General features: G+C 50.1%; 2 protein-coding genes, 1 long non-coding RNA gene and 1 other non-coding gene across 6 annotated transcripts in view; 3 read left to right on the plus strand and 1 right to left on the minus strand.

Moving 5' to 3' along the window:
- Positions 1–4,044: 4,044 nt before the first annotated feature.
- LOC122424009 lies at positions 4,045–29,934 on the minus strand. 2 transcript variants are annotated; one of them, XR_006264269.1, is made up of 3 exons: positions 29,503–29,934; positions 5,154–5,339; positions 4,045–5,037 (listed from the first exon to the last, which is right to left on the minus strand). It is a non-coding gene; the product is annotated as an uncharacterized LOC122424009 (long non-coding RNA). The 2 variants fall into 2 exon arrangements; XR_006264270.1 differs by lacking the exon at positions 29,503–29,934 and adding an exon at positions 24,779–25,485.
- CCND2 (cyclin D2) lies at positions 28,235–56,624 on the plus strand. The gene is made up of 5 exons (XM_043441606.1): positions 28,235–28,737; positions 30,464–30,679; positions 33,250–33,409; positions 41,619–41,767; positions 51,227–56,624. Exons 1-5 carry the CDS (start codon positions 28,543–28,545, stop codon positions 51,374–51,376), a joined length of 870 nt encoding a protein of 289 aa, XP_043297541.1. The 5' UTR covers positions 28,235–28,542; the 3' UTR covers positions 51,377–56,624.
- Positions 56,625–64,456: 7,832 nt separating this feature from the next.
- On the plus strand, positions 64,457–64,563 carry LOC122424170. The gene has a single exon (XR_006264355.1). It is a non-coding gene; the product is annotated as a U6 spliceosomal RNA (small nuclear RNA).
- A 3,376-nt stretch (positions 64,564–67,939) lies between these two features.
- TIGAR (TP53 induced glycolysis regulatory phosphatase) overlaps positions 67,940–70,191 on the plus strand; it is a 16,405-nt gene continuing 14,153 nt past the window's right edge. The window contains exon 1 of one of the 2 annotated variants that reach the window (XM_043441607.1): positions 67,940–68,142. In XM_043441607.1, coding sequence (XP_043297542.1) covers positions 68,111–68,142 — 32 coding nt within the window. In that variant the 5' untranslated portion in view covers positions 67,940–68,110. The other variant, XM_043441608.1, reaches the window with a different exon arrangement.

A 70,191-nucleotide genomic window follows, 5' to 3' on the forward strand; every position in this document is an offset into this window, starting at 1 on the left:
GCACCAGGACCCACCGTTGCCTCTCCCACTTGCTGGAAACACGTGCTCTGTGTCCTGGGCAAATCTGTTGATCGACGTGAAAAACCCCCAGAGAAAGATGCTTTGTCTGCGTTTTTCCATAGGAGGGATGGGAAGCTTCAGAGGGTAGAGGAAATTAAGAAAACTGGGGGAGGAAGAGGGCAGAGGAGGAAAAGATGTGCACTTGTGGGCCTGGAGACAGCAGTTGCAGGGGCTCACTCTTGCGACGTGTCCACCTCTTGGAAGTTTCTCGCGTGGACTTGTTAACTTGATCCCAACTGGCTTGAGAAGAGACCCGTCCAAGGCAGCAGGCTCATTCCTGAATCCACAGAACTGAAGTCACCAGGTCCAGCACAGTCCTAGACTCTGCCAGTGGTGAATCTGCACCCTGGTCTTGCATGTTTCCAGAGAATGGGGCGCCTTGATCAATTCTCAGGTCTCAGGTTCTACTTCGAGTCTAGCCTAAATCCTTCCTGCTGCATTTTAGAAAGACCTTCAAATCTCAGTGGAGGAGAGAGCAGGCGGGATGCCAACAGGTAGGAAACGAAATCAGGAGGCTGATGGTTTCCTTCTTTTCTTTCCTCTCCCCTCTCCTCCTCCTAGTCCATCACGTCGCTGCCCCCCACCCGTGGGGCTGCTTATCAGATGCCCCCACTGTGATGAGCAGCGCCTATGTGGATGGTGCCCTTATGAGTTACAGATTTTTGCCGTGAGCCTTCAGGCTTCTCCTTGCAGCCCGGACAAGGGAAATCCCATAATGAAGGATTTCATGGGGCTCAGAGGCTGGGAGCGGCTTTTCTTTCCATCTGTCGTTTTACTTCATGCCTTGACCTTTCTGTTCCCACGTGGGGCGGTACCAGGAAGAAGCCTAGGCTGGGCTGTGGACTAGGGAGCAAATGAACCTAAACAAGTAGACTGGGGTCAGATAACCTTGAAAGGGTGCATTAAAGACCAGAATACATCCTTCAGGGCTGTGATGGAGGCAGGTGGGGTGAAGAGAAAGGTTTAAAGAGAGGAGAAGGGCTTCCCTGATGGTCCAGTGGTTAAGAATCTGCCTGCCACTGCAGGGGACATGGGTTTGATCCCTGGGCCGGGAAGATCCCACATGCCACAGGGCAACGGAGCCTGTACACCACAACTACTGAAGCCCACGTGCCCCAGAGCCCTGCTCTGCAACAAGAGAAGCCACTGCAATGAGAAGCCTGCGATGGGGAATGGCACTCGCCTGCCACAACTAGAGATAAACCTGTGCGAAGCAGCAAGGACTCAGTACAGCCAAAAATTTCTTTGAAAAATTAAATTTAAAAGAAAGAAAAAAGAGGCTCCAGTGAGAAGGAGTCCTCTGTGGAAGTGGGACCACAGAACAGCCTAGGAACCCCTTCCTGTCTGGCCACTCTGGCCAGACACCCAGCGATGCCACTTTTATCAAAAAAGCCAAGGCTCTTTTTTTGTTGTTCAGTCCTTAAGTTGTGCCTGATTCTTTGCGATCCCATGGACTGCAGCACGCCAGGCTTCCCTGTCCTTCCTGGGAACCCCCAAATCTGGGTTTAAGGGCTGGCTTGATTCCTTGCTTGCTAGGACTTTGGGTCAGTCCCCTAACTTCCCCAAGCTTCACTTTCCACATTGGAAAGCCAAGGGTGGGGACTCAGATGTCACCAGCTGCTCTGCTGATGGAACAGGCAACCACCCAGGGCCCAGCCTGGTGCTTACAGGTGGGCAGCATGTAACCAGGGATGCTGGGCACGCTTTGGGGCAGGAAAGGACCCCAACACCTCCACCTGGAAGATCTCAGAAACCAGAAAGCCCAGCTGTGGCCTCAGTGCTCACAGAATACCTGGAACCTGCCCCGCTCCACACCCAAGTGGGGCCTCAGCCCCGGACAAGCAGCGGTGAGAAAGCAGCTGGGGGCTTTGATGCCAGTGAAAAGGCCACCTTCTGAGCAACTTTCCCATGTCGGGTCCAGACGGGGCTGAAAAAAACTCCCAGTCTCCAAGGCTCCACCACCAAACGCCCGGCTGGCCCTCGGCTTTGCAGAGGCCAAAGCCTCCGAGATGCACAAGGATTGTAATTGTTCGCAACGCTGGTAACATTTCATCTTCCCAAGGACCTTGTTCATTTATCAGGGTTCTTAAAACCCTTTTGTTCCTAGGCGCGCGGTGAGCACAGAAAACATTCTATCTAATATCAGAGCACAGCTGTTCCCTGACAGACAGACTTGGGGAGAAAGCCCTTAAAAAAGGGGGAAGGGGAGGAGGGGTTTATCCTACCAGGGACAGAAACATGGGAGAAGCAGCCAGGGCAGCTGCCTGACCAGAATAAGCTGTGTGGGGGCCCTGGGAGAAAGTCACCCCAGCGACAGTGGGCCCCCGGGCGCTGAGCCCCGAGACAGAGGCTAGGCCCCAAGTCGGGGCTCCACCCCCCGTAGGGTTCCTGGCAGCCGCACCCAAAGCCCCAGCCAAGGCCCCTAAAAATGTTTGAAGTAGGTGTGGAGTCTTGAGTAACATCTTAAGGGCCAGTGTGGCTGGAAAAAAAAAAAAGGCCTAGTGGAAAACTCTGTCCATCCAAGGCCACAGACGACCAGGAAATATTTTCTAAAAAGGGCTTTGATTGCTCCTGAAGGCTCAGGACAGAGTAATCGGGGCCTGGCCATGGCGAGGACTTTGTGACGTTACCCACGGCTACAGAAGGTGGGGGCAGACAGGTCCCCAGTCTAGGATTTATTTTCAGCTCTTGACGATTGAGTCAGGAGTCATGTAAACCTTAACAGTTTTGGATAAAGGAAAAATCACGTCCACGTTGATGAAACGTCTGAAGAGTCGACATTACTTTAAACGGCACTCTATTTCATAAATCAAAGTCACATTCTAAAAGGGAAAAAGGGACTTCCCTGGTGGTCCAGTGGTTAAGACTCCGCCTTGCAATGCAGAGGACACAGGTTCAATCCCTGGACTGAGAATTAAGGCCCCACATGCCGCGGGGCAACTGGACCTGCAGGTTGCAACTACTAAGCCTGCGTGCCACAACGAAAGATCTTCAAGATGCAGCAAAGATTTTGACACAGCCAAATCAATCAATCAATTTTTTTTTAAATAAAAGGGAAAAATGATAAAGTTCATTGAAGTGCCTTTTCAACACTGAAAATTACAGTTGCCTTGTAATCAATTGAAAATAAAGTCAGTGTTAGTCGCTCAGTTGTGTCTGACTCTTTGTGACCCCATGAACTGTCCACACAATTCTCTAGGCAAGAATGCTGGAGTGGGTAGTGATTCTTTTCTTCAGGAGATCTTCCCGATTTAGGGATCAAATCTGGGTCTCCTGCAGTTGCAGGCAGATTCTTTACCATCTGAGCCATCAGGGAAGCCCATATTAGTTAAGGACAGAAGTAGGTTTAAATGGTGGTGCTGTGTGACCTTGAGGAAATGTCTCAACCTCTCTGTGCTCCAGCGGAATAAGAATGAAGGCCCCTACGTCACAGGGTTGCTGTGAAGGTTCCAGGAGCTTCTCCATAAAATGTGTTTCAAAGAGGGTGAGAATCTCTTGAGCCTCCCCTTTTAAAAGTAGAGGCTCAAATTTTAATGAAATGGAGGTGATTACAAGGCTTTGTTGTCATCAAGAAACAGGTAGTCTCAGCTTGACCACTAATTGGATCCTGAAGCATCTCCAGGCCTTGGTTACCTCTACAGGAGGCAAATGACACCCGTCTATTCCATCTGACAGGAAGGTCAGGGTCAGAGAAACTTAGGAAATGTAAAGGCATAGGTAACTGTGATCTATCATCATGACAAAGTATCTTTATTAAGGGCTTCCCAGGTGGCGCTAGTGGTAAAGAACCTGCCTGCCAATGCAGGAGATATAAGAGATGTTGGTTTGATCCCTAGGATGGGGAGATCCCCTGGAGGAGGGCATAGCAACCCACTCCAGTATTCTTGCCTGGAGAATCCCACGAACAGAGGAACCTGGCAGGCTACAGTCTACAGGGTTGCACAGAGTCAGACATGACTAAAGCAACTTAGGACATAGTGCACGTCTTTATTATGTAATTTATTTCCTCTCATTCAACAACCTCATGCAAGAACTTTGAATGAGTACTGGGACCCAAATTTCCACTGCACCCTTATTCTAACAGATCAATTGCTCAAGAGCGACAGGCAAACAGTGGGGGAAAATTGGATATTGAGTCACTTTTCATTTTCTTAGTTATAATCATCGTATTGCAGATATGTAGGTACAAACACATGGGAGAGTTCTTCCATGGGTGCACGCGGAGTGTTTACAGATGATATCGCATGATGTTTGGATTTGCTTTAAAAATCTTCATTGCAGGAGTGGAATCTGGAGCTGGGTATAGATAAAAGAAGGTTGGCCATATGTTAATAATTGTAGGAGCTGGGTGAGGGCACATGGGAGTTATTTATATTGTATTCTCTACCTTTATGTCTGAAAACTTTCCATAAAAACAATACCAAAAAAAAAAATCCAGAAGGGTATTAATGATTAAGCATCCATGAGGGCAGCTGAGGACCATGTAGAGAGTCCTAACCAGGACAGTCAGGTAGCTGGGATGCAAAGAAGGTGCCCAGTTTTGGGAGGAGGCTGGAAACTGGACGGCCTGCAGCGGACAAAGCTTTGTGCTGCCACCATCCCTTCATATCTCCAGGTTGCTGTGGCATTTCTCCGGTAAACGGGGGCGATGAGACTGAAATGCTCCTTTCAGCTTGAACATGATATGATCTTCGAGGATTTCAAAATCAGTTACACTTCACCAGGTTCTCTGAATGGAACACACAAATCTCACTTTCAAGTGAACGAAGTCATTTACAATGTATCCAAAATGCTCTCAATTTAAAGAATCACCTGGGGAAATTGTCTGGGTCAGTATAACAAATATTTTGGTGAAGGTGTCCCTTCTGCTTCAATTTCTTCCTGGCTTTTCCATCTGTTTGTTAAGGTCCATTGACCAACACCTACAGAGTCTGGAGAAGTTCTTCCAAACTCCATTTCTAAGAGCTTAAGGATAATCTGGAAAAAAAAAATAATCCTTTAGGTTTCAAATCTCATTACAAAAAAAAAAAAAAAACACTCAAAGCCAGGCGTCTGCTTTCCTAGCTTAACCACCACGGAGGAACAAATATTACCTTCTTGGTGAGCTTGGCGAGAGGTTTCTTCTGGTTTCAGGTCACCACTGAGCATCAGGTCTGACTGCCCCGGACTGGAGATTGTAGGCAGAGTGGGTAGAGATCAAGTCCAGTCTGCCGGGCATCTTCTGAAAGGTGAATGTTCAACATCAATCCTCATAGGAGCCAGCTTCATCATATATCCTCCTACAAGCGGAGGACAGGAGAGCAGCTAACACAATGTTCTGGTTTGGCTGAGTCTATCAACCAATTGATGTGGGCTGTCTTCCCATTTTTCTCTGCCACGATGGACTGCATTCATTCACTGTACGTGTGACCCCAAATATATGGGCTTTATCCCCACGCCAACCAACTCTCCTGACGCCAACTGGGGGTCCGACAAGTCAATTTGGTTCTGACAGTGACCACAGGGTCTTAGCATAGACCCTGAGGTGACGAGCTCAGCCAACAAGACTTGCCCAGCTCAGATGGGGTGCCACCTGGACTCCTGACCAACAGGCCATAAATTCAGGGGTTCCCACAGCCTCCTCTTGGGGTTTGATCATTCCTAGAGCAGCTCACAGAGCTCTGGAACAATTTACACACTATTACTGGTTTATTAATGAACAATTCCGGGCTTCCCAGGTGGCGCTAGTGGTAAAAAACCCAACTGCCAGTGCAGGAGATTTAAGAGACTTGGGTTTGATCCCTGAGTGGGGAAGATCTCCTGGAGGAGGGCATGGCAACCCACTCCAGAATTCCTGCCTGGAGAACCCCACGGACAGAGGAGCTGTGGTGTTGCAAAGAGTCGGACACCCCCAGAGCGACTTAGCACGCACATAAAGGATATTATAAAGGATCCAAACAGACAACCAGATGAAGACGTACAGAGGGTGTGGTCTGGAAGCGTCCCAAGCATGGAACCTTCTGTCCCCATGGAGCTGGGTTGCATTGCCTTCCCAGGCGTGGTTGGTTAAGTCATCAGCCATGGGTGATGAACTCAATCTCCAGCCTCCTCCCCATCAGGAGGAGGAGGGATGGGACCCAAAGTTCCAACCCTCTAACCTTGGTCTCTTTCGTGACTAGCCCCATCCTGAAACTCTCTAGCGACCGTCCCCCCACCTCCGAGAGTGGCCTCATGAGAACAGAAGACACTCCTATCGCTCGGGAAACTCCAAGGAAGTAAGGAAGTGGGAACTGGGGACAAAGACCAAATATATATATATATATTTACTGTGTCACAGTTAACCTGAAGACTTGGAATGAAACGCCTGGAAATCTCACTTCTCCCAAGGAGTACCTGGTTTTTGTCCAGCAAGGACTCACTACTATTTTGTCCTTTCAAAAGCACCTGAATTCAGGAATTTCTTGGTGGTTCAGTGGTTAGGACTCCAGGCTATACTGCTAAGAGCACAAATCACACAGCATGGCCAAAAAAAAAGCACCCGAACTCACAGATCACTGGAAAAGCAGACTAGAAGAGCCTTTGAACAATCAGTAAGCCAATATTTCTTGAGCAACTACTCTGTAGGGACATTTGCTAAGGGCTACAGGAGGTACAAACGAACAAGAACGTCCTTGACAATGTCTTATTGAGAACAAGACGGAGACAAATCCCAGACTCTGACGCCTGCCCGGGGTTTCAACACCGTGGTCCATCCAGTACCACTTGGGTCCTTAGCTGCCGAGGACCGGGGCCTCCAGTCCCTACTGTGTGATGCAGCAATAATAGTAACACAGACTTATAGGGTTGTTGGGAGGATTAAATCAGCTAATCCCTGGAAACAGTGCCTGGTACATGCCAAGTGTTCTGTAAGTGTCTTGTGAACACCTGAGAGGTGCATTAATGCAAGAAGCTGCTATGGCCAGGACACATCGCACCAGCAAGACCTCCAATGCCCAAGGCCAGATGGACGCTAGGGAGGGTATGTTTGCCATAAGAATGGGGTTACTGGGGAGACAGGTCCCTGGACTGACTGGGCTGGCTTCCAGAGTGTCTGAGGCTTTTATCACCCAGTCTGAACCCCAGCCCTCTGGGGACTCCTGCCCTCAAGGAGTGTGGACTGGCCTGGACCTCAGAGAACCCAGGCTTTGTATCCTCAGAACAGAACTGTGAATTCTATGTGTGCGGGCGCTGGTCAGTCAGGAAGGGCTTCTTGGAGGAGGTGGCGGTGGAACCAAGGCTTTAAAGAATGGTGGGATTTCAGAAGGTTAGGGGCAGAGACAGTGAAGAGGCCAGCTTTGCGGTGGCCTATCTCCTCTGTCTAGAGACCCCTTCACTGGGCGAGGTCCTACGGCCACCCTTTGTCACGGTCAGGCATTGTACCCCGTCGGGGATGGTTCTCTTTCTCCCTGAAATCCCACTGCTGCTGCCCAAACAGAAACCTACTTTTTCTTGCCTGGCTCTCGGGAGAGCTGCTTCCTACATCCCCTCGCCCACAGAACAGCCCTTCTCAGATTTGAAGGCTGAGGTCATGCCAGCCCACCCCCGCCGGCCTTCTCGTCTCCCAAGGACCATGTTCGTCTGGTCCCCTCGAAGCCACACTTGGCGCTCAGCCCAGCTCGGGGGTGCCAACCCGCCAGTGGGCTCTGAGGCCTTCTCTGGCCCAACCCCAGGCTTGTGGCTGCTGTCTCATCACCCTCCCCTCCGCCCTCACCATCTCTGGAGCTGCAGAAATGTGGCTGTCCCTGGCACCCCGTCCCAGCTCAGCTCAGAGACTCTATTCTCAGAACCCTGGCATCCTACCCCGGACCCTCCCTCGCAGGAGATTTCCAGGGAGAAACAAAACCCAAATGGAGGAACGTTTTCCTATTGCATCACAAGACGTCAGCAGTGAAACACACACCCCGCCACTCACCAGCAGGGTGAGCCTGGGTGAGTGACATGCATGTTCCGAGCCTCAGTTTCCCCATCTGTTAAAAGGGGATAACAGTGCCCCTACACGGTGTTGTTGTGAGAGCTGGAGGAGTTACTATAAAAGAAGTATTGAACGGTGCCTTGTGCAGAGTGAGGGCCCTGTTAGTGTAGGGTCTGGTTGGGATGGTGGTTAAGAGGGTGGGAGACTGCATCAGGCGTCCCAGAGACATCATTTAACCTCTCTAAGCCCCAGTTTCTTCATCTTCTTACAGTAAGAATAATCATAGCACCTACTTCCCTAAAGTGTTGGACGACCATAGGAGATGCTGCCTGCTAATTGGTCTGTGTTAGTGAGGTAGCACCGTAATTGACATGTAGTAAGTCACATTAAAGCCTATAGCATTAAAAAACAAAAAAAAAGAACCTTTTTCCTTTAGTGTTTCTCATATGGATCATTTCTAAAGTTTTTGTTGACCGTGTCACAATATTGCTTCTGACTTATGTTTTGGTTTTTTGGCCCCGAGGCATGTGGGATCTTAGCCTCCCGACCAGGGATCAAACTCGCACCCCTGCATTGGATGGTGAAGTCTTTTTTTTTTTTTTTTTGGATGGTGAAGTCTTAACCACTGGACTGCCAGGGAAGTCCCAAGAAGAAGAATCTTAAAGGAAGAAAAAAAGAAAGGCTGATCAAGTCTGGATAGAAGAGTGATGACCAAACTCAAGAGAGATATAAAATGTCTGCAACTCACCCCTCACCCCAGAAGTGGCCCCCGTCCAGGGCACTCCTTGCCAGGCTGAACCAGAGGTCCCGAAATAGACCAGGATTCAATGAACAGCATATTTAAGCATGCCTGCTTGCCCCCCAGGAAACCAGGGGAGGAAAAAGAATCCCTTGAAGGATTTTTCTCCACCCGACAAACAGACAGACCTATTCCATTGGAGAGGGCGGATGCCATGGGTGCCACAGATTGGGTGGACTTGAGTGCCAGGGTCAGGAGCTTGGGCTTTTGAAAGACTGGTTCAAGTCCACAATTCTGCCAGTTACTGGTTATGGAATTTGGGTAAATTTCTTACTCCTTCCTAGCCTCAGTTTCCTCCTTCCTAAAGTGGGGATTGTGCAAAGTACAATCCCTGGTGGCTCAGAAGGTAAAGAATCTGCCTGCAATGCAGGAGACCAGGGTTCGATCCCTGGATAGGGAAGATCCCGCGGAGAAGGGAATGGCAACCCACTCCAGTAATTTTGCCTGGAGAATTTGATGGACAGAAGAACCTGGGAGGGAACAGTCCATGGTGTTGCAAAGAGTTGAACACAACACACACACACACACACACACTCCTTCGCCACTGAGCACATGCTCAGTCATTCAGTTGTATCTCTTTGTGACCACATGGACTGTAGCCTGCCAGGCTCCTCTGTCCATGGAATTTTCCAGGCAAGAATACTGGAGTGGGTTGTCATTTCCTCCCCCATGGGACCTTTCCAACCCAGGGATCGAACCTGTCTCTTGTGTCTCCTGCATTGCAGGCAGACTCTTTACCAACCACGGAGTAAGGAGAAGTAAACGAATTATTTGTTAAATGCCCAACACACTGGTAGATGTAAGCGCTGAATGAATTTGGGTCATTATTATCCATTCTGGATTTCTCAAACTCCTGAAGAGGCAAGGGCATTCCAGGCAGGCAGTATTTTGAGGGAATATCTGCTGTCTTCTTAATTGTTCTGGTTGGGGATCAGGAGAAGCAGGATGGGGCCATGACCTGAGCCCCGGAATGCTTCTGCCTCATGCCAGCACCACTGACGTGTGTGTCCATCCTGCGTCGGGGTCATGGTCCCCCTCTGGCTGCAATTGTCAATCCCGTCACCATCAACACCGCTCCTTCTGCAGAGATGTGAACACGCTGGCATTGTTTCCTCTGGCCAGTGGCTTCTCTCTGCCCTGTGATTGGTACCCCCGAGATTCCACTGCGGTCCAGGCATGCCAGCTATGTCAGCGTGACTCCGGCTGTGTGCGTCTGACATCCACATGGCCCCGTAGAAGGCAGGCTGCAGCGAAAGGTTATTTGGAATGCTGCTGAATGTTTGATGGCTGTCGGGTTATCTTTTTGGGGTTAGGCCATTAAAGTCGCATCTCGTGTTTTACGGAACAAAAAGAGATAAACTACCTGTTGAAATTCATGGAGCACGGAGGGAATTTTTAAGGATACAGACCCAGCAGCAGCTGAAAGTTGGTGGGTTTTTTTTCCCCTAAAACTTTGCAGTTTGTCTTCCACATGGCGATTTCACTTGAATTCAAAGCAGAGACACAGAGGGAAGCAGAGAGGCGTCACAGTAACAGACTCAGGAAACCTTGGTGCTCGGGGTCACTTATAAAGAACGTTGACCCATCTGTCTGGCTCCCATCACCCCATCAGAGAGCTGTCTGCTCTGTCCTTACTCTTTCTGCCCCACCTGCAGCATGCATCGTAAAGAAAAATCATTTTCCAGACAAATCAAAATGCCTCCTGGGTGTCTCTTAGTCACCCCCCCCCACCCCCGGCAACAGCCTTCCATCCCCGTGCTGTTCAGAGGTGGCCTGTGCTCAATGCTCTGGCCACAACAGCCAGTTCTTGGCCCTCTGAGAAACGGGACGCTTCGTCACTTTAGATCTGGGGCTGTGTCTCCTTTGCTCAAAGCATACTCCCCCTCCATCTTCACCCTCATCATCCAACCAAATAAGAGGCCAACCAAATGACAGGCACATTGCCAGGCCACGATAGGAAGATGGGCAGTCCAAGCATCAGAGCCTTCCCATCCTCCGCAACTGCACTCAAATGCCACCTCCTCCACGCAGCCTTCCCGGCTGTCCACTCAAGAGAGCCCCTCAGTCTCCTTCCTGTGCTCCTGTAACACTGAGGGGATTCCTATCTCTCTTGCTCTTATATTAAGGGGAAAGCCATGTGTGAATACATTTGCTCTCTATAGACTGTGAGGTTGCTGAAGATAGGGACCTCAAGGTGTTCATTTTCTATCTTGGACTACTTCTGAGGTTGCAGCATTAAGGTCTCAAGCCTTTTCTCCTCCCATGGACACTTAAATGCACAAAGAAACAAAGTACAATGATGGCACATCATTTATAAAAGCAAAAAAAAAAAGTGATGGGAGAGGCTGCCCACAGGTCCATTAATTATAGGAAGTGGTTAAATTATGATACATTCTAACTGTGAATGCAAGAGACCCGGGTTTGATCCCTGGGTTGAGAAGATCTTCCTGCAGAAGAGAATGGCAACCCATTCCAGTACTCTTGCCTGGAAAATCCCTTGGACAGAGGAGCCTGGAGGGCTACAGTCCATGGTGTTGCAAACAGTTGGGCGTGACTGAGCGACTATTAAAAAACCTTCTGCACTTAACAATGAATGAAGCAGATCTATATCAACTGTTCACTGAAAAAAATAAAGCTGCAGGACAGTATGTTTGGCATGATCCTAGTTAGGGTTTTCACAATTCCAATGCTCGGAAAAAGAAAAATGAGAAGTAAAGATCTCTCTGCTCTGATTGGGAAGGTGTTGGATGATCTTAAAATGTTGGGAAAATGAGATAGCATTTAAAAATGAATTATACATACCTAAATATTTATTTGAAGTGGATGTACCTTTATTTACTAATCTTTTTTAAGTTTTTAGTGGCTTTGCTTGTTGTTGCTTCATTTTGTTTTTTACTTTTTGGGTGTGCCACACGGCACATGGGATCTTCCTCAACCAGGGAGCAAGCCCATGTCCCTGCATTGGAAGCATGGAGTCTTAACCACTGGACCACCAGGGAAGTGCCTATTTACTAATCTCTTGATGTCAATCCAATGCCGAATTTTTAGCAGGGGTCCAATGATGGAGCTTTCCATCATCTCTCCTGGTAAGCCACACCCATAAAGCACCGACTGTGACTGCTAGTTTCATTTTCTGTAATGTAGAGGGAGAACTAAGAGACAAGGATGCAGTCATTTGGGTGCAGGTCCCTAAATCACGGTATGTAGAAGCTGTGTGTCCAACACAAGTTGAATAAACTCTGTAAGCCTCTGTTTCTCATCTGTAACAACAGGACATGGTAATAGTAACCATTGGTAACCGAGAAAAAACAAAAAAAGATGATTCTCTGTTCAATGTCTTGTTCTCTCAATAAGATTTAGCTGATCAATGAGGCATTTTACTTTCCTATTATCCTAGTACAGTAAGACGATGAAGAACCAGCAGGGGACCAGCCTACCTGGGTCTCTGGCCGTCTGTCTTCTCTCTCTGCCTTGAAGATACTCAAAGTCTAGAGATACCCAGGGGCGGTGAGGATTGTGGCATGAAGCACAGATGATGTGTGACAGAACTGTGCTAGGGGGTGCGGCAACAGAGAGCTGACCAAGTCAGTCTCTGCTCCAGAGGACATCTCAGTCTAATAACAAAACATTGGATATACATGGGAAGGTAATAATAATGAGGATGAGATTGTTAGCATAACTGACTCGGTGGACATGAGTGTCCGGGAGACAGTGGAGGACAGAGGAGCCTGGTGTGGTGCAGTCCGTGGGACCACAAAGAGTCGGACATGACTTAGCGACTCAACAACAACAAATAAGAATGGATTAGGATATTTTCAGTTGCAAATGATAAAATAAACCTCACAGAGTAGCTGAAATACCGAATTTTGTAATTGACTCAAGCAATGGAAAATTCCAAGGTTGGAAGGACTTCAGGAGATGCTTGATCAGATTTCTAGCTCTACCTCTCTTTGGTTTTTCTCAGTTCTGCCCTGCTCCCTGTGACAGTTTTGTTCTCAGGCTGGCTTCCTGCTAGTTTAAAAAAAAAAAAAAAAATGACTCTAGCAATTCTAGACCTCACATCTGAGACCATGTTGTCAAACTGCAGTCCCACAGGTTGCGCTGGCCTAGTCAAGTTCACATACCCAAGGCCAACTCAATCTCTCTGGCAAGGACGGGATTATGTCAATCGGCTTGGGCCAATCAGGGATTACCCCTAGATGGGGTGATGGAATTGATTCACATTTATCTTTACAACAACCGTAAGAGGTAAGTACTAGTAGCCTCTCTAGTTTATAGTGGCAGAAACCCAGCCCAGAGAGGCTAAGTAATTTTCTCAAGGTTGCACAGCTAAGAAGCAGTAGTGCCAGGATTCCTACTTTGGCTTTCTGACTCCAGGCCCCACATTCATAACCACTAAGCCCTAGAGTCTCCCAAGACACAAGCCCCAGGGTGGGGCCTGATGGGCACTGCGGACAACACTGGTTGGGTAAACTGAGATGAATGACTGCTGGCTAGGCTCAGTTGGTGGAGAAGGCAGGGCTTGAACTAGGTCTGCAGCAAGGGCGGGAAAATCAGAACCAGTCAACTTTCAGAGATAAGAATCATGTTATACCAGGAGTAACAGAGGCAGTGCGGTCAGACAGCTGCTGCCTGCCATCTATATACAAGCTGAATGAACTTTTAAAAATTATTTGACTCCTCTGAAGATCCCCTGGAGAAAGGAATGGCAACCCGCTCCAGTATTCTTGCCTGGAGAATCCCACGGGCAGAGGAGCCTGGTGGATACAGTCCATGAGGTTGCACAGAGTCGGAGGTGACTGAGAGACTAACACTTTGCTCTTGACTCTCTGAGCCTACAGGTGAATCAAAGACCCATGGGGAGAAGCTCAAGAGAGAAGAAGGACGTCCTTGGTGATCCAGCGGTTAAGAATCTGCCTGCCAATGCAAGGGACACGGTTTGATCCCTGGTTTGGGAAGATTCCACACGCTGCGAGGCAGCTAAGGCCATGCGCCACAGCTACTGAAGCCCACGTGCCCTAGAGACCGCTCCGCAACAGGAGAAACCACAGCAGAAGACCACGCACACAGCCAGAGTAGCCCCTGCTCAGCACACTAGAGAAAGCCCACACACAGCAACGAAGACCCAGTACAGCCAAAAATAAATACATAAATAAATTAAAAAAAAAAAGAAGAAGAAAACAAAGAATACAGTCCTGGAAACCCAGAAAGGAACCAGTAAGAGTCCAGCCAAATCGTAAAATGGAAAGTCTCTTGGGAGGGCAAAGTATGATGTCACAACTCATGGGCTTGCTGTAGAGACAAGTCTAAAGCAATTATTCTATAGCAACTCCACCGCGGCCAGCTAGGAAATAGGAAAGAGAAAGTGTTAGCTGCTCAGTTTTGTCCAACTCTTTCAGATCCCATGGACTATAGCCCACCAGGCTCCTCTCCATGGCATCTCCCAGGCAAGAATACTGGAGTGGGTAGCCATTTCCTTCTCCAGGGGATCTTCCCAATCCAGGCTTTGAACCAAGGTCTCCTGCATTGCAGGCAGATTCTTTACAGTCTGAGCCATCAGGAAAGCAGGGGATAGGAAGGAAGGGGATAAAGATGAACCCTCAGGAGCTATAAGAATATTCTAATAGATAGCTCCTTACAGTCACACAATTCCGGACCTTGATGGGACAACAGACAACATTTGGTACAATCCGATTATCTTATAGCTGAGGAAGAAACACATCAGAACACATGGTGAGGCTTGCAGGCAAACTGCTTAACGCAGTGCCTGGTAAACAGTAGGTGCTCAATAGATCTTAACAGTATTTCTCATCATTTTTTGAAGTGACTTATCTGCGGTATCAGAAATCGGTCAGTGACCCAAAAAGATGAGAATCCACATCTCTTAATGCCCAATGCAGTGCCTTCCCTTACGCTTAGCTTTTTTCTTCTATGGCAAATTCAAGACGAAGGATGCCAGGTATCGCTAAAAGAGCGGGATTAGTTTCTTTCACCCAAAGCCAGCAACCCTCCTTAGTACCCAAAGTGGGGGTAAGCTATCACAGAAAGAAAATGTAGGAACAAGCACCAGACAAGGAGTTTGGAAACCAAGATTATGGATGTTGATCTGCCCTTAATCAGCTCAGTGATCTAGCCAGTTGAACCCCAGTTCACTCATCTATCAAATTAGAGATTTAGGGAAAACGTAAACTAAGTTTCCTTTCAACTCTGAAATTTTAGGGAAGTAGGTTCTGCTGTTCACATTGCAATGGATTGCTTTGTAAAAGAACATTAATTGAGTTCTAGGGGAAAATGGTATAAGGCAAAGGTCACACAAAAATTGAAAGGGAGAAAAGACACGAGAGTTGGCTTTAGATATCTGGAGAACTCTCTAGTCACACAGGGGTTAGATGTACACTGTGAGGCTCCAGAGGCAGAAATAAGCACCCAGAGGAAAAGCAACAGGGACAGACTCCTGCTCGATACAAAACGAGATTACGTTCATATATTTGCGGGCTCATTTATTAGGGCCACGTAATGTGTGTAATTATTAAATCTTCCCGATGAATTAACCATTTTATCAACTGTTCTTTTTGTCTCTAGTAGCAGCTTTTGTCTTAAAGTCTATTTTGTCTGGTGTTGGCATAGCCACGTTAGCTCTCTTTTGGTTAGTGTTTGCATGATACATATTTTTTCATCTTTTTGCTTTAAGTTTATGTCTTTTAATCTAAAGTGTGTCTCTTGCAGATGGCATAGAGTTGGATCATGTTTTCTTTTATTCTGCCAACCACTTCCTTTGACTGAACTGTTTAGCTCATTTATACTTAATGTAATTACTAAGGTAGAATGGACATCTGTCATTTTGTTATTTGCTTTCTGTAGGTATTATGTCTTTTTTGTTCTTCTGTTTTCCATTGATAGACTCTTTTGTCTTGAGTAGTATTATTAAGGGTGACACTTAAATTCTCCTGTTTCATTTCCTTTAAAAAAAAATTTTTTTTTTCTTGGTAGATGTCCTGGGGACTACAATTAAAACAATGCGTTAATACCAACTTAATTTCAATAGTTTGCAAAAAATTTACTCCGTTACAACACTGTTCCCTCTCACTCTTTTGTGCTATTATTGTCATGCACATTACATCTTAAAGCATTATAAGCCTATCAACAAATGCCTTGAACCAATGTCTCTTAGCTTTACCAAGAGACCCAGTGTGTGTTGAGGGGAGAGTCTGGCTTCAGCAAATGGTAGACAGTTTTTGGCTCTTAACTATCACTTTCTGTTTGCACAGAGGCTCAAGGTCGGCTGGTGGTGAGTAATTAGGGCTTGCTCAAGTCTCGCCTATGTATGTGAAAAGCCATGCACAAGCGGTGCGACTTTCTAGATTCCCAAGAATATGTCAGAACTGTTCAAAGCCCATATGGACAGCACATTTTCCAGCGTTTCCTTTTACTTTTCTCAGTCAGCCTCTTGTTAGCTCCAATGGGTATCACCACCTCAGGTAGTTGAAATGTTAAACAATTACCGCTGATTGTTTTGGGCAAACACCCTGGGGATAAGCTTGTTCAGAGAGCAAGCTCTGAGTCAGGTCAGATGATGACAAGCCCTGAGAAAGAAGCTGTTCCAGAAAACTGATAGATAAGTCAAATAGTGACATTTCTCTACCCTTAAAAGAGCAGATAAGTTTGCAAGGGCGACAGGACAAAAGGAAAGCCTACTTAGATAGGCAAAAGTAACAGGCAGTGGTGGTCTGGTGAAAAAGCAAGGCACCTAGCCCAAAAGTTAAAAGTAGGGAAAATCATTATAACAGAAATGAACAGTAAGAAGTATCTAAAACCATTCAGAAAACAGAACCTATCTGTGAGTCACAATAAAATACTCAGAGAAGAAATAAGCAGAATGGGTAAATTGTAATGATATAGTTTAAATGAAAAGAAGCCATTAAACGAAAAGTTAATCCAAAGACTTAACTTCTTTAATTTCAGAAGTGAAGTATGCTATTTTAGTCCTAGACTACCGCCAACGGGCTGTGAGATTATAGATATTAAGTGAGATGCTGTCCCTTAGTTTTCTAAGGAAGAATTGGACTGTGTTTCCTAAATTTTAATAATTTGCATACAACTTTCCAAATTTTTAAAAACCGTATCTATGTTATCACTGCTTCAACTTAATTAATTTTTTAAAAAATGGATCCTTTTTTAAAACTTAAATACCAACTATAGTATTTGTGTAACTATGAGTTTGATACATTGCGTGTTTTTTCTGCTGCTCATTAAAATAAACATCAAAGCATTAAAACACAAAATGCTCCTCCATGTACCAACTACCTCACTTTGGTAAACAGTGGATTTTATATGTAAGCATCTCTCATTGTGTAAATGTGTTCTCCTTTGTCCCTTGCACAAGTTGGGAGATTATGAAGGTTGGAGGATTATCTCTGAGTTCATGTCTCTCTGAGGATGAAGTAACAGGATGTTTAGAATTGACTTGTTTGAGATTAAACCATGCTGGCAGAAGCCACTGAGTAACTGACCCATAGTGGTGTAAACAGTGGGTAGAGACACCCCACTATATTATGGGGACTAGACCTCACCTCTCATAACCCCAAGTCTAGTGCTTTCTCCAGGACACCATACACCATGTTTAAAAAAATTACAGGGGACTTCCCTGGCTGTCCAGTGGTTGAGACTCTGCGATTCCACTGCAGGGGGCGTGAGTTTGATCCCTGGTTGGGGAACTAGGATCCTGCATGCTCTGTGGCAGTTAACCAAATTAATTAGTGAATTAAAAAATAAATCTTAAAATGATATAGAACCGCCCAGAAACTCTCCCAAATGTAGCTGCTTATTGCTGTTGCTGCTCAGTTGCTAAGTCATGTCCGACTCTTTGCGACCCTGTGGGCTGCAGCATCCAGGCTTCCCTGTCCTTCACTGTCTCCTGGAGTTTGTTCACACTCACGTCCACTGAGTCAGTGATGCTTTCTAGACATCTCATCCTCTGCTGCCCTCTTCTCCTTCTGCCTTCAATCTTAGCCAGCTTCAGGACTAATTTCTCCTTCTCAGCAGCTAGGCTTTTTTTTGAAAGACTTTTGTTGCTGTTGTTGTGGACCATGTCAATTAAGACCAGGTCTTAATTGAGTTATTACAGTATTGTTTCTGTTTTGTTTTTTTTGACTCAAGGCACGTGGAATCTTAGCTCCCCAACCAGGGATTGAACCTGTACCCCTGCACTGAAAGACAAAGTCTTAATCACTGGACTGCCAGGGGAAGTTCCCCAGGAGCCACACTTTTAAGAAGGAAATAGTCTACAAACACATAATTTTATATGGTAAATAATTTACATTAAGTGGATTTTGCTCAACGAATGACATTTCTCACATGTTCAAAGCAATGAAAAGTGGGACAGAGCAGAAAGCTCCCCTTGCTTACTCTTAGCTGTTAGGACGCAAGGAGGAATGTCCAGTCTAAAGACTGCAATGCTGGAAATCCAAGGAGTCACTTGATGCCCTGGGAGTTCCATGGAGTTCGGAATAAGCCTTGCTGAAAAGAGGCCCACAAGGCTCTGAGCCGTCACTTAGTCAGGCTACTTAAAGAAGGGTCTGTGAGTGAGCATCCAGTTGAAACACTATGTCCACATATGCTGTGATGGGGCTGTGTTTGGGATGTGGAGGTAAGCACTAGGTGAATTTAAGTTTTGTGCTGGAATTTTCATAAGCACCAGAACGCTCCTATATTCCATATATTTTTACATTCCGTGAAGTTTAAAGGCTACCATCTTCCGTTGACTTGGGACAATGAAAGTAGTCTTTTCATCAGCTGACAACACTTAGCAAATGCTCACCTATGTAACATACTGAATTTAAAAGCTTTCAAGGGACTTCCCTGGACTTCCCAGTGGCTAAGACTGCACTCCCAGTGCTAAGGGTCCTGGGTTCAATCCCTGTTCAGGGAACTAGATCCCACATGCTGAAACTAAGAGTTCTCATGCTGAAACTAAGAGTTCTTGTGCTGCAACAAAGACCCAGCACAGCCAAATAAATAGAAACAAATATTTCTTTAAGAAATAGAAAGGAAATAAAAGATTTCAATCTATGAGGACTTAATATCTCCCAGATACCTAGGGAGTGAGAATACATCCACACAAATTCACAATTTAAGATTTTTTTATGTTAAACATAAAATACATAAAAGACGCTATTAGATATAATTCCTATTTTGATGACAATGATGATAAAGGCACAGGAACTTGAGAAATTTAGGGCTGAAAGGGAACTTTATGATCCTTTACTCCAGCTAGCTAATTTTGTAGATGAGAAAGGAACATCAGAAATGGAAGCACTTAAGCTATCCCCACGTCACACGGCTGGAACCAGAAGATGAGAATTCTGACTTCTAGGCTGCTGCCATCTCACCAACATGGTGCCAAGGACAAGATGTTTCCTTTATGTATTTTAGGAGACATCTGAGCTCACAATAAGACATCTACACTCTGCTCTCTCAACATCTGGATGAATCAGGATGAGTATTAATAAATGATCCACTTTTGACCTCAACTTCCCTAACCAAAGGAGTGAAACGCTAATCAATACTCTGATGCAGGGAAGGCTCATTCAGACGAGAAACAGATGGTCTGGGAAAAACAGCTACTCCAAGAAAGGACTGCTTGTAGACTGATGTACCAAGAAAGGAGTCTGGGTACTTTAAAAGGACTGACCAAACCCCAGACATGGAACCCATATAACCAACCAACAAGTTCCAATAAATCATTATCAAATTAAGAACACAGTTCAAGAATAACTTAAGAAAAATAATTTAAAAACACTATGCAGTCCAAGGAATAACTACTTGTGTAGACTGAATTTTAAAGAAAAGATAAATCTCCATGCCCCTGCCTTAAGGTGGGTGGCATAAGGTGGGTAAGACACAGCATCTCATTCCATGCCTTCTGTTCTAGGTTTTATTACTTTCCTAAAGCGTTCACGTATGGGATGTTAATTCTTTCCCAGGTTTGATCCCTAGACAGTGGGCTTGTTAAGGACAGGGACTATATTATCCAATACTTTTTCCTCCCTGCCAGTCTTACAAAACATTCATTTAGTGTCCAGTCTTCATACCCACCACATCCCTGACTTCTAGCACATTGTTTGACACCTGGTAAGGACTCAGTTTGTATCAAATAAATGAAACAATAAAACACAAAAGCCAAAGGCAATTTCCTAAGCACAGAAACCTCTGCATATCTGACTCCTTCATTAAAACCACTTAAATTCTACCTTACAAATCTGAAGCGTGCCCTCCGACATGCTCTGGTGTACTTCTGCACAGACCTGCGATGTTATCAGTTTAACACATATGTGATCGCTCAGCATGAATAACCTTGATGAATACTATATAGAATTTCAACTGCAGACTCCCTGACACAGAAGGCATATTCTATGACTGGCCAAAATGTCATGAGGGTCCATCGACCGTTCCCCTGTTTCTAAGCAAGACTGCATCTAATCTACAGCAGAGAGCCAGGTTTCTTAAATCTGAAAGAGCTCCACTGGGTGAAACATACAGGCAGCCGAAGTCAAGTCTTAAGTGTCTAAATGGAGGGTCAGACCTTGGTTTCTCAAGGTAAAGTATGGTTTTCATCCCAAGTGTAGCAGATTTCACTGGAGTTCGATTACCGACTTACTTAAATCATTTGCTAGATGACATAAAATTGCTGGTAATCACACTACAAAGAGTAATTATCTGAACTCTCCTTATACAAAGGCAAGTAAATTGAAGCCCTAGTCTATATTCTGTTAGGGAAATTTATAATTAGGCATGCCATTTTATTTAAGAAAGAGAGATACATAACAAGAATATATGTTCAGAAATAGGGGGTAAAAAATAAAAGGCTATTCACCAGTTTATTGAAATTGTACAAAAGGGAGTTCATGGACTGCTATGTGAAACAACTAAATTTCTTGAGTTTAATAGATTTTAGGAAGACCCCACACACACAATGGCCTGCCCACATGTGATGCGTGATCTAGACTCCCTCTCCCTCAAAATATTTCTTTAAAATAATATTTCATTATCCTGAAATAATTGGTGCCTGTGAGATGCCAGATGTAAGACATTTCATCTGAAACCTTGTGTAAACCCATACCATTCACTTTAGAACATCTTCCTTGACACCAGGAAAGACTTTAGGTCCTGAGTTTGCATTTGCCTAAGGGACTGCCTGGCTGCTCTCAAAAATGGAAACATATGTGGGCACGATGAAGGAAAGGATTTGTAAATTAAGCAAAGGATTTTTCCTGTTCATTTTTAATCCTGTGCCTTTCCCCCACCTCTCTTAAGCAACATGACTACTAAATTTTGGTGACTTTTTATTTTCAAAAGCACAAAATCTAGTGCTTTTGCTGTTATTTCCCAGTGAAAAACCCTAATTTGGGGATCCATTTCTTTATAACATGCTCACAATTTTTAAAGAAAAATAAAGTGCAGGCTCACACACATTCACTGGAAGAGAAAGAGACAGGTGGATTATTACTATTTATTATGATTATTATCATCATCATTATTAAATAGGGCTTGAAAGAACATACCTCTGTATGTCACAAAGAAAAAATTATTTGGTTTATAGCTGATGGAATCACAATGGAAGTGTGATTGGAGAGGGCTAACAGAAATAAATCAGGACTTTCTGTTCTAATTTCACCTTCCACACAAACCCGTGTCCTCTGAATTTGTGCTTTTCAGAGTTGTTTATATAATGCATAGGCACAGACTTTGTTTCAAGTTCATATGAGAGCAAATGCCCTTACTTAAGTAGGAGTGTAAATCCATCCTAGCTGGGATTGTCCAGCATACTTCTGCAAACTGCTTGCTTTCAAGTCAATCCCAAAATAGAAAGAACATCTCTCTCCAGAGGTGCACATTTTGAAGATTATAAAACTTAAAACATGCTCTATTCCACATTTCAAATTAAAAATGCCAACAAAAGACCACCAAGAAAATAATTTTTGAAAAATATTCCATCTGCCTCCTGAATTTTGCCACCAGGGAAAAAAAAACCCCAAACAAGAACAACAATAAAACCTAAAACCTCAACAAGAAAACTATGTCTTCGGTTTATATTAATTAGGTTTTTTTTAAGTTTGCAGAATGTGAATTCAGGGTGTTGTACAGCTATGCTATAAAGTAGACTAACAAATGCTGACAATCCTTGTGTTTAAAAATTGAAAAATAAAATATGAAATAAGGACTATTTGTTAGAAATATTTTATATTGCTTCAATTTGGTTGTAGCTAATACACAGCCAAATAAAGCCACAAAATCGAAAGAATATTCAATCATACTAGAAAAGTGAACATTTTCAAGGCAAATGAACGTTTGAACTTGGGCAAAACTGAAGTGTTTATAAAACAAAATAAAATGACCATTGCTCCAAGAAAATTTCTGGTAGGGGTAGTCTTGATATTTCACTAAGGATTTAAATGTACAAAATGCTTACTCTGATCTCCCAGAACTTAAATGTCTAAAGTGAAGCAGGAGTAAAAGTTAAAAGACATTTGTCTTTTTTGGTTTCTTAAACACTTCTTTGACTCCTTCCCTTTCTTTTTCTTCAATAATTTATTCTATTTTTCTACCTTTGTACATACAAACCAAGTGCCCATCAAATCAGGCACCAAAAATCAGGAACTCAAACACAGTTCACTCAGACTGACCTTCAACAGCAAGTATTGACATTTTTTTTTATTAATTTTAACTCTTTTTCTCCCACCAGAAGAAACAAAACAAAGTCTCTTGGGTCACATCAGCAACCATTAAACGAAAAAGAAAGAAATAATGAGTTAAAAATAGAGAGAATGTGTTCAAACGAAGGAAGAAGGTTCATAACCAAAGTCTGACATCTTCAAAAAGAAACAGTTCCACACTTCATATCTGATTCAAACAGAAAGCTTCTCCTTTACATTTGAAACAAATAATTCCACCTTCAATCCACATTTTCTAAGAAACCCCCAGCTTTCTACATCTGATTCCTGCAACAGTCTCTATACCTCACTGAGGTTAAAAGCTAGTTCACATTTGACTATTTTTTCCCCAAACATTCCCACAAAACTCCTTGTAAATTTCAGCAGAAACTCAGCATTGTCACCGTGGGTTTCAGGAATGGCACAGTTCAGATATCAACCCCCCCCCCCCCCCCCCCGCAAACGGAAAGATTTAAAAAGACTTTGCCCAAATGCAGGGGAAAGGAAGATACTTGGGCTCACTCTGCAACTGCTGTGTTTAGCTCTGGGAGTCTAGGAGGTTCTCCCGGAGCTCGGACACCATGGGGGTACCCAGCGGGTGGGAGGGGAGTCGCCTTAAACGTTTGACGACCGATTTGTGAACTCTTGAAAAGTATATAGTTGTAGATGGATTTGCTCCTAACCCAGTAAAGTTCGTCCCAAGCTGCTTCTATGCAGACGTCACATGTCATTTTCAGCGCATCAGCCAGTCGGTATTGAAGGAGTGGATGGGGCGGGTGAGGGGGGTGGGGGTAGCAGGGAGGAAAAGTCACGCGTGAAAAACTTCTGGTGTCAAAATATGTGCCGAACTCCCTGCCGGGGAACAGAAAGCACACCCACGTCTCCATCACTGGAGAGGCGGAGGAGAGCCGGGTGGCGGCGCGTCGCGACCAGCAATCGCGATATTCAATCTGATGTCGCCAACGAGCGCAACTGGACCGCAACCCAAAGAAATCAGCTTTTCGCGGAGCTAGCAGCAGCTCGCGGCTTCCAAACGCTGAAAATCAGCTCCCCCGGGTGGAAGATGCGGGGGCGGGGGGGGGAGGGTGGGGAAGGCCTGGGAGCCGGTTGCCGCTCGGCTCCGGGCGGGCGCGCACGGCGGGTCCCAGCGAGCGCGGCGGCCGGGGGCGCGCGGTAGGAGCGTCCCTCGCGAGGTGCCGGCCACGCCGCCGCCGCCGCCGCCCGCCCCCTCCCCCGCCGCTTCCTCTCTCTCTCCCAGCCCCTTCCCCCACGTGTGGGTGACGTCAAAATTCCGCGAAAAAGCCGCGTGGTGGCTCCTCCAGCGGAGGCGCGATTCCGCCGCCCAGCGGGCCCCTCCCGGGCGCCGGGGGCGGGGGAGGGCGAAGCAGTGAGCCGGCCGGTTCCCTTTCCTCCCGGAGGCCGGGCCCGCCGACGCCGCGGGCCAGACGCCCCCCGCCCCAAATCTTAGTGGAAAAGTCACTTTTTTTTTTTTTAAATAAAGCGAATACATTTCCAGGGCTATTTTCGGCCGCGTGAGGCGTGTCCAGCAGCTGAATCAGACAGGAAGAGGGGGAAAGTTCGGGTCTCTTTACTTTTTATTTTTTTTCCAAGGGAGAGGAGGAAGATGTGAGGTGGGCGAATGGACGGCAAGTGTTCCAGACCCCCGTCTGTCACGTCTGCCGCCCCAGGCTACGCAGCCCGGGTTCGAGCTCGGACCCCGGCAGGGCGGCTGGAGAGCGCAGGCCCCCGCCCGACTCTGTCCCCGCAGGGTCCAGGCGCCCCGGGGCCGCCACGGGGAGGGGGCAGCCGTGCGAAGTCCCGGAAGCGCCCTCACACCTGGTGTCCCTGGGCCTGGCCGGGGCGGCGGGGTGGGGGGGGGCTCCCGACGGCTCATCCCTACCCACTCACCCTCTGCCCGCGTGCGCTCCAGTTCCTGACCTGTCGGTCTTCCTCGGGCACATTTTTCTAACTTGCTGCTACCGCCCCCCCCCCCCACGCTCCCACTCCAGCTGCTCCTTCTGCACCCCGTCCGGTTCCTCCCTGGTACCCCGGGCGCCCGGAGCCGGGACTCGGACCCTAGAACATCTACTTTCAAGCGACCGTCGGGTTTTCGGCTTTTACTGCCTGTCGGTCCCTAAATGGGAAAACCCCGACACAGCTCCGCTCTAGGGGGGGCTGTAAGGGGTGGGGGGAGGGCCTGAGCCCGAGCTCCCCTCCCCTCCCCCCACCCCGCCTGAGCGCCCCTCTGAGGACGCAGCTTCCCGTCGACGGCGGGATCACCTGGCTGGGCGGCGTCCGCCAGGTGAGCTGGGGCGTAAGTGTGCTCAGCGTTGTCGGTTCCTGCAGAAATGTGCCTATAAACACCCTACACCTACAGGGTTTTGTACACTTTCCAACCGAAACTCCACAACGCGAGGGGTGGTGAGCCGGCCAGGGAGGGAATAAAAGTCCAATAAAACTGACGTTCGCTAAAGGTTATCACTGATCCTTCGAAGGGTAGGAATTTTTTTCCCCCTCGAGGGATGGAAAAGGAATAAGGAAGAGCCAACATTCTCTTCCCCCCCGCCCCCAACAGTGACCAGTTTTGACTTAAAAGCCAGAGCACAAGTTTGGTTTTGGTTTTTTTTTTTTTTTTCTTTCCCCTCTAAGCCTACGTCTACACTGAAAGAAAATGCGCAGGTTTGCCCAGAAGGCAACGTGCCTTTTCCCGCGTGCGAGACGGTGTGCTTTTTAACAAGCAAAATTAAGCTTTTAACACATGGTCGGAGTGGCGACCAAAAGGGAAAACTCAGTTTCCAGTCCAAGCCTCCCGGAGACATTCCTGCCAACCTCCGCACCCTCGCACGCCCCACCCCGAGCCTCGGCGCCCGAACCACTGGGGGATGGATTCGCCGCGAGGCTGCAGTTCGGATAGAGTCCGTGATCGGAAGGGGAAGTCAACGGGGAACTGGAAGGGGCGAGCCTGCCGCGCGGGGAGCGCCCGCACTGGCGGCTCTGGGTGGACGGAGAGGGCGGCGGGGAGAGGGGCACCCGCCTGCGCCCCTCCCCTTCACAACCGCCTACCCCCCGCCCCCGGCCCCGCTCCCCGCCGGAATTTCTCTGTAAAGCCAGACGGGTTTGGAGTTGGGGGGAGGGAAGGGGCGAGGGGGCCCCTCGGCTCGCTCCAGAGACTTGAGGCCCTGCCACCCAGGCTTTCTCCCCAGGGTGGGCGAGGCCCGGAGGACGACCACCCGCCTCTTCCCCGCCCCCCCCCCGCCCCCCGCTGCCCCTCTTCAGGGGACCCCGAGCTCAGGATGCTTTCTCTGCAGGGAGGTGGAGAAAAGACCGTGCTGGGTTAGTTATCAAGTGATGTCAAGAGGCTGGGGGCCCTGGCCGGCTTCTGTCCTTGCCTGTCGGGGTAGATTTATACTTTAAAAATACCTCTCTCGCCCCCACTGCCCCCCAGCCCCCTCCACCCCCCACTCCTGCAGGCTTGCTTTGATCCGCTCAAAGGTGGCTGAGCTGAAGTTTGAGTAGGTCTTTTATGGGGTCTTAAAATGTAAGTTAACGTATTTATCCGGAGTGACTCAAGGCCTGAGTCGGGAAGTCCACGTTGACTGAAATCAATAGGTGATTGTGAGGGACCCGCTCTTTTCTGAGGAACATGCTCCTGGGCCCCGGGTGTCACCCGCCGCGCGGGGCTGTTTCATTTTGAGTTTGCAACTTGGGTTTTTCAGCGAGCTTTTTTTTCTTCCCGAAAGCTAATGGCTTCCACCGCAATTAGACATTCTCCTCGCCCGCCCCCTTCCCTCCCCTTTCTTTACGTACAGTCGATTGGATCCTAATTCCTGCGGCTATTGATAAGGTCGCGAGCGCCCCGGCCTCTCCCCAGCCCCCGCCCGCCCCATCCCCGCTCTCCCTCCGCCCTCCCTTCCTTGGCTTCCTTTTGATGTAGCGGGGAACGCGTCCTACTAAAAAAAAAAAAAAAAAAAGTAATCTGCCCGGTAACAATCAGCGCGCAGTAGCAGGAGACCCAGAGCTATTGGCTATGCAAATAGAGGGAGGGGAGACGGCGCCCCAAACTCTTACTCACCCTTTTAAAGCGATAGCCCCCTCCACTCAGCCACCCACCCACCCACCCCTTCCGCCCCACCCTCGTGGAAAGGGGCTGGCCCCGGGGCCGGAGTTAATCGCTCGCACCTCTGGTTTTCTGCGCGCTCCCTGCGCTCCCTTCCACCTCCCCCTCCTTTCGGGGAACCGCTCGCCTGGTTCACCCATCCCGCAATCCCCCCCGCTCACACTCGCCCTCCGTGCCCCGGTTCTGAGACCCTCCTTGCTCAGCAAGGGAGGTGCTGGGCTGACCTCGGGGTGTCGCGAGAGCCCCGACCCACGCGGCGCTCGCCGCACGTGCCAGCTCGGCCAGCACCCAGGACGCAGGGCCCGTTCCTTTGCCCCTTGGAATGAAATATCACAGAGGGCAGGGTGGTGGGGGGGGGGGTGGTGGCGGGAGGAAGGAGGTGAGGAAACGCCCCCGGATCCCCTCCCAAAGCGGCTTTGACCAGAGGATGCGTCGGAGCACGTGTCGGAGCCGACCGCGTCTCCACCGCAGTCCAGCTCTCGGGGAGAAAGCCCTGGCTGCGATGTAGGCGTGAACCCGGAGGGTCCGCGAGGGTGCCGGCGAGGGACCCGGGGTGGGAGATCTTGGGCCTGGGAGGAAACGAAGGGGTGGTGTCGTTTGCGCTGGGGGAGAGACAGGGAGCCCAACCTACCCCCTCTCTCGTCCCCCTCCCCGCCCCCCCCCCCTCCCCGGGCTATTTCCTAGAAAGCTGTATCAGTGTGGCCACGCTCGGCGCAGACACCTCGGGCGGCTTGTCAGCAGATGCAGGGCGAGGAAGCGGGTTTTTCCTGCGTGGCCGCTGGCCGCGGCGGAACCGCTGGTAGCCCTGCCCCCGGCCTGCGGCGGCTCGGGGCGCCTCCCCGCGTCTCCCAGTGGCGCCTGCGGCGCCCCAAGAACGGGAGGGTTTCTGCTCCTAGGTCACATTCTCCCACGTCGAAGAAGCGCCCCCTCCCTCCGAACACCCACCCCTTCGCCTTCTTCCTCTCCCCACACATCTCGGGGGGGGGGAGGGCGGTGGCACGGGGCGGAGATGGGGGGGTAATGTATTCGGTCCCTAGAATCGGGTTTCGGAAACCGGCTGAAAATGATCAAGAACGTACAGTTCAGGGCCATACATACCCTTTCCCTCTGGGTATGCAAAGTTAACTGTTTTCCAAAATCGCCCTCCTTCGGGCTCATATAAGGGATCTTATTTCTCAATCGTCTGAGCCCACCTCATCTTCAGCTCACCCACCCGTCATTCCTGGATCTTAAATTCGTGGGCTGGAGTGTGGCGATCATGTTTGAGGAAGCCAGAGTCGGAGGGTCGTATTTTTGGCGGGATGCACCTACAGAATGTGCTGCAATTACAGGGAATGAGTAGGGATCGGTGGGTTTTTTTTGTTTTTTGGTGGGTTCCCCTCTCCTGGGCCCCTGGCTTGGTGGAGGGAGAGGGCCTTGGAGAGCTAAGGGAGAGGGTGGGGGGCGGCGCGGGGGACCGCGTTTGAAGTTTGGTCGGGCCAGCTGCTGTTCTCCTTAATAACAAGAGGGGAAAGGAGGGAGAGACTGAAGGAGGAGGGGAGGACCGGGAGGGGAGGGAAGGGGAGGAGGAACCGGAGAGGGGGGTGAGGCGAGAGGGAGGAGAAGTAACTGCCCAGCCAGTTTGCGTCACTGCCTCGGCGAGCGGAGAGCCGAGCGAGCTGGGGAGAGCAGACAAGTTTGAAGGGGAGGGCAGAGAGAGTCAGCCGCCCCCGGGGCGCTCCTCTCCCACCGCCCATCCTATCCCTTTTCACTCTTCTTCCCCGGCTTCTCTCTCTCTGCCCTTAACTCTCTCCCCCCCCCCAAAAAAAAACCCTTATTTAGCCAAAGGAAGGAGGTACGGGGAATCCTCTCCCCTCCCCCTCCCAAAAAACCCCCCAACTTTTCCAGTCCGGAGATCGCAGGGGCGCGAGCGCGTAGCCCGCTGGCCATGGAGCTGCTGTGCGGTGAGGTGGAGCCGGTCCGCAGGGCTGTGCCGGACGCCAACCTGCTCCACGACGACCGCGTGTTGCAGAACTTGCTGACCATCGAGGAGCGCTACCTGCCCCAGTGCTCCTACTTCAAGTGCGTGCAGAAGGACATTCAGCCCTACATGCGCAGGATGGTGGCCACCTGGATGTTGGAGGTAGGGCTGCAGGCAGGCGCTCCCTCGGCCCCCGCGCCGGGTCCCCGAACCTGGGCGAGGGCAGCCTTGGGAGCCCGCCTCCCCACTCCTGCGCCAGAGCTTACCCCCGCGCCCTCGGCGAGACGCGTGGCTTCCTCTCGGTTCCTTGCGGGGGGGTGCAAGATTCCCGGGGGGAGGGGGAGAGCAGCGAGGTTGTCCCAGGGCGGGGGGGGGGGGTTGGGGAGCATCCCGAGCGCGTGTGCCTGCATGTGGCTGCCACCTCTTCCCACCGGCACCCACCCCCGCCGCGACCTTTTGCTAAGCCGAGGCTGCTTTCGGTGCCTTGAAGAAGAGAATAGGAGGGTGAACCCCGAAGTTAAAAAATCAGCTGCGCCCCCGCCCCCAGGCCAGGGCAAATGGGTCCCAGCCTCGGGTCCCCGCATGTGGTCGGGACTCCGCGTTGGCACTTGAGGGGGGAGGGGGAGGGCGGAGGGAGCAGAGAAACGGGGAATTCAGGAGCCCCGGAAGTCACACTGAAGAAACGTGTGTTTTCGGGGAACCCAGAAGAAGCACTTCTTTCCCCTTGCTCCGAACCCTTGCCGTGTGCCCACGTCTGCACGGCTCCGGACCTGCCGCGGTTTCGCCATGTTGCTTTGTAAACTCGGGGGTGGAGAGGCTGGACGCGTCGCCTGCTCCCCCTCGCACCCCACGACCCCGGTCCCCCCACTCCTGATGGCGCCCTCGCCCCCCCATCACCCACCCCGCCCCCTCGTGAAGGTTACTTACGGTTCGGCCTTCAGTTTCCTGGGTGCGGAGATCTGGGTGGGGTGGGAGGGGGAGGAGGTGTGTGCAGGGGGGATAGCGGGCCCCCCCCCGAAGGAAAGGCCGGAGCCCCCCGCGCCTCTCTCCGGCGGCTCCCCGTCCTCGAGCGTCCCCCAGCTCTTCGCCACTGTCCCCGGCCTCTGCCCTTGTGGGCCGCGGCCGGACACTCCCGCCGCCGCGCTCTCCCCTGCAAGTTTCCCCTCGGGATCCGAAGCCCCAGGGGTCGCGCTCCAGACCTTCCCGGCGCCCCAAACCTCCGCTGCGGGAAGCCTGGGTCCTCTGCGGGGTTTTCACGGCGAAAGGGCTTTTCTGGGATATTTCCTCGATTTTTAATTATTTTTTGAACCCGTCTCCCCTGCTCCGACTCCGGCCGCCCAGGCTGCGCGGCGCTCGCTCCCTCCGCCCTCCCCCCGCTTCCCCACCTCTCCCCACCCACCCCCCCAAATGCGGCCCCTGGGCCGCGAGGACCCCTCCCGACAATTTTTTCAATTGTCGGGAATGATAGAGCAGGGTCTGGGGATCCGAATGAGACCAAGAACGAGACCCCCGGAGCCTCCAGAATATTTTTATTGATTTTTTGAAAAGATGACGAAATCCAAAAAAGAGAGTGAGTGAGTGCGAGCGCCCGGAGTAGTGAGCGGCCCACGGGGCCCGCGGGGCCGGCGCTGTTGCGCCCTCGGCTTCGGGGTCCTTAACCCCCCTCTCCTTTGAGATTTTAAGCTCCCGGGGAGGACCCCCGCGCGGATGGCCATGTAGATTGCCCCCAATTTCCTTGTCTTCATTCTTATCGCTTATTCTACTCCCCTCCCCTCCCCCCAAATTCAATATTTTTGTCATTTCCCTAGATTGTGCGATTTCCCTTTCTTCCTCCTTTCCTGATATTATGGTCTCCCCCCACCCCGACCCCTTCCCACTCGTGTCGTAGGTCTGTGAGGAGCAGAAGTGCGAAGAGGAGGTCTTTCCTCTCGCCATCAATTACCTGGACCGCTTCTTGGCCGGAGTCCCAACTCCGAAGACCCATCTGCAGCTGCTGGGGGCCGTGTGCATGTTCCTGGCGTCCAAGCTCAAAGAGACCATCCCGCTGACCGCTGAGAAGTTGTGCATTTACACCGACAACTCCATCAAGCCTCAGGAGCTGCTGGTAATGACTGCCTCCTTCCTGCCTGCCTGCCTTTCTGTCTGCCCTGGCCTAATCCGCCTTGACCCACCGCTCCCAGAACAAACCCTTAGGACCCCAAATTACCCATCTGTGAAATGTCCCCCCTTCGAGGAGCTCTGCCCTTTATATTGAGACTCCTTGTGTTCCTACTGTGTGCTGGACTGTATATACAAAGTACTCAGGCTCCGCCCATGCATAAGATCCTTCACAGAGGTTTGCAGAACATGTATGTATGTATGTATGTATGTATGTGTGTGTGTGTGTGTAGCGGAGGTATAGAACACAGTGCTAATATTTTAATTAAATTCCCAATTTTCAATCACTGACTTCTGAGACAGTCATCAATCTCTCACATGATCCAGACATGTTGTGACGTGTCTCCTAAGAACTAGGAGTTCAAAGGTACGGTCTAGGGAATCTCTCAGACTCTCCAGCATAGCTGCATATAGTAGCTGTTAACTAAACACCAATTCACTGGCTTTTGAGCAGAGTCAAGGTTGGCCCTTTGTGGGCAGATTCTGAGGCGTGGATTCCCATCTCCGGTGGGGCTGGAACCTCTGTACAGACATGGGGGTCCTGTCTGGGTTCTGGTTTTCTGCCAGCAAACCTTTCTCCCAGCCAGTACCCCTTGAGTCTGCAGCGTCACGCTGAAGACGGCCATGTAGCCGCAGTGTGGCGTTGGTTGAGCGGCCCCAGAGGCCACCTTCAGTGATCTGCACACCCATCTCCCAACTCCTTGGAAGAGGGCCCCCCCCTGTTCCTCCCCTCCAACCTCCCTCCCTGCTGACCAGGCCCGCACCGAAGTCCCCAGGGCCAGGACAGGCTGCCTGAACTGAGTTCTTTGTGAGAAGCCTTCCTCCCTGAGGCTGTGCTGCCACCTAGCGGCAGACATGTGCAAGGACGGGGAGGAATCTCCGAGAATGCAGAGGGGCATGAATGACCTCACCTTTGAACAGCTGCCAGATTTCAGCTGCTTCTGGTTTGGTCGGAGAGGCCCAGAAAGGTGCTTTCTTCTGGGAGATCTGCTTCCTTTAATAATGGTACAAGTCGAGTGGTTTATACTCACATTCTCCCGTGAGAAGGAGAGCTGGAATTTCAAGCCGTCTTGGAAAGACCCTGATTGTTTAGGAGGCTATCTGTGTGTTTACCCCCAACCTCCGGAAAAAAGCGAAGGCCAACATTAAAGCCAGCAAAGACAAACAAATGGGTAGAATTAAGATCCCGTTATTATTTTTTTCCCCAAGGGAGACCAGGAAAAATTATCTTCCTTTTGCTTCACTGTTAAATCATGATGGGGGGAACTCAGATCTTTTTAGAGCACCCCAATTTTTTGGAGGGTCTGCCAAGCTAATTTATATTTCTGCAGACACATCTGCCTTTTCCTAGACTCTTTATCCCAGAAGTTGAGATCTAGAGGGGTCCTCCTGTTTTACCAACGAGGAAGCTAAGACCAGGGAAGGGGAGGGCATTGGCCGAGACCACACAGCTGGTGGGTGCCAAGTGGGTAGAATGGGGCTCCGGTGGCTGGGGGGAAGAGAGTCCGTTTCCTCCGGTGATTGTGGGAGCGAGCTGCACTGGCGGGCTGCTCTTAACCGCTCATTCTTATGATGATCGATCGATAGGCCTGTTTTCCCTCAGCACATATTTTTAAGGCCTTCTTTTTGGCTTGTTTCCCTTGAACACAATTCCCCCTGAAGTATCTCAATGAGGGGAAGAAACAAGGTTTTTTTCAGTAGGTGGGATGCTGGTGAGAGGCCCACAGACATGGGGTTGCCTTGTGCCAGCATCTGGGCTGCGTGCTTCTCTATGACCTTGAACAAACATTTTCATCCTCCCCTGAATCCCCTCCAGCCACAAAACGGGGTGGCCAGTGACCCTCCGGTCCTTCAGTCATGGTAACAAAAACTTGCGAAAACCTGTATGTAGAAGGGTGCGCTGTGTCTGGGTGTCATTTCCTGAGGTCTTCTGCATTGTGTGTGCAGTGGGAAGTCTTAGCAGCAGAGAGGAAAATGGCACTTTTTGGCACCAACGGCAGGCAAGGTAATTGGTTGCCAAGGATTTGGGCCAAGAAACCTAAATTTGAGCTTCATTCTGTGTACATCTTTTTTCCAGGCGGATGAAAAAAGACTTATTAATTCAGTCACTGATATATACGATAAATTCCTACCAAAGGGCCACCATGACCTTGGTGGTATTTTACTGTGGATTCAGCCTTCTGGGTGGGCGGGCGACAGCATCCTCTGGAAGTCAGGGTTGGGTGGGGAAGGGGGGCGTGTGCAGCTGGAGAGGCTGAAGAAATAGCAGAAAGGACCATGGAGCCGGTGGCCACCTGGGCGCTCATTGGTTTCCGGGGAGCTTGACATTTGAAGCCTTCAGAGCCATCACCCACTTCAAAGCTTTAGGGCCACTCTGATAAATGGACCCGCCTTCCAGTCTAGCCTCGTCCTAATGAACATCTTCAAGCAACTGGTCTAGATCCCAAGCCTCCCATCCGGGACACTGGGTCAGCCTGTGTGGGTTTTATACTCTTCTCCGCCTCCCTCCCTCCCCAGGAGTGGGAGCTGGTGGTGCTGGGCAAGTTGAAATGGAACCTGGCGGCTGTCACCCCCCATGACTTCATCGAACACATCCTTCGAAAGCTGCCCCAGCCCAGCGAGAAGCTGTCGCTGATTCGCAAGCACGCTCAGACCTTCATCGCTCTGTGCGCCACTGGTAGGAACTGCCGGAGCCCCAGGGAGGCGGGGTGGCTGGGTGCTGAGGAGGGCTTTGGGGGGGCTGCAAGGGGAGGTAGACCACAGCCCTAACTTCTGAGCATTTACAGGAGGGGTCCCAAGTAGTCTCTACAGAGTCCAAGGTTTCCTTCCTGGGCGGTTTTTTCCCTCTTTTATCTCAGCTGGTATATTTTCTCTCTCTGCCAAACTCATAAATGGTTTACGAGGACAGGTGTGGTAAGGAGAAGAAAAAAAAATAGTGCCTGTTAAAATATTCTTTATGGTGTCTAAAGTGCTCTTTTGAAGATTATTATATGCTCTCTGGTCGTGTTTAAATCTTTCATCTTTGGAGGGGAAAGGATGGCTTGGAGATAAGCCCAAGAGGAAATTTGGGGGGTGGAGGCAAATACAGGTTAAGGAACCCTGTCAAGATAAATACCGCCTGCCCTGTTACGTGGGAAGGGAAGAGGCCCCAGGATTTCTCTGGCAGGGCACTGACTGCCTCTGGCTGCTCCCTCTGGCAGGGTGGGGTTGGACCTGTGGAGCAGCCGGGAGTCACTTCCGAAGCCTGGGCTCTGCTACCCTCCCTCCACGTGTTGAGGTTTTGATTGCAACCTGTAACATTGCAATGGCCTTTTCATGTTAAAAAGCGCTACACCTACCCTGTTGATCCCACAATTGATAGGTAATCTTGTTGGCCCCTGTGCCATTAACTAATACACTAAAGGCAGTGGTTTGATACAGTCTGATCACACTGAACCTTGGCCAGTTTCTACATTGCCCCCCTCTCCCTGCCCCCCAACGGTAGTGGCTGTGGGAGAAACTCTGGACCCGCAATCATCTAGGGTGGAGCGTCAGGAGTTCATATTTTCACAAGCAGAAGTGTCAGGGAAAGAACTTGTTTGGGCAGATCTTTTTCCGCCCCCTGCTCCCCCCGCCCCCCGCCGGGAGGTGGGGGAGAGGGCGGAGTTCAAGGTTGCCCGGAGTCTGCACTTGCATTGCAAAGGTGGCCTGGGGGTTGACTTCTCTCAGTGTCTTGTTACATATTATATTGGAGCCCAAGGAGATGAACACATTGTTTGCAATATCATCCATGCCCTGTTCGCAGTCAAAAGGTCGGGCTTTGCTACATATCACTGGGTGACCTCCCAGCGCGCTTAAGTTTTGTCTGAACCTTAGCTTCTTCATCTGCAAAACACACGGGACACTCCTACAACCCTTTCAGGGTGGTTAGGAAAACGGACATCAGAAGAGATGATGGGTGAGGAGGCCCTTTGTCAACCAGGCAAGGTGTAGGTGATGGGCCCTAGTACTAACTGTGAACGTGACTCCGATGCTGACTCTTCCAGCTAAGGCGGATACAGTGACTTTCACGCTGACCCTGCTGCGCCGTCTGAGTCCAGCAGGACGCCACGCTCGGCCTTCGCTGGCTCAGATGCAGGGTCCAGCCCCCCCACCCCCCACCATGGATCCCAGGGCAAGCTTCCCCTCCCCGGGCTTCCCAGATGCAGTCTGTGCCCTTCCTGCGGCCCTGGGGGCCACTCTTAGCTGTTGATCCCTGCTGCCTTGCAGGCTGTGGCCATTCTTAGCTGCTTCCCTTTCTGCTGTCTGGCCTGGGCCCTCGAGGTCAGCCCCTCATTGACTTGTCACTTTGTCTCCCAGGCCCCGCCTGTGCCCCCTTCTCCATGGTCATTATTCACTGGGGGAGGGGGTCAGCCAGTCCTTTTCTCTCTCGGACAGCTGACCCCTGACCCTGCGCTCCCGCATTGCCCAGCTGTTGATGGCCGGAGCTCTGATTTGACCTTGTCTCTTAACTGATGTACCTTTGGGGGTCCGTCTGCCCACTCCTCGATGATCTCCAACTTGGATAGGAGGGTGGGTGGAGTCACCCAGGCCTAGAGCAGGTCCCCACATTCTCTAAAGGCCCATTCTCTAAAATTGGGGATCCCATCCCCCACCCTGGGCCTTCTTGGCCAGATCCTTGGGGCAGCTGCCAAGTTTGGGGCCAGAGTAGGGAGCCTGGGATTCAGGGACTGAGGACAGAGGTCTGAGGGGAGGCGGAGGAAGTTGGGAAGACTGCCTTGCTAGTGTGGGGCAGGGGGTGGGGAAGGATAGGAGAAAAGAGACTTCTAGCCAGGTGCTCAGTAAGCCCCAAGTGTGGTCTGCTCAGAGCACAGGTCTCCTGTGTCTCCTAAAGGAAGGAGCCTATCTCCGGAGGCTTTTCTTTCCCCCATTTGCCCTTGAATGTGTCTGCAAGGCTATGTCACATGGCATCCTGCTGGCTGGGGCTTTAAGGCCATCGACCTGATGGATCGAGAGCCCGGGGGCTGCTTTTCTTAGCTGCTTTTCATCTCAGTTAGATGAGATGCCACACTTTGGGTGTGTGTCTGGGACAGGTAGCAGGTGGGAAGTCCCAGGAGCTCGGGTCCTGTTTCCCCACTCCCACCCCACATGGATCCCGCCTGTTCTGTCTCTGAGCTCTGGCAGCCAGGGGTGCGGTAGCGACCCTGGGGCGCTGCGGCCAGTCGAGGGGGGAAGCTGCTTGTGAAAGAGCTGGCCTTGGTCCCGCTGTCTGCAGAGAGTGCCTGTGTGTGAAAGGGGAAGAGGCTGGAGGCCGGACGAGTAGGGGGTCGGTCTTCTTCCTGGGGCTCGAGGCATAACATGATGAGACAGAGAGGTGTCCCCTTACCTCCCCTGCTCAACCCTGAATAGCCAGTGGGGTGGAGACTCCCTCCGGCTGGTCCTGGTTGGCAGAGGCCACGGGACGAGGGGGAGCCGTTATGGCTCCTGTGGAGCTTTAGCTGCCAGGCAGCAGGCGGGTCCTGATGGCAGACCCCCCCAGGTCTGCCAAGGGGGACGGAGACCACTGGGATGACTCAGGATCGCACGCTGGCGTGGGGAGATTCTTGACGCATGATATCATGCTCAACAGATGATTCCAGTTAGTCTAGAAGAGCCAATGGCATTGAGGTTGAACTTGGCGTTGGGGGGTGGGGAGAGGAGGTGTTTAGCCTCCCTACCCATGGCGCCCGGCCTCTCCTCTTTTTACCTAGGTGCCCCCCATCCCAAGGTGCTGCCCTCAGCTATCCTGCACATGAGTATCCCCCCCCAGACTTCCGGGCCTGGGCCCCGCTGATGGTATCACGCCCGGTGCTCCCAGCCGTCTTCTTGGCTTTGCCTCCAGGTGTTCTTGTGAAGTTCATCCCCAGGTTGCAGCCAGAGAGTGATGGCCCAGGTGGCTCCAGTGGTAAAGAATCCTGCCTGCTAGTGTAAGCAGAGGCAAGAGATGTGGGTTCGATCCCTTGGTGGGGAAGATCCCCCGGAGAAGGAAATAGAGGCAGCCCACTCCAGTATTCTTTTGTCATTCATTTTGAATTGAGTTGCTTTACAGTGTTGCGTTGGTTTCTACCCATGGACAGAGGAGCCTGGCGGGCTACGGTCGTGGGGTTGCAAAGAATCGGACACAACCACGCACACACACGCACACACACACATACAGAGTGAACACACACACAACCACATGCGCGCGCACACACACACACACAGAGTGAACACACACCCACCCACACACACACACCCCCCCCACACACACACACCCACACACAGTGATGGCCCAGAGAGAATCTACCACTTGGCGCCTGAGCCAGGAAAGGAGGTTTGCCTGGGTGGTTGGAAAGTGGAAGGAAGAATGGAAACCCGCTCTCTGTCCTCTAGGAGCCAGGGTCGCAGGGGCCAGGAGGAGTGGCCCGTTGACCCGGAGTCTCCCTTCTTCCCTAGTGGGGACAGGCAGCCTGGCAAGGCCGTCTCACCTCCCATCTTGCTGTGAGGAGCAGGCTGAGGGCCCTCCTCCCGCCACCTGCTCCCAGCCAGGCCGCTGGAGTTAAACTGGCATCGAGGCCCCCACAAGGACGGGGTGGGCTGAACCGGCTCTGGGGGCCGCCGATGACGTCATTCGGTGGCCACTGAGCACCCTCATCCTGGCCTTTTAAACCCCCACCGGACTGACGCCAGGTTGCGGAAGAGATGGAGGAGGGCGTCTCTGGTTGACACCTCAGAGAGAGGCTCTCTCGCCCCCCAGTGGTGAACAGAAGCACGGCAGTCACGCTTACCCGGTCAAGGCCTCCGCCGTCGTAGTCAAAACAACCGGGATAACGCGACCCGCCAGGGCCCTGTAATCTGTGGCTGCAAACCTGCTTAGCTCAGAACGCTTCCTCCAGTGACATCTTCCTGAGCTGATGAACGTGGAGCACTTCTCTTGCCCTTGCCTGGGTTAAGGGGCCTCCCGGAGGTCCTTGAAAGACGTGGGGAGAATCTCTGCAGGGTCCCAGAGCAAGAGCAGGGTTGGGTGGGGGTGCGGCGGGGGCAGCTGAGGATGGAACGGGTTCCCATCTCTTGGACGTCAAAGCCTAGGCTCCCTCCTCTGGGCATTTCTTCCTCTTCTGATGGGAGAGACGACCCTGAGTTCTTAGTGGGGCTGGAGGTTGGGGGGGAAGGCTCTGTTCACCTTCCGAGGAGTCCTCCAGCGCACTGGGTGCCAAGTCCAGGCGCCTGCAAACCCAGCAGCAGACGCTAGACAAAGCCGCTTAACCTCTGGAGATTTCACCGATTCACCGGTAAAAGCCAGTGTCCTGAAACAGGTGAACTTTACCTTCTTTTTGCTAATACTCGGCCAAGTCAGCAAACTGCAGGAACGCCGTCAGGGCTGGTCGGTGGAGATGCGCCCTTTGCCTGCCTCGCCTCACCGGGAGGGCAGGGGTCAGGTTGGGGCTGCAGGTGTGTGGGCCTGCTCCTTGGCTCTGGCTGCCCCTCCTCTTGCAGGAATGAGCACGGTCCATCCAGCTTCCCTTTGATTGCCTGTATACTTATGTCGTCTTTCTGTCTCCCCTACCCCCACGTCCCCATGGGACCTCAGCTTCTCCTGTCCCTGATGGAGCAGCAGGAGGTGGTGGGGACTTCATGAGGCTGTGTTCCTGTCTCACACACATAGGATCGGGAAGGAGCCTCCAGGCCCAGAGCAGATCCCTCATTCTCTCTGGGCTCCCCATGCACCTTCCCCTGAATCACTGCAGATGCTGAACAGAATCTCTTGACAGTCAGAACTGCCCACTCCAGGGCCTTCCCTGGCGGTCCAGTGGCTAAGATTAAGTGTTTCCACAATGCAAGGGGTTAACAGGTTCGAGCCCTGGTAGGGGAACTAAGATCCCACAAACCATGAGGTGTGGCCAAAAAAGTACTGCCCGCCCCCATCCCGCAGCAAGTCCCAGTGTTAGGAATAGTGGGGGGTGATGGTGGTGGCGGTTGATGTGAACTGTTTACTGTGAGCAGGGCAACTGCTCTCTTGGTTGAATCCTCAGAACTACCCTGGGAGGTGGGTATAATTGTTACCCTCATTTGCAGGTGAGAAAACAGAGGCTCAGAGAGGGTCGGGTGACTGGCCCGGGAGACCTTCAAGCAGGTGGTGGGCAGTGGGCTACCAGCCTCCATGGCCTCCATCTTCCAGTGCTTCGAGCTGCGTGGCCCAAACCCTTCCCAGCAACTAGGGGAGGCCTGCGTGGCTCCACGTGGATGCTCCTATCCATGTGGAGGCATCTCCCTTCTTAGAGATGTATCTTTAGAATGAACCACCCTGTGCTGTATTTTTATGTCCTATATTTGGGGGGCAGGGGACCATCCATGGTGCCTGGAGCGCGGGGGAACATGATCTGAATGGGTCCCTGCTCAGCTAACTACCTCTCACTCTGCTGAGGGTCGGGTTGCCCAGGAAGTGACACACACCTTATGTTTCTAGGTAGAGAGCTGAGGGTGGAGGGAGACGCTCACCCCTAATCGTGCCTTCAGCACCAGAATACAACGTGTCAGCATTTCTGAGCAAGCGACTTAGAGATTCAGGGGAGATTGTTACGTGATATTTAATTTTTGCTAAAATAAGTTTTCCCCACCCAGTGGTGGGGAAGTTTACATGTATCTTTGTATCTTCTAGTTCCCCTATATTCATGTACGTTTATGCCTATTTATATATTTATGGGTGGTTGCAATCTTGATCATAGCACACAGTCATATAGTTTTTTTTTTGCCCCCCTCCTCACCCAGGTAGGTATTGTGACTATTTCTTCATCCAGTTCCATAGCTGAAAGTTTAAGGTTTCCAGAAATGGCTGAATGGGCTGGGTGGAACTTTCCACGGTTGAATGTGGAGATTAGCGAACAGTAGCTAGGACAAAGACGAGACCAGGTGTTTTATTGGGTATTTTCCTCTCTGCCATTTCCCCTATCAGCAGAGAGGGGAGTGTCTCTGGGTGTAGTCTTGGGGCAGCCCCCGAGGCCATGCAGAACTGCCCGATGGAGAGACTTGTCTTGTGACTTCGCTGCCTGGTGGAAGCCAGGGTGTCTGCTTTGTGGTGACCTAGACGGGTGGGATGCGAGTGGATGGGAGGGAGGCTCTCCATATATACATGGAGAGGGGATCCATGTATGTATACAGCTGATTTGCTACATTGTACAGCAGAAACTTAGAATGTAACTGCTTTACAGTGTTAATTTTTTTTTTTTTAATAAAAGTCAGTTAGACCTGGAGGGGCCCCTGGGAGATGAGCCAGCCTACTGCCTTTCAGCTTTTTGACCTAAACCATAAGGGAAGAAATACATTTTATAACACCACTTGGGATGCCTCATCAGTGTACCTCAAATCGATACAAGAGTTTCTGCAGACAGTGTTGACTCTCCACCACACGCCCTCCTTCCTGATACTTTTATTTTGTTCAGCACAACGGCAACAACAGAACATGCAGGTCACGACCCACAAGTGAACTTAGTGATGGGTACTGAGTTGCAAGGGAAGTTAGAAAAACTAACTTCAGGTCTGGAGGGAGGGCATGACTGGTCCAGGACCCCCAGGGGGCTGAACCTGGCTTTGCAGCACTCATGTCGCCTCCACTGGATTAACCCAGAGGAGAGTGGCCAGCTGCTCAGAATCCTGTGGCTCAGCGGAGCCTGCCTGGCTTCCCTTGCTTCATAGGTGCAGCCGTCAGGGGTCAGGGGATGGTGGGGCGGGGCAGGGGGGACCATGTCTCTCAGCATTTTCCCCCCAAACAAGGGAGGTACAGTCCTCTGGGCACCCCCTGGACCTTCCACCCGCACCCGCTGGCTTCTAGAAGTTGGTCAATTTGCTAGAAGTAGGGTTGGGTGTGCAGGCAGTGGGATGCAGAGATAGGCAGTGTGTGGACTGTGCTTCTAGGCTGAGGCTTGGGCACTGGGGGAGGGGGAGGGGGCCAGGAGGCGGGGTCTCTTCCTGCCCCACCTTTCCCTGCCAGCTGCTCCCACCCCAAGCCCCTGTGGGCCCAGGGCCACAGGCTGGCTGCCGCCTCTGCAATTGTGAATGTCTGGTGGAGTGGGGGGAGCTAACAAGGTTTTTGGGCAGAGAAACACTGCCGTGACCCCATGTGAAGAGACCTACAGCAGAGAAGAGGGAGGGAGGCTGGCTTTGTCACCATCCAGGGGACAGAGGAGGGCCCGCACAAGTCACCGCGCAGCAGGCTTTGGGTGGAATGTTGTAGTGTACATCCCTCAAGAGGTGGAGACGGTGCCTGGACTAAGACAAGAAGGCCAAGGAGAAAGACAGCCAGCCAGTCCTGCCGCGTTTATGGAGTTCGGCCAGGAGGGGTGGGGAGCTTGTGTCTCGTTGAGCCACCCAGCACGGTTTCTAAGGACGCCCCTCACTCGATGTAGACCTTGGAGTCAGCGATAAAAGTGCCTCCATGGAAAATGTTGATATGCTAGCAAGAGGGAGAAGCCATAGGTTAAACTGTTTCTGTGGGCTCAACCCAATGCTCAGGTTGGGGTTTTTTGTTTTTGGTGTTTTTTTTTTAAATATTTATTTAGCTGCACTTGGTATTCATTGTGGCATGTGAACTCTTAGTTGCGGTAAGGTGCAGTCTAGTTCCCCGACCAGGGATCGAACCCATGCCCCCAGCATTGGGAGTGCAGAGTCTTAGCCACTGGACCACCAGGAAAGTCCCCTGTGCTGGGATTTGAATTGGGACGCATGTCCTCCCTCCGCAGCAGCCCCCTCCCCAACCTTCCACATTTTGCGTGATGAATCACATGGGTTCTAACGCCTCCGTGGGACCAGGTGGCACTTCTGCTGTCCGTCTTCCGAGCAGAGAAGCACCTGTCTCCACCCCATCGTGACCTTCCTGCCTCTCGTCCCCACAGACTTCAAGTTCGCCATGTACCCGCCATCGATGATTGCAACTGGAAGCGTGGGGGCCGCGATCTGTGGGCTTCAGCAGGATGAGGACGTGAGCTCGCTCACCGGAGACGCCCTGGTGGATCTCCTGGCAAAGATCACCAACACCGACGTGGTAGGTGGCCCCTGTCCCTCCTCCTGGCCGAGACCAGGCGTCTCGTCCGTCCGCTTGGGGAAAGAGACAGTTGGTGGGATTGGTGATGTGTCAAAGGTTCTTTGTGGCAGCTGGCTTCTCTTTGCCGAGACCACGGCCTCCGACGTCGTACAGAATTCAGCAGGTAAGGCCGCCTCTTCAGGTTTCAGCAGCCCGTGTGCCCTCACGATAGAGGGGAGAACTTAGCAGGCAGATCCGAGGCGGGAGGGAGGCCGCTGACTGCTTTCCTGTATGGCCCGGGCTTCCCCGCGGGTCTGATTTGTTGCTTGTTTCCATTTATGTACAATCCCCAGCCTGCCTCTCCTCCAGCGTGGAGCCTTCTCGCCTGCTCACACACGCTGAGGCTGGCAGGCAGGGCCGGAGCGGGGGGCCCCCCTGCACCACAGGGCGTGGGAGAGGAGGGCCCCCCCACTCCCGTGAGGAGGTGTCTGCCTCCACTGACCTCTCAAGCCCTCGCGCCTGCCTCTCATTTCCCTTTAGTTCATTGTGATGATGGATTAAAAAGCACTTTAAAAAGAGTTAAGTGCCATGCAAACGCAAGGAACTATTATTAGCTATAGATTTTTCCATTCTGGGTGCCCCGTGGACAGTTCAGAGGCTGTAACTCTGGATGCCAGAATTTGAAGCTCTTTAGAAGAAAGAGAGGTTTGGGGGAGAAGCCAGGGTCCAGAGAGGCTCTGATTCAGCTGGTTGGAAATGACAGTCCTTAGAAGGTCCAGGCCAGGGCGAGTCTACGAGGTCAGAGAGGTGGAGAGGCCAGGGTCACCGGCCAGGGACTGGAACCCAGAGGCTCTGACGCCCGGGCCTGGGAACCCTGCATTCCTGCCTGGCTGCAGCTCCTGGGATCTTTTTGTTTGAAAAAGGCCTTTGGCTTAAAGCAACCCGGGAGAGGGGTGTCAGCTCCGAGGCCCTCTCGAGTTACCATGGAGAAGCTCAAGAATGCAAGGGACTTCGTGATGACCCCCTCTGGATGGTCAGGGGGATTCTGAGTGCCCTGCTGGGGTAATATATTGAGTTACAAGGGAGAATGTGGTTTACCAGTCTGAGGCCGGTGCCTCCTCTGGCAATGCTGGGCAGAAGGGGTAAATGTCAGCTCGGCAAAGGCTGAAGTTCTCTTGCTTTCCCCCCCACCCTCTCTGCAGATTTTGCCCCAATCTTTATTACCATCTCACAGAAATGGCACAGAGAGGGGTTCTCCTGGACTTGCTTTTCAGATGCTGCCTCCAAACAGGGTTTTTTTTTTTTTTTAATTTTGTTTATTTTTTAATTGAAGGATAGTTGTTTTACAGAACTGTGGTTTCTGCCAAAGTGGGTGAAAGAATCCACCTGCAATGCAGGAGATGCGGGTTCGGTCCCTGGGTCAGGAAAATCCCCTGGAGGAGAAAATGGCAAACAAGCTTTTGAAGCATGGTTTCCCAGGTGTAGATCGAAAAGACCCTCCCAGGCAGAATGCGTTTCAAATCCTCTAGAGGAAAATCTTGGACAGAATTTATTAGGGTTTATAGAAATGATATGCTTCCTTCCTTTTCTGAACCTCTCCTCTTAAGGCTGCCTTGCTGAAAGGATTCCTAACCAGCATCAGACCAGCCCCTCCTCGACCCCCAGAGACAAAACATGTCAGTGACAAGAGTTTTGACCCCCGCTTCAGGCATTGTAACCTCCTTCGGATATTTACAGACACGTCCTCACGGTCTGATGGCCCCACGGGGTCTCCAACCTTCTCCACATCTGTCACCCCTTAGTGGCTTCAGATGGACAGAGGTTGTTCCCAGGGTACCACCGGAGCTCGTGGGCTGTGGCTGGCTTTTCATGCCCGCGAACCAGTCTCTCACTTCATGCTGGAGACACTGCTGGCCTCTTTCAGACACTATTTTGCTGGGCCATTCAGACTAGGTCAATTGAGTACAGCCCTAGCTTAAAGGGTCCTTCTAAAAATTGCAGCTGTTGATGGAGATGGCACACACACATGCTTCAATCTCACCGGTGGGTCTGGGGGTGTAACATTTTGATGTGAAATCCTGAGCACTCGTGGACCAAGTTTTCAGAGAACAGATGGAGACCTCAGGCATTTCCAGCTTCCCCTCGGATCCGCAGGTCTGGCTCCCGCAGTCCCAGGGCGTGTCTGTCCTCTGTGCCTCAGCTGTTGTGTGTGTGTGTCCTTGGGCACCGAGTCCTCTCTCCCATCAGTCTGGACTCTCTGGAGGGCTCTTGTTTAAAACAATATTTAATGGAGAATTATTTGACTTAATTTCAGTATTAAGTGTTCAAATGTTAGTTGCTCAGTCGCGTTCCACTCTTGGCGACCCCGTGGACTGTAGCCCACCAGGCTCCTCTGTCCACGGAATTCTCCAGGCAAGAATACTAAGGTGGGTTGCCATTTCCCTCTCTAGGGAATTTCAATGTACAGTCGTTAAAAGGAATAGAAACAGCAGGGCGAAGTAACAGCAAATGCATCCTCTAATTGGGCTGATACCCACATCCAGACTCTTTGAACAGCACTGGGAAGTCCCGAACGACTGCAGTCTGGAGCCCCAGTTGGGAAAAGGTCCCAGGTGGTGCCTGCACTCTACGGGTGAGACTTCAGATTGCAGCTTTCAGGGCTCCCGCTCACGATCCCAGGTTGCACACTGAGATCATCAGCTCTGGGTTTTAACTTTTTTTTTTTTACAATGCTGTTTGTTTCGTCTTGTGAGTCATAGTCTGGAGAGCGCTGGGGGCAGGCTGTCACCTTGTGAGCAAGGCAACACGAATGAGCAAGGCACAGACCCGAGGCAAGTGTGGGAGAAGCCCGGGGGTGGGTGACACGTGGAAAATAAAAGATGAGCTTCCCGTCTTCAAGGAACTCAGCGAGTGTGTGGAGAATCAACAGTAAAACACCTAAACTCCCAGCAGATGAAGAGCAAATGAATGGACGCTAAGCCAGTGTGAGGAACTAGAGGCGTAGTAGGAAATCAGCCCGCGGGCAGGACTCTCCGGGCCTAATGTGAAACTCAGGGAAAAGCATCAAGTTTCATCACTTGATGATAGAAAATGTCCTTGGGACGGAGAAAGTGGTCTGTACATGCCATGGTCTATTGTTCACCCTTAAAAAGAAATGAAATTCCGACGTATGCTACAATGTGGGTGTGCCTTGGACATGTTAAGCGAAACAAGCCAGATACCAAAAGACCAAATATGATTCCACTTACCTAGAGTAGTTGAATCCATAAGGACAGAAAGTGGGATAGAGGTTCCCAGGGACCAGAGGATGGGGGAAGGGGGAGAGTGGTTGTTGATGTAAAGATCTGGAGAGGGTGATGGTCACACAACACAGCGAAGGAATTTAAAGCTAACACACTGCATTTAAGAGTTGAAGATGGTCAGTGTCAGGTGGTGTATATGGGGTTAGCCAGAAAAGGTCATTCAGGTTTTCTGTAAGAGCATATGGACAAACCTGAGTGAAATTTTTGGCCAACCCAATGTTTTGCCTTCACAAAAAGTTGTGGCTGTAGATGTAGACCCTCGGACCACACTGAAGGGCCCAGGGATTTGCATTGAGTCCTCCGGGGGGGAAGCCAGGCGCTCCGACCACCATGTGCCCCACGGGCCTTGATGCTCAGACAGCTAGGAAATCGGGGTGCATTGGCCTCTGACTCCAGAGTCCCCGCAGCTGTGTGTCAGCCTTGTGCACCCGGAGATCCTGGACCAGCTGATGGTGTCCTCTCTCCGTGGGTTGTCACCGATCCGGCTGCGGAAAGAGGGTCCCCAGGACAGCCAGACCCACCTCTCTGGCTCCTTGGCCGGCGGCAGTGAGCTTTGATAGGAGGGACGCACGCGGCCGTAGAAAGCCGTGTTCTGTTGCTCACTCTGGTTGCCAAAATAAACCGGAACGCTTCATGCCAAAGAGAAAGCTGAGTGAGAAGGCTGACAGTTTTACAGGGAATAAAAGTCTCAGAGGGTGGTGTATTTTAAGTAGTCTTTCCTTCCACTCATGAGGGTTGCTAAAAACAGACACCAGCCAGAGAGGCCGTGCTGGCTTTGGGGGACCGTCCACCGGGGCTTCCGTTGCCAGGGGTCCGCTTGCGAAGGGAGAACCGACTGGGCCACTTCCCCGGCAGAATCGGGGTTCCTCTTCCGTCCCCTCGGCATCCTGCTCCGCTTGGCGCCTGCCTTTATCTCCTTGTTCACTTGTCTATAGACTCTTGAACGAGACCCAACTTTGACTCAGTCCTTTCTCTCCGTATCCCCTGGCAGAGTCATCGGGAATGATGCTGGGGTGAGGGGAGGAAGGGAAAGGGGACAAAGAGCTGGCAGGTGGATGTCAAGTGTGTTTCCCCTGCTCTGGTCTCCCCAGGTCTCTTGGAAAGTGAAAGAGGACTTAGCATGTCAGGGTCCCTCGAGTTTTACCTGGCTTTCTCTTAGAGCGAGTCACTTCACTGTCACATGACACCAGTTTCCTAAATCCCTAATGAGCGAGTAGAATGGGGCTCACAGGCCTTGAAAATGTGAAGTTATCGGAAGATAGTTAACAGAACAGGTATAGACTCAAGTCATCCTGTCATTGTACATACCCTGTTCTACCTAGATGATGCCAAAAGTCCGTTGCATTCTTTTTTTAAGATTTTCTTTTTTAATGTGGACCAGTTTTAAAGTCTTTATTGAGTTTGTCACAACATTGCTTCTGTTTTATGTTTCGCTTTTTTGGCTGTGAGGCATGTGGGATCTTAGTTCCTGGACTAGGGATCAAACCCGGGTCCCCTGAATTGGAAGGCAAAGTGTCAATCAATTGAGACTCAAAGTCTCAATCTCAAAGTCCTGGTTCCACTGGACCACCAGGGAAGCCCCTCTGTCTCAGTCTTAAGTAGCTCCCAGAGAAGTTCCAGGACATCCGTCCCCTAGGGTTATCCTGGCATATTAGAATCCTATTGTCAGTGAACTATTACAAAACAACCTGCAGTGCCAGGGGAGATGCGATTAAGACTGGGCTTCCCAGGAGCCTCCGTGCTAAAGAATCCCATTGCCAGTGCAGTCGACACAGATGTGGGTTTGATCCCTGGGTCAGGAAGATTCTCCTGGAGGAGGAAATGCCTGCCCACTCCAGTATTCTTGCCTGGAAAATTCCATGGACAGAGGGGCCTGGCGGGCTACAGTCCGTGGGGTCGCACAGAGTTGGACGCAACTGACGTCATCTTGGTCCCTGGAGCCTTCTCGAGCACACCTTCTCCCGGAGACTTCTGTGTTCCCGAGACTTGCCTTACGTGGACAGGACTGGGTCTGTGTGGTCAGGGGCCTCCCGAAGAGTGGCTGGAGGAAGGGAAGCCGGGGGCGGGGCGGCAGAGGAAGCAGAGTTGGAGCTGACGCTTCCCGCGCGCCTGCCTGATTTTCACTGCGGGCCTCATTTGGTATTCAAGGAAATAAGCCCAACAGGCTGCGAAGAAAGGAAGAATGAGATAGTTTCCTAAGTTGTCTGTGCCTGAGTTGGCCGCGGGTCTGGGGCTCATTCAGCCCTTTGTCCCCCTGTTGAGTGCAGTGCGTGTGTGGTGACAATGCCCTGATGCAGCGACGCTGGGGGCCGATGGTAACAGTTCCGCAGCCCATTCACCGAGGCCGAGGAGGGTGCAGGGCGCGGGGCTGGAGCCAGCAAGCGGAGGAAGTCGGGGCCCGGGGGACGGAGCCCGGCATCACAAACGCGGCTGTCAGGGCTGCGGGGGGAGGGGGCCCAGCCTCGTGGGGCTGGAGGCCTGCCCGACCCCCAGCGCTGGGGAGTGCCACCTGTCCAGGCTGACAGACGAGCATTATGGCCCTCCTTCTAATCAGCTTAATTTGGGGCATCTCGACACAATGGCTGGTGCTTTTGGAGGCTGCTGAGGAGCAGAGGGCCCCGGGGCGTCTTTTCATCTGAGGCGCTGTCCTGGGGGTTTTCCAGGCCGCTCTTGGGCTGTGTCTGCCTTTCCTGGAGATTCTCTGGTCTGTCTTTCCTTGGAACCTGGAAGGAGCAGAGAGGTGCAGTGGGAAGAGAGTTCTGGAATAGGAAGCTTGCCCTCTGAAGGCCGGGTTTAACTTCTGACTACATGTGACTGGGGGACGAGCCAGCTCCAGTTCGGTTCTCTAAGCTGGGAAGTGAGGGCTGCTAGCTGTTACAGTGCCCCCGGAGCCCCTAGTCCTCAGATTCTGTAAGGATCTATGTGCATCACCCCCAAGAACCCGGCCCAGGAAAACACTGCCCTCACTCTTTGCAGCTTTGCCTCTTGTTCCCTTCAGGCTCCGCAGCTTGTCCCCTGTCTATTTGTCTGTTTCCATCCATAGGCTTGGCCTCCTCCCTCTGGGTCACACCCTCCACCCTGGTCCCTGCTGGGGAGATTGAGAGCCCCTTGGGCAGGACTGGGGCTGGGGGGACTGGGTGGGGGTGCAGGTCTGCTGCAGGTAGGGGCACCAGCCCACGCTCCCTCCAGCTTCACCTGCCAGCAGCTCACAGGAAATTCACACAGTCTTAGGAAGTCCACCAAGGGGAAGGGCTCCTGCGATGCTGAAGGAAGGTGTTAAAATGCAGGGAGTGGGGAATTCCCTGGAGGTCCAGTGGTTAAGACTCTGCACTTCCACTGCGGAGAGCACAGGTTCTATCCCTGGTCTGGTAACTTAAGATCCCACATGCTGCATGGCCAAAAAAAAAACTATAGGAAAGAAATGCAGGGCATGAACTCCGTTCTCCAGGAAGAGGGAGGCTGATTTCTTAGCTTCATGCCACTGTCAGAGAACATCAGCATCCTTTATGCAAAATGAGCTCTTGCCCTCTGGTAGGTTTTCATCTAGCCAAGAGTGACAGGTCCCACAGTTGAAACTGGGATGCTGTCAGCAGTGGAACCAGAGGAGGGTCAGAGTGCTTCCTAGGAATGGGGGACACAATTGACCCCTGAGAGCCTTCGCTTCCTGCTCCATCCTCATTGCTGGGACAACTGCTGTGGTCCTTCCTTTTCTCTTGAAGTAAGACGTATCAAAGAGGAAGAGCTGGCCACTGTCAAAAATGGTTACATTGACTGGAGGAAGGAGAGTCTGTGTTTTGTGTGAAATCTTTCTTCATTTTATTCAGGAAAATGGTTTGGGGCTGCAAGTTACATAAATATGACGTTCGATGCCTGTGTTATCTCGAAGTCCCATAGAAGTGACTGCGTGGTGTACCAGCCCCGCCCTGAAGGACTTTCTCAGAACTGTTTCTTTAGGGTCTCAGGCTGCTGGGAGGGAAACCTGAATACCAGGAAGAGCAGGCACCTGGGTGACCCCCAGGGAGACTGTCCTTGGCCCCCTATCAAGCTGCTTAGCTCTCTGGAGCCCCATCCCCATGTTCAGAGGACCGCCTGTCTCAGCTGCTGGTGTGGCTAATGCAGAAATGATCGTGGCGTCCTGGGTTCATCATGTTGCTGGGTGGCAGTTGCGTTGATGCAGAAACAGAATCACGGAGGAAGGAAAGTCAATGGTTGGCGGGGGAGCTTCTTAGGGGACCAGCCAGAGCAGTTTTGACTGTTGTCAGTCTGTGCCTTGTTAACCTGATTGGAAGAGTGAACTCACTGAAAAGACCCTGATGCTGGGAAAGACTGAGGGCAGGAGGAGGAGAGGGCGACAGAGGATGAGATGGTTGGATGGCATCACTGACTCAATGGATGTGACTTTGAGCAGACTCCAGGAGATAGTGAAGGATGGGGAAGCCTGGCGTGCTGCAGTCCGTGGGGTTGCAAAGAGTCAGCCTCCCTGCTGGATGCTCCATCCCCAGTGCCTGTCCCATTGCCCCCGTCACCTGTCGTGAGCAAATGCTCACTCGTACCTCATTTCAGAGAAACCTCAGAAATTCTTTCAGATTCCAAGACTTCCTCTTTGTAACGAATGATTAGAGCTTCATCTAGACATCTCCATTGATCCTCCCTCTGTGAACGTCTCCTGAGCCTTACTTTACAAACGGGGAAACCAAGGACAGAGAAGGAGAATAACTCAGTGGTGCCCACAAGTCTGGCCGTGGGAACAGCAGATGCCACCTCCCTCTGTCCCTCTTCACTCATTCTGAGTGGTATTTCATATCTGCTCTCAGCGCTGGGTCTGCTGTCGCTCCAGATGTTAATTTTCCTAAAAAGCTATGGTTTAACAGTGTACGGTGGCTGAGAGATACAAAAGGAAAATATGGGGGCATGGAAACTTTCCTAGGAGCTCCAACTTTATTTTAGATCTTTGGAAAATAGAGATAATGCCTGTGTGCTTGGCAGACTGCAACCTCTGGGCAGTGAAAATTGCATGGTGGAGCAAACACAGGGGGAACATACATGAAACTGTGGAAAGACCCAGGCAGAGTGGAGTTCACATATTTTCCATACGTTTACAAGAGTGCCAGGAAACCAAGCTTGATGAGTAGAGAGGTCGGGAGATGCTGAGTTGGCCGAAAAGTCCATTCAGATTTTTCCATAACATTTTACGGGAAAAGCCGAATGAACCTTTTGGCCTACCCAGTATCTGCTACGAACAGTTACTTCAGCTCACACCCCGGTTGCTAGTGCCAACCACCGTCCCACCCTGATGACACCCGTTAATTACTGCTGTATCAATGTCACCCAGTTTAGAGGAGCTCCTGCCTGCGGCTGACAAACCCTGAATCTTCCCTTCCAAATATAGACTAATCTCAAAGCAGTGCTGCAGCTTTTTCTTTTTGCTTTCTCCCGAATTAGACGGCTCAAGTGTCCAGAACTTTGTAAACACTGTGTGTTGTATTTTTTGAGAGTTAAGGGAATGGTAAATAAGCGGACAGACAAATTGGCTTGTTTATGAGCATTGCTGCAGTGGCTGTGAGGCTCAGAATAGTTTAGTCCTTTCGCTTATATCTGTCCCTTGGGTGGTCTAGCGTTGTCGCACTGTCTGGAGGGCTCGCCTTCGCCTTTGTCCCCTCACCACGCAGTGTCCCCAAGCAGGAAGCATCTCGCTGGTCCTTGAGTTCCCAGGTGCTGCATGGCTGTAAATGGCCCCTCGCCTTGTCCAGCGCTGCCTGGGCTTCTGCTAAAATGCAGATTCTGAGATGCGGCTGGTTCGGAGAGAGCTGAGAATTGCATTTCTAACTAGCTCCCAGGTGGTGCGGATGCTGCCGGCCTATGGAGCCCACTTGGAGTGGTTCCCCGGCCACCAGGAGGACGCACCTCTTGTACATGTTGACTTTCTGTCTACTGAAAGTGGAGAAGGACATGGCAGCCCACTCCAGTATTCTTGCCTGGGAAATCGCATGGACAGAGGGGCCTGGCAGGCTGGAGTCCAGGGGGTCGCAAGAGTCAGAAACGACTTAGTGACTAAACTACCACCACCTACTGGAGCGTGGAGTTGGGTGGGCTTGAATCATGTGTGTTCTCTTTGTTGATTGCTCTGTGTCCTGTTACCCTTGCTAACGGCTCTGGTCTCGATGCTTCTCCCTTCTAGGATTGCCTCAAAGCCTGCCAGGAGCAGATTGAGGTGGTGCTGCTGAATAGCCTGCAGCAGTACCGTCAGGACCAGGGCGACGGATCCAAGTCGGAGGATGAGCTGGACCAAGCCAGCACCCCTACAGATGTTCGGGATATCGACCTGTGAGGATGTGGGGCGGGCCAAATGGGAGGGGCGCGTCCAATCTGCTCTCTCCTTCTCTCTGGTTGTATTTGGCTCTCTTACGTTTTAGGATGAAACTTTAAAAAAAAAAAAAATTCTGCCCCCACCTAGATTCTATTGAAAGATCTTTTAGAAGTGAGAGATAAAGGTCCTATAAAAACGAAATCATTACAAGCATTTGGTGCCTATTTGAAGTACAACAGAAGGGAATCCCTTATATATGCCAACAGTTACTGTTTGATGTTAAAAGTCATAGTAACATGCTTACAGGAAAACCTGCAGAGTAGCTAGAGAAAAATATACGCCTGCACTATGGGAACAAGTTAGAGACTTTTTTTTTTTCCATGTTATGAACTAGCACGTATGTACCCCTGTTAGGATAATTTGGAAGAACTGCGGATGCCATGTATGGCAGGATTGGATTGCGAAGCAATGAACTTGAGAAGGAATTAGAAATAAAGGAGGGACAGGATGGGGAGGGAGTGACGAATAATCTCAGCGCAATCGAACCATTTTGGATGGAGAAGCGCCCGACTCCCAACCAACTGTTTATTGCTAAGTCAGGACCGATGCTGGGTCTCTAGTGACAAGTCTTGCTGTCTGCAGTAGCTGCTACCTAAAAGAGATGTTCTGTTTTGCCCGTTGGACACAGGTGATTGGATCCTGGGTTTCTCATGTTTTTCGATACCTTGCTTCTTCTTCCAAACTTGGTTCGTTGCAGATACCACCCCATTTTTATCTTAAAGGGGCAATCTAGCTATGGGCCATCCCACAAACTCCGTGAAATGGAGGCAGATGGAGCCCCAGGGTGCGATCTGGAACTTTTTTTTTTCTCCTGAGGTGTTCAAGAGAGTAATGTGACCTTGGCATCCCTCATTAGGGAAAAAAAAAAAAAACTAATTTTTTTTTGGTGCTGATTGGCATGTCCGGTCCACAGGTGAGCGTTGGTATAAACCATTCCATTCGAAAAGCACTTTGAAAAATTGTTCCCGAGGGGGTAGATGGATTGGTTTATGCAAATCATACAGACTAGAGGCCTCCTTTCTCCTCCTGTGTCCCCTCCCCTCTTGCCGCCCCCCTCCGGTCAGGTTGCTGTCCTGTATCCAACACTCTCTGGGTTCCCCTCCAGGGACTCAAGACACATCCCCTTCCGCTGAAATCCCTATGACAACATTCCTAAAAGCAGAGATCTGTAACCATTTTGATGGCACACAAGGATCTTAATTCCCACCTCTATACTTCCCCTTTGGACATGGAAAGAAGCATGATTGCTGGTGCAAAGACAGACAGCGGGTCATCCGTGTGGCATTTTGTTCCCGTTTCCGTTTTGTTTCTTTTGTCGTTGATTTCATTGCAAAGTTGCATTCAGCGTACTTGAACTTTTTTTTTCCTCTCCACGTCTTAGAGGCATTCAGTTAGCAGAGAGGTTGATGCACCAACTTTTTTTTTTTTTTTGCACAATTATAATTGACAGGTAATGAAGCTATTAAAATATTTGCCTTTTTAAGTAAAAAAAAAAAATAAGATCAGGACAAGGCTACTCTGAAGAATTATTTTATACGCAGATTTTGCCTTGTTTCATAGTATGGAGGGTTTAAGATGGAGAAAAATCTAAGGGTCTCTTATTTTTCATTTTATTATGTTCAGTTTTTTATTATTTTTTTTTTTTTGCGCTGCTAAGAAGCTAAGATCATTCATCGTTATCCACATTAACAGTACCTAGCTGTAATGTTTCACCGAGTGTGCTGCTATTATATAAACATTTTTATAATATATTATTTTACTGCTTAAACTTCCAAGTCCTGAAGTAGTTGGTTGAGATAGGAGTTCTTCGTACTGGAAAAGCCCTCTTCCATACATAGTGTGTTTTCTTCTGGTTGCGTATTCATGGGTTTTTTTTTTTTCCCCTCTCTGATCACATCCTTCAAAGACAGAGTATTCTTTACCTCAGGTTTACTGGACAAAATCAATAGCTACGAAAGAAAATGGTTCACATTTTTGTTTTCATTAATACCTCACAACCGTACAGTTTCTGCTTGGGAGCCCATCAGTTAGGGAAGGCGGAGGGGGGAGGGGGCCGCAGCCTCTCCCCGATGGAAGGTAAGGGTCTCACGCCCAGAGACCTCCTCAGCGGTGAAGGTCATCAGGCTTCCATTCTGACTCCGGTATCCTCATCATGATGGAAAAAATGCAATTGGACCAAGGGATTTCCCCTCCCCCGCAAGGCCAACACACAGCGCTGAGTGATGCTGTGTGCTGGGCACGCAGCATCTGCACTTGGGTACCAGACAGTTCCAGCAGGCTGTTTGTTCAGAGAGCCTCATCGGGCGGGCCTTTCTAAAGCACATCTGCTTCTAGTTCTCCTTTCACCCGGGAGGTTTCCCTTCTTTCGGCATGTTTCTCTCTCTCGCAAGTTTCTCTCTCCTGGATGCTGGCAGCCACCACCCCCCCTCCCCGGCCCCTGCCCCCTTCAGGACGATCTCAGAGGGTTTCCTAGGTCTGAACCTGCGGCAGGCAGGGTTGCCATGGGAACTGCTCCCACCTGTCTGGCCTGTGACAGGCAAAATGCTGGGGCAAGGGCGTGGTCCTCGCTGAGTGGCACTGCATGGTTTTCAGGTTTTAAATCGTGTGCTGAATTGGCATGATCGGGAAAGCGGGTCGGGGTGAGTATCGGATCGGTGGTTGAAGGCACGTGGGCAGGCTGCTTCTGTCCAGAGATGGAATCCCAGGTGAGTCAGGCTCCGTTGACGTGAGTTAGAAGGGTTTCAGGACTCGGTGAGTTACGTGATCCTGAGATGCTCAGGATTCCTGGTGGGCCAGTGGGCGGTGAATTCTGAGGTTTGGAGGAGAAAGGCTGAGCGGCCTGTGTTTTATCAAGAGGCCATCCTGCGTAGGCTGCTCTTCTGGGCAAACCGGGGTTGGGGGGTGGTCTGTGTGGTGGAGACAAGCATGGGCCCTAGAGTTCTTGAGACTCTTGGGACCTAAAGAGAAAGGGAGGTATAGATCCTTCTAACAGTGACTAGCTGCTCAGCTCAAACGGGAGCAGTGAGTGAGAGGAATAAGGAACGAGACAGGCCAACAGATCCCCCTGCGGTCTCTCACTCTCCACTTTCCCTGGAGCCCTAAGGGTTCCTGGGACCTTCTAGCTTTTTCTCCTTTTCCACCTTGTGCCTAGCGTGATGGGAGGCGTAGGATTGCAGGTGGGAAGGGTGCTAGGTAGCTTCTGCTTTCCTGCCTGCTCCTTCCTTACACAAAAGACGGGCCCCGGGCATTGTTGAACTGTCCTGTGCCCTTTCCTCGGATCTTGGATCTTGGTTTCCTCGGTAGGAGTTTCTGTCCCAGAGGAGTTCAGGTGCATTTCTTTTTTTTTTTTTTCTCTTTCCTCCCGTGAAGGAGGTTCCAACCTATTCTGGTTTTTTTCCTACCTTGCTGTCATCGTATCTGTCCTTCACTTTGTTCTCTTTATGTTTTTTTTTTTTTCCTTCTTCTTTTTTTGGTTGTTTGTTTTTTCTCCATCAGTGGGGACTGATTGTTCCCCTCGCTGGCCAAATTTTGTTCCTTCCCCTATTTTGGCCAAATCCTAGGGGGTGAAAATCCTCGTATGCCAAAAATATATGCTGAACATAAGTCAGTTCCATGTGGGTTGTTCATCGCAGCCGAGAAGCCTGCAGGTGGGGGCAGGGGATGGGTGCCTCAGCAGACTGCACCCCCCCACTTCCAGGCTGAGAGAAGGGGCTTCTGTCCACGGAGACTGTCCTCTGGAACTGTCCCCACCCCACTGAGCAGCCAGTGTCCCCCAGCCAGGTCCCCCTTGGACGGTGGGCTGTTCAGAGGCCCCCTCCTGCCTCCTGTCCTCACTGGAGTCGGGCATGTGTGACTCGGGAGGGGCGGCCCTTGGCTGCGGGCATCGGGGTCTTCCCTTCCGAGGAGGCTGCCACCCACCCCTGAGGGTCCCAGGAGCCCTGGGACTCCCCGATGAGGGTGGCGGCAGGACTGGATGATTTTTTCTCAAAGAGGGCAGCAGACTGTTCTCCCCATGGGCCACAGGGGGGACAGGGCTGGGAGAAGAAACAGACGTGCACCTTATATCATGTAAATATACTGATTTTTCTAGTTCAAGAAGAGAGAATTATTGGTAGAGTGGGAATGGGAGATAAGAATGGGCAGGAAATCTTGAGTAAGCCAGCTGGCTTCTAAGCCAAAAGGGTTCCTCCGTGTTTATCTTTGAGACAGTCCAACCCCAAGAATAGCTTTAAAAGGGAAATCAGTGCTGAGACGGTGAAGTCCCTTACCCAACACGCGCCCTGTAGCTTTAGAACAAACGCAGGCTCCTCAGCTGTGGGCTCGGCATGGTTCCCGTCACCCGTTGGTGTGAAACAAGGCGGGAAATTCATTAGGATGTTCATGGCTTCTTCATCCCATCCGGCTTTTCCTGGTTCTGGATTCTAATAAACAACCTGGAACAGTCTCTTTCCTCCAGAACCACTGTTCTGCATCCCGGTGTCTCTGCTTCTAGACTCGCCTGGGCCCTCAGACCCGTTTCTTGGCTTAGGTTTCCGGAAGCCTTCGGCAGACGTGTACACGCGTGCTCTTGCTGTCGCATTTATTCCTTTGCCTGCAGCCTACTTTGGGGGGGAAAAAGTGCCTTACTGACTGTAGCCATTACAGTAGCCAGTGTATTTTCACAGATGCCTATCCTTTTTTTTTTTTTAAGTTGGTTCTGTTTCTTACTGCTCACCACCTCTGAAATCCCCAGCGTGTCACGGGGCCATTGGATTTTTTCCATTATGTTCATTACCCTTGTACCATGTACCTCAGATCTCTCTCTCTCAGTTACAGTTTCTCGTCCTTGACTTTCTTTTATTATTATTATAATTTTTTTTTTTTTTTGCTTTAAACAAGTGTGATGCCATATCGAGTCAATGTTAATCTCTCACCATGTACTCTATAAGAGGTGTGGGTGTTTATTTGGTCGGCGTGCGAGCAAGTGCTAAAGTAGCATGATCAGTATACACAGAAGGTTTTTAGGAAGTATGGGAAAAAAAAATGTTGTATTGGCTATGATGGTGACGTGGTATAGTCAAGCTGCCTTTTCTGAGGTCCTATCTTTTCAGTGTTAAGTGATTTTTAAAAATAATAACCTGTTTTTCTGACTAGCTTAAAGATGGATTTGAAAATGGTTCTGGATGCAATTAGATTATGCTATTTGGACAATAAACTCACCTTGACCTAAGGTCTCTGGCTCTTTGACTTATTTTTTAGACCAGCAGTCCTCAGTGTGGAACACAGCCTTCTTGGGTCAGAACTCTGTTGGCCATAGTTGGTGTTGGGGTAAAATGTGGATCCTAACCTGAAGGGTCATTTAAATGTGTCACTTGGGTGCAAGCCATTGATGGCCTTTATTTAAAAAAAAAAAAACAAGGATCACCCAGGCAACCCTCTTGTAAAAAACCGGAGCCTCAGACCACTTTCAAGAGGCGCGTCAGTCACTGCTATCATAACTGACCTCAGATGCTATCTCCTGATTATTGCCGGCTCTTCACTCCTGGGTCTGAGCGAGCATCTTCTGGCTTCTGAGGTGCCATCTTAAGATTGCGTGTGTGTGTGTGTGTGTGTGTGCGCGCGTGCGCGCGCGCGCGCTCAGTCATGTCTGAGTGACCCCATGGACTGTAGTCCACCAGGCTCCTCCATCCATGGGATTCTCCAGGCAAGAATACTGGAGTGAGTAGCCATTCCTTTCTCCAGGGGATCGTCCCAACCTAGGGATGGAACCCAGGTCTCCCAAATTGCAGGCGGATTCTTTACCAACTGAGCTGCCAGGGAAGCCCCATCTCTAATTGGGTGGGGCGTGTCCATGGAGAACCAGACCACTGCAGCTTTTCCGGTTGCTTCCTGGTGGCTCCTACCTGATTCCTGATTCTCTCTCTGTATCCCTCCCTTAAGGACCACCGCTGCTTTGGAGGAAAGGGTGGTGAGGCAGAGCCTGGGAAAGGGGTGGGAATGGCCACCCTTAAACGAATTGCCAGTTGCTCCATGACCTCAGAAACTCAGACTAGCCTCTTTCCCAAGAGTGATGGGTCATGCCCGTTTGCTGTTGCTATGAAAATTCATTTTCTCTGTAGTTACCTGTCTCTTTTAAAGTCACTGAATAGAAGATGTGGTACATATATACAATGGAATATTACTCAGCTATGAAAAAGAAGGAATTAAAGCCATCTGCAGCAGCATGGTTGGACCTAGAGATGATCATACTAAGTGAAGTAAACGAGACAGAGAAAGACAAATACCATATGATATCACTTACATGTGGATTCTTAAAAAAGGAAATGAACTTGTTCACAGACCAGAAACAGACTCAAATTTAGAAAACAAAGTTATGGTTATCAAAGGGGAAAGGTGGTAGGTAGGGATAAACTAGGAGGTTGGAATTAACATACTGATACATGTCTGTCTGTTATAAAACAATTAACAAGGACCTATTGTATGGCACAGGGAGCTCTACTCAATACTCTGTAATAACTCTGTAAAAGATAAATGTATAACTGAATCACTTTGCTATATACCTGAAACTAACAGAACACTGTAAATCAGTTACACTACAACATAAAAATCCTAAATGTGAAAATTTAAAAATGTGAATTTCTATGAGAGTTAAACAATAAAATATTAAAGGAAATAGAGCTGCAGAGACAGAAAATAATAACCTAGTCTCTAAGGCGGGGAAAAGTCACTGTAGGCTGTTTTCCAGTTTAATTCTGACCTCAGTTGCAAGCAGGAAGGGTAACGGTGGTCATGGAGGGACAAGCCCGGATGAGCCACCTCCCTGTTATCCCCTAGTAACTCCACTCCATAGAATGCTTCATCTTACAAGGACTCAGAAGTTCCCCTCTGTCTCCGTCCGCCGTGCACTTCCAGTGTTCTTGGAGGAAAGCAGGCATAGCTTTCTTCTTGGGTTTCTGCCTAGTGGCGTCCGCTGGGCCTCTCGGGAGTTTCCAAGGCCTCTCTCGTTGGTTGCTGCTCTTAACCATCCTTGGAATCCTCTTCTGCACGACCGACAGTGCAGCCAGGTCCCTCCCTCCCCTCCCCTCCCCCATCTGTGTGCCCCGCAGTGCTTGTGCCCTGTCTGTTAATAACACTCAGCACCTCTCCTCCCAAATACCGTCCAGTGCGGCCGGCTTCTCCCGTCCTGGGCCCTGGGTGTTGAAGGTGGGAAGGAAGCCGAAGCCTCACCCTGCATAGCTGGCTTGGGATCCATCCAGTGGCCCCTTCACACACATTCTCAGACCCACTTCATCTGACACTTGGAAAATCTCAGACTTTAAACACCGTGAACACCGATGTTACCCTCATGAAAAGGACGCAAGGGTCCTTTCTGCAAGTGGAAGATAGTGATGGAGCAGAGATGTCAAAATCCCAGGTCTTATCTAGTGGCTAAGACTCCACACTCCCAAGGAGGGGGCCCGGGTTCAATCCGGGTGCCCCGTCTAAGACCCAGATGTTTTGGTCTTCCCGAGACAGTAAAGAGTCTGCCTGCAATGTAGGAGACCTGGGTTTAATCCCTGGGTCAGGAAGAGCCCCTGGAGAAGGAAATGGCTACCACTCCAGTATTCTTGCCTAGAAAAATCCCACGGACAGAGGAGCCTGGCAGGCTACAGGCAGTGGGGTCACAAAGAGTCAGACACGGCTCAGTGACTAACACTTTCACTTGCTTCTGCTCTAGGGAGAACTTTTTTTTTAAACAATTTTGCAGAGATCTGGGGCTTTGAGTCGGGATACAGAGGTCACACTAAAATGAAAAGTTCCAGTTGCCTGAGCTCAACCTGCTGCCGTGAGGAGAGTGTTCAGAGCTGGGTGTTACACCGGATCATTTCTGCCCTGTCATTACGGCAACAACGGCCGCAGGATTGGTGGTGACAGTGGGTGCGAAGGTTCAGCATGTCACAAAGAGCTGACCGGCCGTGGCCAGTGCGCGTGTGCACGGCCAACTACACTTGGCCTTCAAGGAAAAGCAGAGCAGACATAACCCACGCCCTCCGGTTTAGGAGGTTTTCCATGAGACGGCACAGAGCTCTGACGGCAAACGCCGATGCCCCGGGTGGCTCCGGGTGCTTTCTGACAAGATGCATGGGTTTGCTCAAGCAAATGAGTTTTAGGAAAATACATTTGGAAACACGCAGTAGAGTCTGTAAACAGAGCTTGACTTTCTCCAGAAATAAGAGGATGGGAAGTGATTTTAAAAATGAATGGAAAATAGACTTTTTTTTTTTTTGAGACACTAGTCCTCTGTCTGCTAGCTTTCTGATCAAAATTGTTGTTCCTTATTAAAAAAAAAGTGAAGGGAAGATATTCCTAGCTTGAAGAGCACACACAATATAATGGATTTTAAACACTGTGAATACCGATGCTACCTTCATGAAAAGGATGAACTCCACCGCAGACATTGATTTGGGATTCCCATGTACCTAATTCCTCCTGAGATATATGGCCGGCCTTTCTGAGCTAATGGCTTGGGCTCAGGGATGTCCTGCTGTTGAGGGGCAGATTCCATCAGGATCCCATCAGGCAGGCAGATGAAACTGGGGGCTCTGCCTCAGCATCCCACGGAAACTTGGTGTCTATGCTTATCCAAAACACAGCTTCCGTTTCACTGGTGGTGACTTCCTCTGACTCTGGCCGTTACTCCAGGTGGCTCAGTGGGTGAGGAGTCCACCTGGAGAGACGCAGGAGACAGGTTCGATCCCTGGGTGGAGAAGATCCCCTGGAGGAGGGCATGGCAACCCACTCCAGTATTCTTGCCTGGAGAATCCCATGGACAGACGAGCCTGGTGGGCTACAGTCCATGGGGTCGCAAAGGGGTCAGACACGACTGAGCAACTGAACACGCAAGCTGGGCCCCGTCATCCTCTGGCCTTGGTGGGTATCAACTTCCTGGGAACTCCACTAGGTGGCACTAATGCCATAGGCGGGAGCAACTTGCAGAGAGAACCTTGGCAGGCAGGTGTAGGGCGACACCTCCCTCCCACAGGTGAGCAGAACTGGTAGCTGCCTCCCCAGCATCTCTCAGCACTGCTGCCTTCTGACTTCTCCTGGGATGGGCTGGTGCTATTCATGACTTCTTGCCGTTCTTCTCAGGGTCTAATTTGGAGATGCAAAAAGTAATTTATGGACCAAATCCAGCCCTCGGGCATGTTAAGCTTGACTCCCGTCATGACATATTCATTGGAAGGACTGATGCTGAAGCTCCAATACTTTGGCTGCCTGATACGAAGAGCCAACTCACTGGAAAAGACCCTGATGCTGGGAAAGATTGAAGGCAGAAGGAGAAGGGGTTCACAGATGGTTGGATGGCATCACCAGCTCAATGGACATGAATTGGAGCAAGCCCCGGGAGATGGTGAAGGACAGGGAAGCCTGGTGTTCTGTAGTCCATGGGGTCACAAAGAGTTGGACATGACTTAGTGACTGAACAATGACAGCTCAGCCCAGAGGATCTTCCTGCTCCAGGAGACAGGGAAGACCTCATCAGTCTCCCAAGCCCTTGCTTATGTCAAGATTATTTCCTTTATCCTCCAAGGAGAGATAGTCATTTCCCTGGCTCTCTGGCACCTCCTCTTCCCTGAAAAGGGGACATGGGATAAAGGGCCAAAAAATGCAAGGGAAAAATGCTGGAGGAGAAACACTGATTACTATCTCAAAAGTATCCTGCCGTGGATATGATAACCTGAACCCTGCAAGGGCTGAGAACCCTGTTCTCAGCGTAGGGTCACTCAGCAATGCAGGCCTTGACATAGGGAAAGTGCTCTCAGCTTGGGTGGGTTTCCGTTTGTGGCTGGGCTCAGTGAGTCTGGACACCTCGGTCAGTACCTTCCTGGAAAGTCTTGATGCCTCAGATGTTTTGACAGCAATCATTCACTTCTGTCTCCCATGTGGCCCTGTAGAATCAGAATGAAGAGTCTATGGGGGACTTCCCTGGTGGTCCCTAGGTTAAGATTGTGTCCTCCAGTGAACGGGGAGAGGATTGATCCCTGGTCTGGTAGCTAAGGTCCCACATGCCGTGGAGTGTGACCAAAAATTAAAAAGCAAAACCAGAAAAGAGTGTAGGGACGATCTGCTTCAATATGGTACTTCCTATGGCCTTACCCGCTCTACACCCTAAATCTTTGCAGATACTCGGGCCAGGAGAACAGGATTTTAGGGTCTTCCTGAGCACTCTTCCTGGCTCTAGGGGAACCTTCCCAACCAAGACCCAACAATGCTTGCTCCGCCTGGAGTGTTGCTGACAGTGTTGTACATTTATTCATTTCATGCAGATTGTCACAGTGACAGGAAAAGTCAGGATGGCGTAGCGGAGAGGCCATTTCACTTAAGCAAGAGGATCTATATTTGAATCCCAGGGCAGTTGCTTGTTAACTGTAAGATGCTGGATTATTAAAGGGATTACATGAGGTAGTGTAGGTAGAATGCCTAATACTGGAAGTTTCAAGCAGTGTCTGACCGTAGTCCTTCCACATCCACAGGTTCAACCAAAGATCGAAAATGTTTGAGAAAAAAATTCCAGCAAGTTCCCTAGTGGCTCAGACAGAAAAATCTGCTGGTAATGCAGGAGACCCAGGTTTGATCCCTAGGTGGGGAGGATCCCCTGGAGAAGGGAATGGCTACCCACTCCAGGATTCTTGCCTGGAGAATCCCATGGATAGAGGAGCCTGGCGGGCCGCAGTCCATGAGGTTGCAAAGAGTTGGAAACGACTGAGTAACTTACTCTCCCAAAGAGCAAAGTTTGAATCTGCAGAGTGCTGACAGCTATTCACAGAGCTTTTACATGCTGGGTATTCTGAGTAACCTAGAGATGACCGAAAGTGTCTGGGAGGATGTGCACGGTTATCTGCCAATACCGCACCATCTTGTATAAGGGACTTGGGCATTTGCAGATGGTGGTATCCGAGGAAGGTCCTGGAACCAGTTTCCAGTGGGTAGTAACTGTATATGCAAACACATCAAGTACCTTGTCAACTATTTTTAAAGGTGTTACGAATGCAAATGTTAACTTTCCAAAAGGGCAGGGATGACGGGAGGTATCACTTTCCTGTAGATCCTAATGGAGGAGACTGGTCTGAGCCACGGCACTGAAACCATAAGCGTTTGCTCTGTCCACAGTATCCGCTTCATTCTGCTACCGTTCTCCCAAACAGCAATGAACTTGGGCTTAAGGGAAGTTCTCTCCCCCACTAAGTGACAGGCTACCAGGCGAGGCATGAAAAGGGATTACTGGATACATGTATTCAAATAAAGGGGAGTTTCCCAGAAGCAGGCTGAGAAGGCCTCCTTCCACCATCCATCAGTAGAAAAGCCATTTGACTGGCAGATATGATTTTTTGGAAGCAGCAGTAATGGCGAACTCTGGGTGACAGATGTCAGATGTTGGCAGAGTGACTGCCAAAACAAATCTCCTTGCACCTTCAGACATCAAGCTGATGGAGGACTGGGCACAGTTGGACTGGCAGCCCCTTCCTGCTTGGATCACTGCTCACATTATTATTTCTCAGTCGCCGGACAAAGCAGATGGTTTACCATGTATTTGTGACTTTTTATTGGCCTCAAAGTTCTGTTCTTCCATCAGGGTACAGCATGTAATCAATTATGACAGTGGGTGGTGTAAAAAAAAAATCCCTGCCAATAAAAGTCCAAGACTTTCCCTTTTATTACATTTGCATAAACCCCGACAATTTCCAACTTAAAAGCCAGGGGAGCAAAAAGCAAAGTCATGGTGTTAAAAGTACAGTAACGGTGTTAAAAGTAATTGAAAAAGCACCAAATCTTAGTTGGTCCTGAAGACTCTTGGTAGTTTAGACTAACATCTGATGTCAGCTTTGTCCATTTTGAGTCTTCAACCCCAAATCTCCTCATCTCTATTTTGGTGAGTCTTTAAAAACATGTTGTTTTCCTTTCTTTATTTTTCTAGCTGCTCTGGGTCCTCGTTGCTGATCGTGGGCTTTCTCTAGTCGTGGCGAGTGGGGGCTTCACTTCGTTGCAGTACATGGGCTTCTCATAGCAGTGGCTTGTCATGTCGCCGAGCATGCGCTCTAGACGTGCAGACTCGGAAGTCGTGTGCACGGGCTCAGTTGTTCAGGAGCATGTGGGATCTTCCTGGACCCTAGTGAAGAGTTTTCTATCTTATGTTTTTTTCCTTTTTTTCCCTTTATTCTTTTTTTTTTTTTTTTTAGCAGTTGCAGTATTTATTATTTACTTTTTTTCCCCCTTTATTCTTTAGGAACATTATTTTTGTGGATGACAAATGTTGATTGGGCTTTTGCAACGTGACTGTCGCCATTCCAGGCACATGTAAGAGAACAACAGAGTCCCTTCCTTCAAAAAAAAAAAAACAACAACAACAACCTACATTCCAGCATATAACAAGACAGAAATGGATTAATACATACAGAGGGCAAAAAGGCGGCAAAATTGGGGTAGTGGGAGGAAAGAAATAGGTGAGAAAGATTAGGAGGTACAAACTTCCAGTTGCAAAATAAATGAGTCAGCTGGTATTAAAGGTTCAGTGAGGGGAATACAGGTGTCATGTTGTAACCACTTATCTTGGTGATCATTTTGAAATGTGTCAAGCCACTATGTTGTAACAAGAACTACCATAGAGTTTTAGGTCAGTTATACTTCAACCAAACCCATGCGGGGGATGGGGATCAGATTTGTAGTTACTGGGGGCTGAGGAGTGGGGACTGTGTGGATCACAATAAACTGTGGAAAATTCTGAAGAGATGGGAATACTAGACCACCTGACCTGCCTCTTGAGAAACCTGTATGCAGGTCAGGAAGCAACAGTTAGAACTGGACACTGAACAGACTGGTTCCAAATAGGAAAACGAGTACGTCAAGGCTGTATATTGTCACCCTGCTTATTTAACTTATATGCAGAGTACGTGATGAGAAATGCTGGGCTGGAGGAAGCACAAGCTGGAATCAAGATTGCTGGGAGAAATACCAATAACTTCAGATATGCAGGTGACACCACCCTTACGGCAGAAAGTGAAGATGAATTAAAGAGCCTCTTGAGTGCTCGCTTCGGCAGCACATATACTAAAATTGGAAGGATACAGAGAAGATTAGCATGGCCCCTGCGCAAGGATGACATGCAAATTCGTGAAGCGTTCCATATTAAAAAAAATAAATAAATAAAGAGCCTCTTGATGAAAGTGAAAGAGGAGAGTGAAAAAGTTGGCTTAAAGCTCAGCATTCAGAAAACTAAGATCATGGCATCCAGTCCCATCACTTCATGACAAATAGATGGGGAAACAGTGGAAACAGTGTCAGACTTTATTTTTCTGGGCTTCAAAAATCACTGTAGATGGTGACTGCAGCCATGAAATTAAAAGATGCTTGCTCCTTGGAAGGAAGGTTATGACCAACCTAAACAGCATATTGAAAAGCAGAGACATTACTTTGCCAACAAAGGTTTGTCTAGTCAAGGCTATGGTTTTTCCAGTGGTCACGTGTGGATGTGAGAGTTGGACTGTGAAGAAAGCTGAGCACTGAAAAATTGATGCTTTTGAACTGTAGTGTTGGAGAAGACTCTTGAGAGTCCCTTGGACTGACTGCAAGGAGATCCAACCAGTCCATCCTAAAGGAGATCAGTCCTGGGTGTTCATTGGAAGGACTGATGCTGAAGCTGAAACTCCAATGCTTTGGCCACCTCATGCGAAGAGTTGACTCATTAGAAAAGACCCTGATGCTGGGAGGGATTGGGAGCAGGAAGAGAAGGGGATGACAAAGGATGAGATGGTTGGATGGCGTCACCGACTTGATGGACATGAGTTCGAGTAAACTCCGGGAGTTGGTGATGGACCGGGAGGCCTGGAGTGCTGCAATTCATGGGGTTGCAAACAGTCGGACACGACTGAGCGACTGAACTGAACTGAACTGAACTGAGGAGTGGGGAAATTGGATGAAAGTAGTCAAAAGGTACACACTTCCAGTTACAAGATAAATAAATTTTTGTCTCTAAGTCATGTCTGACTCTTTTTTGACCCCATGGGCTGTAGCCTGCCAAGCTTCTCTGTCCGTGGGATTTCCCAGGCAAGAATACAGGAATGGGTTACCATTTCCTCCTCCAGGGGATCTTCCCGACCCAGGGGTGGAATGGGTGTCTCCTGCAATGGCAGGTGGATTCTCTACCACTGAGCCACCCGGGAAGCCCTAAGATAAATCAATACTAGAGATGTAATGTACAACATGATAAAGATAATAAACACAGCTGCAGAGTAAATCCTAAGAGTTCTCATCAGGAGAGAAGCCTTTTTTTTTTTTTTTGCTATAATTTTGTGTCTCTAAGATGATTCTTTCAGGAAAAGAAACAATTTCGAACTTGACTGATAATCACTAGTGTTTTACTGGACTTCCCTGGTGACTCAGATAGTAAAGAATCCGCCTGCAATGCGGGAGACCCGGGTTTGATCCCTGGGTTGGGAAGATCCCCTGGAGTAGGAAATGGCAACCCACTCCAGTACTCTTGACTGGAAAATCCCGTGGACAGAGGAGCCTGGTGGGCTGCAGTCTGGGGGTCGCAAAGAGTCAGACACAACTGAGCAACTAACACATGACTTGACAAGATGAGGGATATTCACTAAACTTTTTGTGATAGTCATCCCATGATGGGTATAAGTTACATCATTATGTTGCACACCTTAAACTTATAGAGTGCTGTATGTCCATTATATCTCAGTAAAACTGGAAGAAAAAGTAAACGAATAAGGAGAAAGCGGAGGGAGGGGACTGCAGGCTGGAGACAGAAATAATATCTATACACTGGGTAGGATCACTGGGGAGACGGCATGGTGGAGAATGGAAGAGGACCAAAGGCATAACCCACGGAGACTTGGACACACACTGTATGGATGGCATTGTCCACACACTGAACACTCACACGTTCCTCACTTTTCCTATCACTTTTGCAGTTAAAGAGGGTCATGTGAGTAGCTTTGGACACTGAATGAAGTATCTAAAAACTGGTTCAACACCCTCAATTGTTCTCACTTCCTGCCCTAGTTATTGTCAATCCATGTAAGGAGGTCATTGTTAACTGTTAACTTAGGACTTTGTGGAGTAAAGCCCCTTCCTGATCCATGTCAGACATGTAGCATGAGAGAGAAGTAAAACTTTTATGTTGTAAGCCATGGAAATCCCAGGATTAATTTGTTACCATAACTTGGCCTATCCTGACTAATTCAGAATTCTATCATATGAGTTGCCACAACAAAGCATCCTTTTTTATTAAAACAAACAAACAAGCAGCATGTTATATGTTCTCAACAAAAGTTTATCAGTGGTCATTTCCAGCTTATATCTAAACAAAGTTTAACTGAATTCCTTGTTCATTTTATAAACTGTAATCTCTGAACTCTTGAATGAATAATGCAGAATAATGTCCATTCTTTCAAAGATTCTCATTTTTCAACTGTTTTTTTCCTGCTTCTCAAAGTTTATGAAAACATACATGATTTTTATAGGTAGTTCTTGGATAATTAAAAATGTCATGTTATTTTAATTTTCTTAATTTTTCCAAAACAATTTTCTCCCCTTATATTATAAAGCTAATTTTTTAAAAGATGTTTGATTTATTTGACAAATGAATACAACTCTGAACACAAGGACAAATGGAAACTTATAGCCAAGGGTGGGCTACCCGGAGGCTCATCGGAAAAGAATCTGCCTGCAATGCAAAAGACGCAGGTTCAATCCCTGGGTCGGGAAGATCCCCTGGACAAGGAAATTAATTGCACCCTACTCCAGTATTCTTGCCTGGAAAATTCCATGGACCGAGGAGCCTGGCGGGCTACAGTGCATAAGATCACAAAGAATTACACACAGCTGAGCACACATGCATAGCCAAGGGTGCAGGGTGAAGGATAGAATAGAAAATGAGATAGATAACGGAAAATATGACCATGAGGAACTAGGTGAGATATTGGCGGGATGGGGACAGAGAGGAGCGTGATTTTATTAACAGAATGGAGGAAGAGGAGTTTGATTAGACATCAAGGGTGGAAGGATTCTCCAGCAAGTGGCTTCGCAGGATTTTTGGTAAAAATCGGGCCCTGCAGGCGAAGCAGGAGGCCTAGTTCCCGATAGGGCTGCCAGGGGCCAAGCCTAGACTTTGCGCCCGGAGCAGGTCAGTCTAGGCGGAGCTGGGGGCTGAAGCCGGGTGGGTCTAAGCACGCTGCTGACTCCACGCCCCCAGTGCCAGCGGGTCACATAAACCCTAGGACCGAACGGGTCTGGAGCTGTACATCCACGAAGCAGGACTGCTGGCCGCACTCCAGCCTCCAATCAGACTAACCGCAATCGGAGCTGCAGCAGCCTTATCATCGCGGAGCCTCCGGCCCTGGATTTGCCCGGGCGCGACCCGCCTGCCGGGTCCGGGGAGGGGCCGCCGCACCTGCCGCGCTCCAATCACGGGCCTGAGCGCAGCGGCGCACGCGCCACGGCCTTGGGCGGGATCTGGCCGCCCATCAGTCTTCGCGACCTGCCGGGCCCCCGCCTCCCTGATTGGCTGGTCCGGGAGTGACATAGAGGCCGCCTTCACCTATAGCTGCGGAGCCGGCCGGCGGCGCGGTGCGGAAGCGGCGGGGCCCGGCGGCCGCAGTGCAGGCAGCGGGTGCGGATTCTGGCGACCCTGCGGTCCTTGCTCTTCTGGCTCCGGGCGTGGGCGGCATGACGCGCTTCGCTCTGATCGTGGTCCGGCAGTGAGTATGGCCGTCGCCGGCTGCCCTGTCCCTTCCGTGGCGTGCTGCGGGGCTGGGCCGGGGGGACCGAGGATCCGCACCCACCCCGCCAGTCCTGTCCCGTGTGTTCCCCCGCGGCTCGGCCGGGCGATTTCTGGATGTTCCCCGTGAGTTACCCTCTTCCGGCTCTCCTGGCCCAGCGACGCCGAGGAGAAGGCCAGGGGTCAGATGTCATCGGTCTCCCAGTACGTGGGGACGGGGACGTCGGAAGGAGTGAGGTCAAGGTCCCCTTCCCCACCCCACCCCACCCTACCCCAGCTGCTGCTGCTGTTAAGTCGCTTCAGTTGGGGGGCGGCTGAATCCGGAGACACAGTCGAGTCCCAGCACCTCCCGGGCGGCGCGTTTGCCCCCAGCTGGGACCCCAGGGTCTGCAGCGTGGACTGGCCCAGGGCTGACCTTTCCCCTGCAGGCTCTGCGCCCACTCTGTCCCTTCGGTCCCCCAGGCTCGGGTCTGAGATTCTCTTCTTCCCGGCAGAGCTCCGATCACTGGGGGAGGAGCTGGGGCGGGGGGGAGGGTGGTGCGCCTCGCCCTGCTCTCAGCCGCCTGCACCGGCCTCAACAAATATTTTTTAACATACGTTATAGGGGCCAAATGCTGACATGTCTTGCCATGCCTTCCTTTTCCTTTTCGACTCTATATTTGCCCGGTGTTAACTGAGTTCAGGGCGGTCAGGAGCACAGATTTTTCAAGCAAGGGCGACATAGATTGGAATCTGGGCTCCACCTGGGAGCCTTGTAACCTGGGCTTCCTTTAACCGACTTAATTTACACGACCGCAATTTCCTGATTTATAAAATGGGGATAGTGATAGGCCCCACACCACTGGGTTAGTGTGATCATTAAATGTTAGAAAGGTCAAGTGCATAGCACGGGGGGAGGGGGGTGGAGCATGTATGAAAATTAATGAACTTTTGTTTCTGTAAGGACAACTCTGATAAAAATGCAGCGAGTCCTCCAGTATGTGTGTATGGTTAATGGGACCAGCATTCTGAGTGGGTTCTGTGTAGCAGAGGACTGGGTTACAGGTAACTAAGATTACATTTTTGACTTCTTGGAGCTGCAAGGAACATCAGAATGGTCTAACCTTGTCAAGCCTGCCTTTAGTTGCTGACTTTGTTTGGTCCTGTTCTTCCTTAATAGGAAGGTTATCTCAGCTGTCATCTGAAGTTGTCCCTTTAGGACTCACAGAATTTTAATGGCCAAGTTAGAAATGGAGATCCTTTCTCCACCCCATTCCTCTGCATTTTATAGAATGGTTTATGACTATCATGTGACCCTCGAAGGACTTTTAGCTAGGCCTTAGCAGAACAGGAACTAGTCTTGACTGCACTTTCCTTTTAATTTGGAGCACTTTCTAGATGCCTGACTCAGTGCCTGACATAAAATTGAAGCCCAGAAGCCGTAGAAAATCTAGGCTAAACCACCCCTTGAAAAACAAGCTGATCCCTATTTATATGCTTAATAGACAATTGTTACATGAATGTATATTTTATCCCCTCCTCCTTAAGCGCTTGAAAGGTATAGAGTTGTTCCCTCAAAGAAATCCTTTGAGGAATTAATTTAAAAATGAGTCTTAATGAATTAGTATTTGCCAGGTACTGTTGTAATTAAATTCTGACTACCATCCAGTGAGGTAAAGAGGGCCTCTCAATTTGCAGATGAGGAAACAGACACAGAGGTCATGAGACTTGCTTAAAATCACCTGATGAGTTGGGGAAGGAGTTTAAACCGAGGCGGCAGTACTGTGGCCCATCCTCTTAACTGCTTTGCCCTTCTGCCTCCTATTTTAGAATTAAAACCTAGTGTTCGTGGATTGCTCGACTATCACCAGCCATTTCAGAAGCTACTTTTTACTTCTTGTGATCTGACTGAAGAGTGATAAGAACAGTATGCTTTGTTCTGTTCTGTTAATGGGAAAGGGCTTCTCTGGTGGTTCAGTGATAAAGAATCCACCTGTAATGCTGGAGATGCAGGTTTGATCCCTGGGTCGGGAAGATCCACTGGAGGAGG

This window comes from Cervus canadensis, chromosome 21, assembly GCF_019320065.1.
Source record: "Cervus canadensis isolate Bull #8, Minnesota chromosome 21, ASM1932006v1, whole genome shotgun sequence".
NCBI classification, from domain to species: Eukaryota; Metazoa; Chordata; class Mammalia; order Artiodactyla; family Cervidae; genus Cervus; species Cervus canadensis.

What these genes read in the sequence shown, in the direction of transcription:
- CCND2 (XM_043441606.1), top strand. Translation starts at nt 28,543, where the DNA reads ATGGAGCTGCTGTGCGGTGAGGTGGAGCCGGTCCGCAGGGCTGTGCCG. An exon ending in TCAAGCCTCAGGAGCTGCTG is followed by an intron (nt 30,680 to 33,249) that starts GTAATGACTGCC and finishes CTCCCTCCCCAG; the next exon opens with GAGTGGGAGCTGGTGGTGCT. An exon ending in AGATCACCAACACCGACGTG is followed by an intron (nt 41,768 to 51,226) that starts GTAGGTGGCCCC and finishes TCTCCCTTCTAG; the next exon opens with GATTGCCTCAAAGCCTGCCA.